Source organism: Chinchilla lanigera, unplaced genomic scaffold (assembly GCF_000276665.1).
Source record: "Chinchilla lanigera isolate Chin_1 unplaced genomic scaffold, ChiLan1.0 scaffold00024, whole genome shotgun sequence".
NCBI lineage: Eukaryota > Metazoa > Chordata > Mammalia > Rodentia > Chinchillidae > Chinchilla > Chinchilla lanigera.
In genome coordinates this window covers 12,152,034-12,218,819 of record NW_004955425.1, presented here as the reverse complement: position 1 = coordinate 12,218,819, position 66,786 = coordinate 12,152,034, and the positions used below count along the sequence as shown (strand labels likewise).

At 40.0% G+C, this 66,786-nt stretch overlaps 2 long non-coding RNA genes across 2 annotated transcripts; both read right to left on the bottom strand.

Annotated features, from left to right (window-relative positions):
• Positions 1-41,226: 41,226 nt before the first annotated feature.
• LOC106148649 lies at positions 41,227-49,658 on the bottom strand. The gene is made up of 3 exons (XR_001234292.1): positions 49,622-49,658; positions 49,184-49,342; positions 41,227-41,555 (listed from the first exon to the last, which is right to left on the bottom strand). It is a non-coding gene; the product is annotated as an uncharacterized LOC106148649 (long non-coding RNA).
• Positions 49,659-49,663: 5 nt separating this feature from the next.
• Positions 49,664-63,367, bottom strand: LOC106148648. Its single transcript, XR_001234291.1, has 3 exons — positions 62,555-63,367; positions 62,125-62,236; positions 49,664-49,700 (listed from the first exon to the last, which is right to left on the bottom strand). It is a non-coding gene; the product is annotated as an uncharacterized LOC106148648 (long non-coding RNA).
• Between the last annotated feature and the right edge of the window lie 3,419 nt (positions 63,368-66,786).

The window sequence follows — 66,786 nt, the reverse complement described above, 5'->3', positions numbered from 1 at the left end:
GGTTACAGGCATGCACCACCACGCCCAGACAGATACTTTTCAAAATCGTAATTGCCATATATTTTTTACAAAATATTCCCCTTTTAAATAAGTTTAACAAACATAGTTATTAATGTCATAATTCACAAGCAATACTCCAACTAGCCCCTATTCTGTTTTGAAAGTTAGCTTTAACTTGCTTGGTATTTAAAGTCCTGAAAGAAGTATCCCAAAACATAGAGATTTCTTCTGTTAAACATGTTGCTATATTGTTTTGTAGAATTAAACATGTGATACTGACTCTTGCACTTTGATTTTTTTTTTTTTTAAGAATTTGGGTCCATGTATAAAGATTATAAAACTGAAAGTTTAAAAACTGCTTTTTAAAAAATCAGCTAAATTCATTTGTCTGCGAAGCTGTTTACCCACTACATGACTTCTGGTCTGGTTCACTCATTTTTCTCTTTTGGCATCCACGGAGCCCTGTATTGTATACCACATAATTACAACCATATCTAGCTAGCCAACACATATTATTTGTGCTAGGGAAAACTAGATGCTTTGGTTTCTGTGTCAAATGTTAACGGTGCTTCTTGTTATATCTAAGAGATTTTATCCGAAGTTTTCATCCTTTGTTTTCTTAGGATTGACATTGTTGCTAATTACTAAGTCTAGGACTATAAAATTTGGGACTTTTATCTACCTTTGAAATTTATTTTTGGTTGTCTTTTGATGGTAAAATAAAAATGTTTACAAGCATGTTCCTACTTTAAGACAACCTGTTACTTAGAAATTAAAATTTGTAAGAAGTAGGCTAAACGTGCAGCTCAGTGTTACAGGACATGCTTAGTATGTGTGAGGTCCTGGGTTCAATCCTTGTCCCTACAAAAAAAAATGTTTGTGGCAAGATATAGACTGGGGAGGAGTGTTTCTGGTTATGCTAACACAAAAGGAATGCCTACATGTGATGAACTACTTAACAGAGAATTGGAAGGAGGAATTGGCAGACTGCAAAAGAGGAAACTGGAAGAAATGCTTAAACCTTCAGAATTGAATCTCTGCTATGAATAATCTAAAATTATAAGTCTATGAAAAAGTTACTGTAATATATTTCATTTACTAAAAGCTAGCCTATAACATGATCCTCAGGAAGTGCAACCTATGGAAGTCACCATTCATCCATAGCATAAATCTGTCCTTCATTTATTATGACACTGAACAAGAAGTGTCTGCCATGCTGGAAGGTACTTTAGAAACAAGTCACTGATGATAAGCATGTAGCTATGGTTTAGCCAGTCTCTAATGAAAACTCAGGAATGCGCTAGCATCATACAAAAGAAATGTATTAAGCCCCTGAAAACTGCTGGTGGCATCGGGGAGCCCCACATTTCATGGTTCTTAGGCAAGGCTAGCAGTGGGGGTGATGAGGCATGCATGGGCCCAGTTGGGCCTCCTGGGAGCCAACAGAGTCTACTGTTTCTGCATGAGTCATCTTTAGCTTTTCCAGAGACATATCAAGTGTCAGGAGAGCATCTTCAAATGTACAGTCTGGTGAGTAGCATGGGATTTTTACCATGCACATTGAATAGCTCATTTTCACAAACTGGCCCATCTCTGAACAGTCTAAGCTATCTCCGATTTGACAGAGAGAATTTCTATTGACTGCAAAGAAAAACTTGATGTTTTACTTAAAATCACTGAAATAAGGAGAAAAATCCATTGAGTGTGAAATGAGATTTAAAGAACTGAGCGATCACTAAAATTGCCCCTGTTTGTTTCCCGAATAAAGAATATTTGTATTAATCTTAAATACAGATTAAAATTAAAATTAAAAAAAATTTATTGATATCCACTAACTCTTCTAAATTTTCATGTTTATTTCCTGATTTAATGCTCACAGCACCTTTTTGAAATAAGTTCTTCTATCATGGCCTTCTTACAAATCAAATCTGAGACACAAAAAAGAAAAGCAATGCAACCAAGACGCGCAGATACCAAGTGTCAAAGCTGAACCAGAACAGGCCCAGCGATGAGTTTGAATGGTTTTTCCAATCCATAGATGCTTTGAAGGCTAGCTACCTTTTTAAACTTGATTCAAATTTTTTCTGGAATATCACCACGTGCTATTTGCCAGTTTTCCAATTGATGAGTTTCTATATTTAGGCCTTGTCTTTTGTGTGCCTCTCACATTAGTTTTAAAAGTTTACTTTTCTAAACAAGTACAAAAGTAGCTATTTTCAGAATTGATTTGACTGGAATTTTTTTCCATAGACTAATTTTTGAGAGGATCATGAGACTCTCAAAACTGAATAAAACTAGTAAAGTTCACAATCATTTGGGTAATACAAGGCTAGAAGAATGCATAACAGAGAATGGTTTTGCTTTTCCTCTTTGTGTACCTCAAAAACATCTGAAAAGACTTAACCTTCTTCAAAAAAATGCTCACCTTTGGGCTGAAACCAAGTGGAAAGGACTTCAGTTCCAAAAGAAGCATTCTTTTTGAAAACTCCTAAGTGAATTAGATGAAGCAGTTGCCTAGAATTTAGTTGCATACAAAGCTACATTTTGTACCCACACGTGCTATTGCATTGACTTTGTGCTATCAGCACTGATAATTACTATTCCATAAAATACGTATTTATTTCCCAGGGATCTATATATCCTGAGACCACCTCAGAATCTTTAATGGACTTCAGATCTTAAAGCAAAGAGCACCATAGCCTCTATTTTCTCTTGGTGCATGATCTAATGGGTAGTAGAAAAAGATACTGGAATAGTTTCCTATCTGCCAACCCAGCCCCATATCTAGTGCGACCTTAATTAATACCTCCCATGGAAAGGAATTGCTGCCTTATTGATAATACATGCCATATTTCCTCTATTTTAAAGCCTCATTAATTTAATAATACCTTGGGCTGGGGGAAAAGAAGAAGAAATACTACCACATTAGATCACTAGTGAACTCATTGATTATGAAGTGTGACTAGATACCAGATCCATTAGGTTGTGAAAAAAATTAAAATGGAAGCTCTCCAAAGAAGATTTAGAAATGGGAGCTACGAAGTGCTGCTTTTTCAGTTATCTACTCTCACCCCCCTTCCTACCACATCTCTAATTGAAATCAGGGCCCTGAAACACTGGCCCAGTTAGCTGTGGAAGCAGGTTCAGGGACATTAAAGTCTGTGTCAGTGTCAAGCTCATGAAAAAAAGCCCAAAGCCCTAGAAAACCAGGGTTATCCTGTGTGCAGAGAGATGCAGGTGAACACAATGTGGCCCCTTGAAAGATAACAGGATATTTCCAGATTTCTACTTGATTGCCTTTTGGACCTTTTATATACTTTGCCAGTTTTAGCCCTAAAGTCAACTCTTTTTCTAAAAACAAAACAGTCCCGTTTTCCATTTTCAAGTAATTATTTGCTGCATTCTTGGTAGCCACAGTGTAATATCCACGAACACACATAATACCTGGTACAATATTACATGCTAAGATCCAAATGACTCATCCCAAGTTTTGTCACCTAGGCTAGACCTGTGTCCTCTGCCAGAAATTCTTCACGACCTACCAAAGTGAAATCTGCTCCAAATCTGGTCCTTTTCTGCCCACCTCTGACTAACAGCTACACTCACTTGGAAGTGAACTTGGCTCTTCCCAGGTTATATCACCACAGTTTGAAGGTACATATTTTCTTACAGAAATAATGTTTTTAATAGTGGTTGAATTTCAAGATTAGGCCACAGAAGCCTGTTTTATCTGAGTCTGGAGCTCACTGTGTTTATTAAGAAAATACGTAATACAGTACCGTAGTAATGGTAGTTATTCAATAAAGCAGTACATTAAATAAGAACTGTTTTTCTGTGTTTTGAATATTTATTTTGAGAAAGAACAGATTTTATTGGGAGTTTTGTGCTCATTCCTAAAAACAGGTCTGGGTCTTTTCAAAGGCTCTTTCAGGAAACCGGCTCTTCTCCAGAGCGCCTGATTGTCTTTGAACAACACCGGAAGACAAAACCAACCCGGACCGATCTGGCCCAAAGTTTAATTAGTGGTTGCCTCTTGAGGATGTGGGTATATGAGATTTTCTCACTCATACATTTTTACCTTGTTCCAACCTCTAAAGCCAACATGTATTACTTTCATGAACAGAACAAAAGCAATAAAAATACAAAAATCTTAACTGCTTCCTTCGCTTGGATACTTTGTCTCACCACAGTCTCCTACACGTACTATTTATGATCAAAGTCATTTCTGAGATTCACAGACAGAAGAGCGCTCGCTGTTGTGCAGAGCCGACACAGAGGGAGCTAAAGAGGGGCCAAGGCGTGCGAGAGCTGTCTAAGGTGGATGCTGAGGGGCAGCTTGGCCAGGGTAGGACCACCAGAAGGAAGGAAGGAGGGGGCGGTGGATAAAGTTTCTGTGCTTTCGAAGGCCTGGAGTGGAATAGAAAAAGTTTAATGCGAGTAGCCCTCAGGAAGACACGGTGGAAGAATCAGTGTGCACAACATGAATGGTCACAGAGTGGGCATTTCAAACTAGGAAAAGGTGCCTCTATCGCCAAGAGGACCAGCCTTAAGTAAATACGGAATAAGAGAGAGAAGTAGATGGGGAAACCTGCCCCCTCCCCACCAATTTACCAAAAGTAAAGTCTTCACTGACCTTCCTGCCATAGGAGAAGGGTCATTTCACTTTACAAAAATGAACAGAGGAGGGCCGGGGGGATAGCTCAGCACAAGGTGCCTGCCAGGCACCCACGAGGTCCTCAGTTCGAGTCCCAGTACAAATAAATAAATAAACGAATAAATAAGCTGAAGAATGCAAATACCTTTGGGAGAATAACAACATAAATTCACACAAACACTACTAATAACATAATATTAAACGTTTTCTAAGAATAAATTTTGTATACTGGTAAGAGAATTGTGATTCAGAGCTTGATAATACAGGAAGAAGTGCTACCATAGGAAAATAATAAAAATGGCTAACATTTGTATATTTGCTGTGGATCTGACACCAGGAAATGAGAAGACTTTGTAAACATTATCACGTTTGATCTCTTCCACATGCTTCTGCGTGATGAACAAGCTGGGCTTTGAGACGCCTGAGGTCACACAGATGAAATGGCGACATGGCGGCCCAAAGAAGAGTGGCTCTAGGGAGATTTTTATGGGCACTTCGCTACATTCCAGTTCCACCCCAGGACAGTCATGATACCATTTAAAGGAGAAAGATAAACTTGAATGGAAAGGAGATTACAGTGGTGCCTCGGTTCACAGACTTAATTTGGTCCAAGGTTCTGGGAAAGACGACCTTTGTCATGTTTGTCACCCAATGCAGAGTTCGCAGCCATCTTCCCCAGAATTGTGGAATGAATTTAGTTCATGAACCGAGGCACCACTGTATCTTAATTTGTAGTACAGGGGCCAAAAAAAAAATAAAGTAGGACAATTTCTGGGCTTTCTGGCAGGAAAAGTGTGGCGCTTTGCTTTATCCAGGCCCGCTTGAAACCAAGTCTATACTTACTATTCCTGTGAGCAAAAAGAAACCAGTCTAGTACTTACTGATTGCTCCAGGCTGTGGCTGGTGCCTCTCTCCTCCCTTCCTGTGGCTTGAGGTTATCAAGGGGAATTTTCCCACAGAGCATCGCCCTCAGCACGCTCGGTTCTTTTGGCTCCAGACAGCTCCCGCTGCATGGGGCTCAGAGCCCCCTGTGATTTGAAAATCATTTCTGGGAAACCTTGAACATGTAGATATGCATGAATACACACACAGACACACTGCTCCCCAAATATTTGTGTTAAGGGCAAGTCACCTTCACACCCTTCTAGGGTACATTTCCTCATCAGTAGAATGAAGATGTTGGATTCAGTGAAGAGTCTGTAAGTTCCTTTCCCGAATGAAGGGGGTGGGGTCACAACTACTGATATACATGGAATAAGATGTCAATCTATACTTTCAGACATTTCCTGTGATGAGAGAGTATTTCCTTTTTTTCTCACATACACACATCATATGAAAGATACAATGGATTTAAATGTTCCATTTCTTCACGTATAACTACTTAAAAAATACCACCAAGTAATCACAAGATACTAGTCACTATATAATGCAACCCAGGGTTACAGAAGTTAAACTGCATAATGATGCACATCTTAGAACCAATGAAATACAGGGAGCGAGTGTGTGTGTGTGTCTGGTTGTGGGAGACTTTTTTACATGAAATACTATTACTAGCATTTGCTACAGCTCGCGAATACTTGCCACGCAGCACAAGATCGTCTGCCTGTCTCCCTTTACGCGTCCCGTCTCATAGCTCTCCTTACTTGCATTCTAGGTCTGCTGAAGCCTCCAGCTCCCTCCTGTCCCTTTACCCTTACCCTGGCCAAGACTTGTTTTCCCATATCTGCTATCCCTTGAAAATAGTCTAGTCCTATATTTTATCTCTTAGATCTTGCTGAGCTATTAGAGTAGACTTTAAATTTTAGCTAGTGGGAAGTAGCTTAGTGTAGAATTTTTTCAGATGTCAGATTTTCCTTTCAATATAGTCTTTCTTACAAAAGAAACCAACAGGCATTGATTGAGAAATAAAAAGACTTGTATATGGAGAAGAATTTTGTTCCTCCACCGTTTGCGCCCCAAGTACGTAGGCCCACGGCCTTCTCACCACAAAGGCTACCAAAAGTCTGCAGAGGGGCTAGGGATTTAGCTCAGTGGCAAAAGCGCCTGCCTGGCAAGCGCAAGGTCCTGAGTTCGGTTCCCGGTACCGGAGAAAAACCAAAAAACCAAAAAACAAAACAAAAAACAAAAGTCTGCAGAGAAAACTCACTTTCTTGTCTCCTGCAGGAACAGAAAGAAAAGTCTCAGAAATTTAGTCTATCTAAACAGCGACTGTGATCACCAGAGCAGACCTGTGGAATTCTCCTACACACACACACACACACTTTGGGAAGGCATTTTATCTTTTTTTAAAAAATAAGATCGCCTTTAATTTCACACCCTTCTAGCACTTTCCTCCATTTAGAAAATATTTACATTGGTATTCAAACACACTGCTGGTGGGAAAAAACATTGTTAAATTTCTCTGATGGCTAATGTGTCAATATCCATCAGAAACCTGAATAGTAAATATGAGCTTCAAATAGGGAAACCTCACTTTGAAGAACTTATTTTAATAAGCAATTGGAAATAGCCATAAAAATTAATATTCAAGAATATTCATTACAGTGTATTTTATACTGCCTATCAATATGAAATTAGTAGGTAATTTTCATGAGCCCAAGTGATGGCAGTCACTATATGTAATTTTGTTTAAGAATATTAATTTGTATAAGGATATTTATAATAAGTTGCTAACCCCCAAAACACAGACACAAAGTGCTCACTATTCTAGAATGTTCACATGGGTATTATCAGCATCATATCACTATAATAAAACACGAAGACAGCTAAACTATAAAGAGAACTGTTTCCCAAATTGATTTGACTACCTAAATTTTTCCTAAGGAACTATCCTCTTTAGACCTGTGGGCAGTTGACTAAGGAATATAACTTGGGGAGATTCTGAATTATTAAAAGAACTGGCATTTCTTTTATTATATTGATTTTTAAGTAGCTTTCTTTTGTCATGAATCCTATTTTTTAGCACAGACAAAGCAGAAATATGATATTGCACAGTACATATGTGGGCATGTATTATTTGTAGCCATTCCCTTACTTTCCCTAGTAAATTGAATACTACTAATAAAAAATATTAGCTGGACATAGTGGCACACACCTGTAACCCCAGCACCAGGGAGGTTGTGGCAGAGGATTCATGAGTTCAAGACCAGCCTGAGCTATATAGAAAATTTAGAATAACCTGAACTATATAGCAAGACCCTATTCCACCTCCCCACCTCCTCAATTTTTTTTAAATGAAGAGAAAAGTTTGTTTAGGTCATGGTTTGGGAGGTTCAAAATCCATGATCAGGCAGGTGCCTGTTGGTTCACCACTGGTAAGGACAGCAAATGGCAGCACACTCCACGGCAGGATCACATGACAGAGTCAAGGATTGTATCTGGAACTGGTAGAGAGAGAAAGAGACGGACCAAGGCCCCGCAATCGCCCTTGAGCACATTCCCCCAAAGACCTCAGGACCTCCCACCTGACCCATCTCCAAAGATCCCGCTATTTCTCAACAGGGCCATGCTGAGACTGTGCCTTCAACACAAGGGCTTTTGTAGGTGGGACACTGACATCCAGACCATAATACACATGACTAAATGTTTGGAGTAGAAGGTATCTGGGCTCAGACCCTACCACCAATGCTCAGTTCCATCTCGTGCTCCTTACACAAATGAGGGCAGATTATTCAGCCTTGAAAGTCTCAGTTTTCAGGTCTGTTGTTTGGAAATAATTTTTATGCTGTAGAATTTTTTAAGTATTGACACAAAATGTGTGCAGAGCCCTAAGCACGTACCCTGACCTCCAAATATACACTTTATACACAATTCTATCAGTGGATGTGTGTGTCACTTGGGATTTTTGGTTACAGGCAACAAAAATACAATGTGGTCAATTTATACAAAGGGAACTTTATTGACAGTGCAAAAAAAAGTTGGAGAATGAGCCTTAGAAATAGACAGAAACCAGCTCAGCTGCAGGAGCTAGAAAGCAAGAGTTACAAGACTGTCTTGTTGTGGAAGCTGTCTGGGGTGACACTGAGGCCCCGATGAATGAAAACTAACGTCTGTATTCATCCAGTATCACTCAGCCCAAAGTCAAATTCCCTGCAGGGCACTTCCCCAAGCTAAACTGAACCTGAGTCCACCATCCATCCACACCAGGCAGCACAAGAATAACCCAAGTTTGGGGGCACAGACAGTTGGATTTCCCATTTCAGCAAAAGTACAGCCAATGATGGGGTAAGGTGAGTCCCAGAAGGAAATCTGTGTTCTGGGGAGAAGGATGGGAAATGCTGCTGGGTAGCCACAAAATGTGAAATGTTCTCGTAGCACACAGCACAAGGTGACTTTAAAATGGGAAGAAAAGTATAAATCAAATACATATTTAAAAAGGAAACAGATTTTCAAAAAGAAAAAGAAATTTCTTCCATTAGGAGGCAATCAGGACAGGAATTATTTTCTTCATTTTGCAAAGAGAAACTGAGACCTGGACAAGGAGAATAATTAGTGCAAAAACACCACACTTGCGCTGGGGACACCAGAGCAGACATTCCCATTACCTGGTCTCCAGCTCCTTGCCAGGTACCTACCCGGCAACTATCAAACATCTCCCAGCCTTTCCTGCTTCCCAACCCTGACCTCAGAGGACACGCAGTACCGTGGTATTTCCCTTTTTTACGGCCTGCTGTTCCTTCTATTGCTCCTACTGCTGGGCCGGAGTTCAGGCCCTGCCTGAGGTTCTGCTGGAAGCATTATGAGTGCTGAGGCCGAGGGCGGCTGGGACACTTGGCAGACAACCTCCTTCACATTTGGGGAAGTGGAAGGTGGAGAACTCCGGGCCAAGAAATCACTAGAGAAAGATGTCTGGCTGGAGGATGACAAACAAACAGGGGCCAACCTGGAGATGATGCTGTAGGAAGACCAAGCAGTAGGAAAACAGAAAAAGCAATTATAAGAAAAAGCTGCAGAATTAGGAATATTGTTATATCAGCCAAAAAGTGGCCCTGTGATTACCAAGGTCTGCACCTGGATGCAGGAGAAAAGGTGTAAAGCCTCATGAAACTCTCACCCCTCTCTTTGGAATCGATCACTGGCCATGATTTACTGTGCTGTTTGACATTCCTATCACTAAGCATTGTTTTCTGCTTGTTCTCTCTTCTTACTGCATCTGGAAGAACCTACGAGAAAGACTAAAACAATTATAAATTCCGGACTATGTGAGTTACCATGCCAACTGAATAGTTCTCGAAAAATCCTATTTAGGAGTCATCTTGCCTAATACATGCATTTTTTCAGTTAGAGAAATTGAGGCACAGGGCCAGAGATACCGCTCAGCAGTGCAGTGCCTGCTTGGCAAGCACAAGGCCCTGAGTTTGATTCTAGGTACCAAAAAAAAAAAAAAAAAAAAAGGAAAGGAAAGGAAATCGAGGCACAGAGTTATAAACATGTCCAAAACTATTTATTTACTTTATATCTTTCCAAATTTGATCATCTAGCTGGGTGTGGTGTTACACACCTGTAATCCTAGCACTTGGGAAGCTGAGGCAGGAAGACAGTCATGAGTTCGAGGCCAGCCTGAACTACATACCAAGACCCTGTCTCAAAAACAAAACAAAACAGAAAAACCAAAAAAAAAAAAAAAAGAAGAAGGAAATTTGATCACCTAGAGCAGAAGTTAGCAAATTTTCTAAAAAGGACCACTTAAGTGCCTCTTTTTAGCCTTCAGACTACCATGGTGTCTGTCACAAGTACTTAGCACGTACCATCTTAAAGCAAAAAGCAGCCCTGCACAATATACAAAGGCATGGGTGTGGCTGTATTCCAGCAAAACTTTCTTCACAAAAGCAGCACAGGCTAAAGGAAGAGCAGGGCTATAGTTCACTATTATTTTTCATATGCCTGATCTAGACTGAGTTGCTTATTAAATCCGACATGAACGTCCCAGAAAAACATAACACCAAAGGATAAGCATCAACTGACTCCCGTCGGAGTGATAATAACAATGGCTACAATTTACCAGGCAGTCTCCATGGTTTTCCCTCATCTAATTGTTCTCCCAGTCCTGTGAGATGGAACAATTGTGGCCGCCCTCTTTTCTTTTCAAGATAAGGAAACAAAAATACCTACAGATCAAATAAACCACCAATAATCATACAGCTAGGAGGGAGCAGTGTCTGGATTTGAATGCAGATCTATCTTACTTTATGATTTAAATGTTTGACTACGCCAGGCAGAAAAATATAATATAGTCCTTCAAGTGCAGAATAGAAAGCCACATGAAGCTTCTTGAGGTCCATGTGGCGGGAGCTCTCAAGACACGCTGTAAGATTTAAAGAATGTTAGCTGGAGCCCACCCCGCTCAGACACGGGCTGGGAAGAAAGAGAAAGAAGCGCCTTCGACATGGAGGAATTTGAGCCTGAAGGAGAGAAGAGGACAGCTCGTGGTGATTATCCTCAATTTTTGAAGCCAAACCAGGGAGGACTTGAGGAAATGACTAACTGAACCCAGGAGAAAGAAAAACAGCCGAGTGATGGCAGGAGAAAATGAGGATAATGTAGCCTTACTGCTAAAGTGAGGGTTAGAAGTCCGCAGAGACCCAGAAAGGAAACACTGAAATGGCTGCGTTACATTCCTGAAACTAACATGCAATATTGTTTTATCAGGCTTACAGCTGCTCTGCCCAAGAATGAAGCAGGAACAGATTTCCTCCTCACAGAGACATCATTTTGTGTTCTTTACGGTCCCAGATTGTCTCCTGTGCAATAGCCCCAGGAGAAAACCACGGCCAGCTCTGTCCCTCTGTTCTTGAATCCCGGAATGGGCTGTTCTTGAGATTCTGAGGTTACTGTGACAAACAGATGTCTTAAACTGCAGCCATTAAAATACCCTAACATCAACACTGAGCCCATGAAAGAACTAGGAGCCACCAGCTTTCCAGCTAAAAAGAAGGCTGACTGGAAAGGCTGGGGGATGTTTTCAAGCATGGGTACAGTTAGCTTTCACCTGACAGGTCAGTAGGCATAGAGACAGAACTCCGAAGTAAGTAGATTTGGGTCCTTGGCCTTTGTTCTACCCCTTGTCATTTTACCACACATTAACCATCCCAAAGTTCCAACCATGTCACCCCTGAGCTCACAAACCTTCAGAGTTCACACATAGAAGTGAAGTATGTAACAGTGAGGTTTAAGAACTCACTTAATGGGCTTAAAATAAGCTGCAAAGGAGAGACAGGATTAGGGAATTTAAAACCGGATCAATAGAAAATATTCAAATCAAACCATAGAGAAAACCAAACTGGAAAGTGTACAGCATGACCAAATGTGGCGCATACTCAAACAGTTTAATTTGTACTTAATAGAGAAGAGCATAGACCCTAAGCAATATGAGAAAACCCACAACTGAGAAATTTCCAACAATGATGGCAGATGTCGGCCCGCCAATAAGAAGGTCAGTAATCTCTAAGCAAGACAGATACTCAGATGAAACGAAAACGCATAACATATAGAGAAATGACAGAAACCAGAGTAAAAAAAGAATGAGAAACTTAAAAGCACCAGGGGTCGGGTGGGTAGGGCACATCTTAAGGAGAACGACAGTACAACTGACAGCTGGCTTCCCAAAGAAGCCCTGACAGCTGTCACAGTGCACGCCTCAGACCTCCCTCCGAGACCCTGCTGTCAGAGCATGTCTCATGGAGAACTTCAATGTTCAGATTCTCTGAAAGCTTCAAGTCACACAGCGGCTGGGCTGCTTCCGGGTAGCGCAGAAACAAAACAGAAGTATCAGAACCAGGCTATTTTGACCGACGCAGGGTTCCTCTAAGACAACTTTGGCTCAAGGAATTGCCGCTGGCCTGGCCAACGATTTCTCAGAACTATCTATCATCTGAGGCTTTTCTGACCCAATCTTTCCTCCCCTGTCTTCTTTTACAGGAGCAGATGGATGCGTGTTGAAATTTCTATGCCAATGGTTCTCAACCTGAAACAATTTGGCCTGAGAAGAAATAAATGCATACAGCTAAAGGTAGAAACAGACAAGTTCTTGATTAAGTTGAGAATTTAGACTTCAACTCTCCTCTCTTAGTTATTGGTGGAACTAACAGAAAATGAGCAAGGATATGTATAAACTGAAAAATACTATCAACTGACTGGATCTCACTGAAATTTATAGAAACTTCCACCAACAAGAACAGAATTCTCATTTTTTTTCAAATGAATGTGGAAAATTCACTAAGATAGACTGAATCCATAAACCCAAACACGTTTAAAAGCATCAAAATCACATATATTCTCTGACTGGAGTGGAATCAAACTAAAACTTCATAGAAACACTTGGCAACACACTTTTATATAACCTAAGAAGTTTCAAAAGAAATGAGAAAATATATTTTGAATTGAACAAAAATGAATGTACAACACCTGAAAATGTGTCGGATGACTTAAGGCAGTGCGTAGAGGGAAATTTACAGCTCTAACATTAGCAGGAAAGACCTTAAGAAAATGAAGAAAAAGAAGAGCAAAGCAATGGAAGCAGGAAGAAAGACGCGATGAGAATAAAAGCAGAAATCAATAAAGATGAAGACAGGGACGATACAGTCAGCACAACCAGATCCTTGTTTTGTAAGAAAATCAATGAAATAAACATTAGCTGTACTAAAACTGACAAAAAAGGAAAAAGACATAAATACTGATATCAGAATTTAAAGTGAAAATACCATCCAATCTCTGTGGACAGTAAAAGGATAAAGGAATATCATAAGCAGTTCTGTAAACAAAAATTTGATGAGATCAAAAGGACTAATTCCTTGAAAACCACAAATTTCAAAATGCATCCATGATGAAACTGATCATCAAGTAGTACAAAAACCATTCTAAAAATTGAATTCAATATGCACACCCATGTTTAGAGCAGCACAGTTTGTAATAGCCAAATCTTGGAAACAGCTCAAATGCCCATCATCTGGTGAATGGATAAGAAAGATGTGGATTTTTATGCAATGGAGTACTACTCTGCCATAAAGAAGAATAGACTTGAAACATTTATAGTTACATGGATGGATCTTGAGACCATACTCTGAAGTGAAATACATCAGACCCATATGTGTAAATATCACATTGTTTCTCTGGTGTGAAAAACCAAAAGTGTAAGTAAGGGCCAAAATGTATAGTAGGTACTGTGAAATAGAAAGAAGATGTTCAAGTGGGGAGGGGAACAAAGGACGTGGTAGGGGAAAAGTAAAAAATATAAGTGAGAAAAGAAGGAAAAATGGAAACAAAGCTTTGTAAATGGGGAGGGGAGGAAAAATTGAAGGGAAGTAGGGGAAATGGAAAAAAAAGAATCAAGTTATATCATGTACAGGTACAAATTCTCCATAATGAATATGATCATTGTGTATATTTAAAATGTACCAATAAAATCTGATCAAAACAATTGAATTCATAGTTAAAAAGCATTTGAAAAATAATTTATCCACCAATTCCATCCGTATGCAGCAAGAATATTGTGGGTTACATAGCACACTGTAGTACCAACAGTGAAACTCATTTATTTTGTTTTATCCAATTTGAGTTGAGCTGTAAGAGTAGCATGATAATTTATGCCATTTCAAATGATATTTTACTTGTTGAGTGGCTACTCAGGGCTCTGAGGGTCTTATTTCAAGAAGTAAAGTTAACTTACATATGTACATTTCAGATATAGGACTGAAGTGACCCAACTAGTAATGACAGAAAAACTAGTAGTAGTAGTATAGTAAAATGGACAGTAATAGCAAGGATAGGTAAGAGATACCATACACTTATCTGTGGAACTCTGCAAAGAATTTTGCATATGAAATGTGAGTTGTACAACTTTGTAGATAAAGAAACCAAAGCAAAGACCTTGAGTATGGATTATTAAAAAAAAAAATCAGTAGGATGAAATCTCAAGTACAACTTTCTGGAGAATATTTTTCTCCCCAGCCCATTCTCTGGTTGTGAACTTCCCTCCTTAGGAGAATAAATAGGGCTAGAAGGATGGTCATTTTCCCATCATTCATAGGAAAGTGCCTGTAACAGCACACACTTGGTCTTCCGGAAAGTACTTCCTAAAAATCAAGTTATAGGTGAATAAAAATCCTGCCAATACCAAGCACAGCTGTGTACTTCTCTAACCCAGACCTGCCTTTTCCATCACCTATAAACCCATCATCTGTACTTGCTGGGGCCCCTTGTGTCCTCTGAAACACACACACACACACACACACACACACACACACACACACACATACACACTCCACAAAGAGTACATGGATGCAGAGGGCTGGGGATTTCCTAGCTCAACAGAAGGAGCATCTCAACATGATGGTGGTCTTTGAGCTGGTGCCTCATATCAAGATCTATTGCACAGCAAGATGACTACGGTTGATGCCATAGGGCATCTTGAAAAATGTAAAGCAAACGTGTTACATACTCTTCCTACAAAAGTAGCTATGTAAGGAAATGCATTTGTTAGTTAGCTAAAATTCACCATTCCACAAGTTGTGTGTTTGTATATATTTTGAAACATCATGTACATGATGAAAACATACAATATTATTTGTCAAATAAAAATCATGTTTCCAAAAAGAATATGTAAGTTAACTTTACTTCTTGAAATAAGACCCTCAGAGCACTGTTGTGCAGTACTTAGCAGTACGCTTATAAATTTTTGCTAAGTTCAAGTAACTATTTTCCATTAACCTCCCGAAAATTGAAAGAAAAAATTGTGCTCCAGTGAACTGAAAAAACAAACAGATGAACACCACTTATTTCTACACTTTCTCCATACTAACAAGGCAGTGGTCCAAGAGCCACGTTCCTGCCCTTATAAACGAGCTGGCAACATGAATGGGATTCTTCAGCTGTGAGAAAATGTCTTCTGAAGGGTATAGGCTGGTTAATATTGGAAATTCTTATGTACTTCGGGAGATAAGACTATTTGCTCTGATAAAAGCTAGTACTTTTTTCCTCCTTTTTATCTGGACTTGTCAAGAGCCAGTCATGTCATTTTGCGTTTTTCTTTTTTCTCTCTGTTGCCCTGGCCTCCTTTGTGATTAATGCCAGTAACGTGCTTTCCCCACACAATGGTGGATATAGTCCAGTACTGATGTTCCTATGTTAAATAAAATCTTGAGACAGGAAAAGTTGCCATTTAGGAATAATAAATAAAAGCCATAATGTGGAACAGCTCTAATGCAAAAGGATCTTAGCCACACTGAAGCGAGGGTTCAGCTTTATGACTTTTGAGTCTCAGTGTAAATAAATTCATGGGTGTTAGGATTCACACTGCAAATGGAAAGAAGGTAGGTGGAAAAAGTAAGGGAGGGAGAAAGAAAGAAGAAGAGGGAGAAAAGAAGGGACAAGAAAGGGGAAAAGGAAGAGAGGGAGGGAGGGAGGCCAGGAGGGGGAGAGAAGGAAGGGAGGGAGGGAAGAAAGGAAGGAGGGAAAGGCAGGGGGAAAATCCAAGTTGGGATTCACAGTACTTGGAAGAGTCAGCCAAGTTTGGAAGGCAGAAAGAAAATACAGCCAAGTCTGGGACTTCCAGGTACCTATTGGTTACTATTTGGAAAGAAGTACAGCCAGATGGAAATTTACTCCAAGCCAAAAGCTCCTGTTCTATGAATTTTATGCCTAGGATATAGGTGGTTTGTGGTAACTACTTAGTAAATAAATGAAATTGTACAAATTTCTTTTTTATGTTAGTAAAAGTGAAGCTCATAAATGTTTAGTGAGTTTCCTAAAGTCATATAGAAAAGCTTAGAGGCCTGAAGTAGACGAGGTGGAAATATACGGAAAGATCGCCGATTGGAAGCTAAGGGAGCTGAGATCTGGTGCTGGGTTTGCTTCACCATTTCCCCTCTCTTGTCTCACGGATTGCACAAGGCAAAGGCCCCTTTATTTTGTTTTATGTGATGCCTTCAATGCCTGGCACAGTTTCTGGTACATACTAGATGCTCAGTCAATATTTAAATACCATTTCCTTGCCTGTAAAATTTAGTCTCGTTGTATAACAACTGAGGAGGTTGGCACCAAGGCCTTCTAAGTGCTCCTTCCACTAATATGTCTCCAACAGAGGGGATATCTGCTCCCGATCCTTATTCCACACCCTTCTTTCCAGCTTCTACTGCTCAAGCTGCAAGGGAAGGCAAGTACAGGTGGGTGAGTTCCAACATCCTTTCTCCAGTGCTCTGCCATCCTCTCTCTGGGCTTTATTTTTATAGGAAAACCCACAAAAATGCAATCTTAATGGAAAACAGTGAATCAATCAATTACTTCATTGTCTATTTTACAAAATGAGTTCCAGAATCACCACAGACCTCCCAATCTCCCAGCCTCAGCAGCCAAAGATTCTTTAAACTTTCACATTAGGTGGTTTTCCAGTCACTCTTTCCCAGAGGGGTGCTCAGGCCTGTACAATCTTCTTTCTCTGTGTCTCCTGGGGATTCTCAGAGCAATAAACATCCTGAAAGCAGGGGAGGGCAGCAGCTACAATAGTCCATGTATTACAGGAAAACGGTTGAAAGAGACCAAGTCTCCCATTCATTTAATACTAGCCAGAAAATAGTAGCAAAGCTAAATCACTAATGAGATAATCACCAGAAGTAGCAGCATACCTTTCCTGCTGGTCAGAGGAAAGAGCAGAGCCAGCCACCCAGAAGACCCAAGTTTCTCCTCTTTTGGAAACTACTTTCCTGAGGAGGGAAAACTCCAGCAGTGACAGACCCTATATGGCCGTGGTGTATAGTATACTGAAGACCTTGGTCATGGAGTAAAGAACTCCAATGAGACCTCAAACGTTGTGTTACTTTGGTAAAAGTCAAAAGATTGATAAGATGTGAAGGAAAACTAGACTATGACTATGTGACTTTGGAAAAGTCAGCATCTTCTTCTAGCTTCAGGCTCCAAAACATACCTTTGCTTTTAACTAATTCTTTAAAAAAATACTTCTTGTCATTTAAATATGATTTGTGAGCCTGAAGTTTTGCGGGAGTTTAACTGCCCAAGCCACAGGCTAAATAAGAGGGTGCAAACTTAATCTAACTATGTTGTTGACAGGTTGAGCCTTTGAGAAGTGGCTGCATTAAATTGAATCACTGGGGTGGAGCCTTCAGGGATCCCTGGTGGCTTTATAAAGAGGGAGAGCGAAACCGCAGACAAGACACACACTTGCCTTCTGCAGCAATGCTACCTATGGGCCCTCACCAGAGCCTGTGCCATACTGATTGTATTTCTAGCCTCCAAAACTGTGATCTAGACAAAGCACTTCTCTTTATAAATCTGCTGCCTCGGGTTTTCCATTTGAGTAATAACAAATTTGGTCATACACTGCTTTTATTATCCCCCAAATTTAGAAATATTTAAAAATACAGATATATTTTTAAATTATATCAGTATTCATAATCCTATCACCCAGTGACACTCACTGTTAACATATCTCTGCGTCTCTTTTCTGAAACTACTTGGGCTTTGCATCACAAGCTGTGCATTTCCCAATAAAAATTGTATCTTCATCATCATTTGCAGCTTTGTGCTGAAAATTTTGCCCATGAACAAGGATGCCAGAGGACTCTCCTGCGGCCACTCACTCCTTGTGGTCAGGACCAGAATTTTTAGTCACTGGAAGACAAATTTGCATGATTAGAAAAATAATAAACTGGGTACCTCTATTTGGTGCTTTTTATTTTGAAAATATTCCTGTCAACTTTTAAGACTTTTTCCTATTTCTCTGGGGTTTCCAAAATTGTTAGGCTTAAATTCATAGAAGGAGAGGAATAAATTTCACTATTTTAAAGCAACATTTCTCGAAATGTGTTCCATAGAATGGGAGGTGCTGGGAGAACCACTCAGAAGAAGAGTTTTGTGGTCAAAGGAGTTTGAGGAGAGCTATGCATTCTACCTTAGAGACTCATAAAGCACTTTTAATGTCATAAAGGCTATGAGATGTCTCTGAAAAGAGTGCTTTTTAATTTTCCTGTGCTCATTTGCATTCAAGGTGCTCACTTAGGAATGCCGCATCCGTCTGCCCATCCATCAAGAAAAGCAGCCTTTATATCTTAGTGCACAAGCATGCAGTCTGAGTCTGTTTCTACAGACACATCACTAAAGCTCTCTGCACTTCTGGTTTCCCTTCTGTAAGATTAAGATACAAATTTTACCTACATCACGCAGCTACTCTAAAGACTAAATGAAAACCGCGTATAAAGCATGTGGATCAGCGACCAGCACACACATCAATCACTCAGATAAATGGGAGCTCTCGTTCTTTATCAGTGGGAGGGGCCAGGACAAGGGTGCATGAGGACAAATGCATCCTATGGAGGACAGATGGGACCATGGGGCTGTGATCCTCCTTTGCGGAGGTAAAAAGGTATTGTCTTTAATCTCCCTGCAGGTGAAAAAGTCCATGTTTTTCTTTTTATTACCTGTCCTTTTCTAATAACATCCTGTGCCTGGACACAGGACATCCCTTTTTGTCACTCGTGCAATCTATATTTGAGGAACTTTCTCACTACATCTAAAACTATCTAACAGATGGGAAAGGTGGCACAATTTGCAATCCCAGGTGCTCGGGAGGCTGACTCAGGAGAATCACAAGTGCAAACCCAGTCTAGGCAACATGGCTGAACTGGTGGGAAAGAAGAGGAAATAACAAGAGAGCATAAATCTAAAGAAGAAGGCAAGCACAGAAGCCGTGCTTCACTGAAGATCATGTACATGGCCCTAGTAGCTGACAGCTTGGGTTTTACGGCCTGTGCTCCAATGGTAAAAGACAGATCCTAAGACCAATGCAATGTGGGAGGTTTGACAGACCACTGAGAAACTCAGAAGCTCCCAAAAGATAATGAAGCCAGTGGGTGGAAGTATGGGGGCCACGAAGGAGCAGGTGCTGAAGACACGTGGTTACCTTAGCCTTAGCTCCCCATGAAATAGAATTTTAAAAAAGGTTTTCCCCTGGTTCTTCTTAACTCATCATGAGGCCAATCCTACAAATTTGGGGGCTGGAACTCACCCCACCCCTGCAACCTAAAAAATACTAGTTGAAAAACTAGGCTAAGGTAACTTCAAGCTGATGGGACCATAAGTCACCTGAAAAGAATAAAAGCTAATTATCTCAGGGGATATAATGTAACAATAGACCACAAGATGTCCCAAAGTGATATAAGTATATACTTTAAAAAGTCACCAAGAACACTTGAAAATAAGCTATTATAAATTGTAGAGTCAGCTCCAGACACCAAATGCTGAAATTACCAGGTACGAAATACAACTGCTTTGTTTTGAAAACAAAAAGTAGTTGAAGTATCAACATTAATGAGACAAAGTGGGGAAAAAAATCCAAACAAAATGTCTGAAGTCAAACAATTTTTAATTAAAATGTGAACCTCCAAGGTAGATTTAAATACTAATTTAGATATAGCTACAGGGAAAATTAGTGACCTGGAAAATAGACATGAAAAAATTACATAGAATGAACCACCAAAGATACACTGATCAACATGCAATTACACATCTTTCTCAGTGACTGATAAATGAAGTATATAAAAAATTGGTGAGGATATGAAAGATTGGATCCACTAGTTTAGATCTTTGTAACTGCTTCCTGGAACAGATGGCATTATGTGCCAATTACTCAGTACTTGGTGTGAATTACTTAACCTGGCCCTTCTCTGACACCTAGCTTAAAATGACCCTGAGTGAAGACAATTTTAACCCCATTCAAGATCCACTTCTCTTAAGAGGCATTCCCATAAGGTTGTCCACCAAATACTATTTACACTTCTTTGCCTTCTATAATTTAGTATTTAATACTTCACATAGGTCTTGTTACTTTTATTTTTGTTTGACTTTTAATGTAATACATGCTCATTATTAAACATTTGGAAAGTACAGATAATACCTTACCAAAAAAAAATTGGAAAAATTAATGTATCTATTAATCTCACTACTCATAGGTAAACACTGTTACCTTTCATTCTTTTCAGGTTTTATTTTTTATTCATTTTTTGTGTGTGCTGGAGATGGAGCCCAGGGTCTTGCACATGGTAGGCACATGTTATACTGCTGAGTTACATCTCCAGCCTTTTCCTTTTGGTTTTTAAATGTAACTATATTCATTTACTAATTTAGCACTTCTCATTTGCCTCATGGTGTTCTAGTACTTGGGTAAAAGTAGTCAAAATTTAAAGTTCCTGTCCCCATGGCATTACATTTTTCTGCATTTCTACATATGTAAATATTCATACTTTGAATTTTAAAATGAATAAGGGAGAATAAGCCAAATGATATCATCAGCTAGCAATTCTTCATGTTATTTGTGTTCCTGCTTCCTAAGTGAGGAATTAGGTGGCATTCACACAGCCTTCTTCCTTTCACCTGGCAGAGCAATTGCTCTTAGAAGACACTTAATGTTCTGTGGATCATTAAGTTGAATCATTCTGTGGATCAAAAGTTGAAAAGGTCAAAAGGACCTTTTCAGGGAAGAGGCAAGCGGCAACTCAGACCACGAACCCCTCTTGTCTTTGGGCAGACCCTCCTTTAATGATAAGTCTGATATCTAGGAGTGGAAAATCCTGATTTGTAGTTTGTTGGTTTTGTAGTATAAATATTGCCATGTGGCCAATTTCAAGCTGCTAATATTATACCATTTATATGGACTTTAGAAAGGGTACTTAAAATTGACTCCATGAGCTGGTACAGACCGGTTCCAGTACACCACTGCCTGGCCCTGTGGAACCCTTGCCTCCTTCTGCCTCCCAAAATTCAGGTGATGAGCGCCTTAGAAAACAAAGCCTGGAGGAAAATAAGAACACACAGAGAGAAGTCTTGGATGCCTGAGACCAACCTCAGTAACTCTTCCCTTTGGTGTGTTCTCTAGGTAATTAGGGAATTGCCTCGTACAAATTGAAGGCTTACTATGTACCACACTCTTATTGCACGGGATACAAAAGCACAACATGATTCCTTTCTTTCCCAAGCTCCCCATGTAGTGAGGGAGGGGACCAAAAAGGCTGCTTAGTGATTATTTTAACAAAAACAACAAAAAAATGTGATTATTTTAACAAAAACAACAACAACTTTTTTTTTCAAAGTGCTTGCCTAGTGTGAGTAGGGTCCTGGTTTCAAATCCCAATCAATCAATGTAATTTTTTAAATGAGCAGAGAAAATTAACTCTCTCAGAGATAATTTATTGTGGGAATTCAGACCCGGTATCATAAGGACTCTTGTGTCATGCATAGATAAGATCAAAAATCTTATTCTACTAACTACTAGTGCTGTGATCTTCTGTAATTAATATCTCCATCCTGAACTCACAGATTGTTATAGAATTAAATAAGACAATAGATGGAAAGTCATTGCATGGTATCTGGCACCTACTAAGTACTCCACAAATTCTAGAGTTAAAAACAGTACTGCTAATAATCCTATTTGTAATACTATACAGACAAAGACAACAGTACTAAAAAGCCTGGGTCTATGTGTTAGTTGGGGCTTTCTTTTTTTTTTTTTTTTTTTTTTTTGATACTGGGAATCAAACTCAGGACCTTACGCTTGCCAGGCAGGCACTGTGCCACTGAGCTATATTCCCTGCCCATCAGGGCTTTCTTGAGAACAGAACAATTAGGCTGTGTGTCTGTGTGTGTGTCTGCATGTGTCTGGGTCTGTGTGATTTATTTATTTGAAGGAATTGGCTCAGGCAGTTTTAGAGGCTGGCAAGTCCAAAATCTGCGGAAGAGCCATCAAGCTAGAGATCTAGGTAGAGTCAACATAGTAATTCAAGTCTAACAGTCACTTTTGGCAGAATTTCCCTCTTGCCGGGGGAAAGGGTAGTGTCAAGTCTTTTCTTCCATTCAGGCTTTCAAAAACTGGATGAGATCCACCCACACTACGTGGTAAGCAATCTACCCTACCCGAAGTCCACCCATTTAAATAGTAAACTTACTAAAAGCACCCCCACAGAAACATAATACTGTTGAACACAGATCTGGGCAGCATGACTTGGCCAAGGTGGCATGTAAAATGAACCGTTGTCACACAGTGGTTATCTCAGGGACCACTTGTAATTTGTTTTTATTAGATTAATGGAAGATGTATTCATTAGCTTTCTACTACTACAACAAATCACTCAAACAAACCAATTTAAAAAGAGGAAATGATATTTGGACTCAGAGTTTTAGAGCTTTCAGGCCATGCCTGATTAGTACCAGTGTGTAGGGCCCCCAGTGGCACAGGACATTGTGGTGGTAGCTATGACAAAGAAAGCCTGACCATCTCATAACCAGGAATAAAAAACAGACAGAAAGAGACTAGAGTTCCACAGTCCCCTCAAGGGCACACTCTGTGACCTAAAACCTCCCCCTGTGCAGCCACTTTTTAAAATTTCCACCGCCAGCCAGGTGTGAGCAGTGCATAGCTATAATCCCAGTACTCTGGGAGGCTGAGACAAGAGATCTCCAGTTTGACCCCAGCCTGGGCCACTCAGCAAATTAAGAAGACTGTGTCTAGAAACAAAAAATGAAAAGTGCTACAGATGTCACTCGGTGCAAAGGCTCTAGATTTCATCCCCAGTACCACCACCAAAAAAACGTTTCCTCCACCTTCCAATAGCACCAAGCTGGGGACCAAGTTTTTCACACGGGGCCTTTGGGAGATATTTTAAATCCAAACTGTGGAGGCTGGGGGCGTAGCTCCATGGAACAGCGCTTGCCTGGCAAGCACAAGGCCCTAAGTTTGATTCCTGGTACCAAAAGAATAAATGAATAAATAAAATCTAAACTATAATAAAAGACCAGAAAATTATATTGCCATTGAAAGTCAGGCTATGGAGTTTACATGTGACTTTTAAAAGGTGAAGAACCTTTAAAGGGTTGGTGACATGATCTGAGTTGAATTTAAGGTTGATCAAGTTTAAATTATTGCCAGTTGCACAGATGAGTTTGGTAGTTTCTGGTAACGTTTGGATAAACAAAAGCAGTAGTGTATGTGGCCACAGGACCCAGGCAGCCAGGAATTTGCCTTCAGGAATCTCCCTTGGCCTCATCCCCAGCGTTGCTTTTCCTCCAAAGCAGGCAGCATGTGTCTTCCTGAAGCTACCCAAGTCCTCTTTGCCCTTTTCACTTTCCTGCTTTTTGGCTTGTAGAATCACTCTATAAATAAACAATCTTTTAAAAGATCCTAAACCAATGAAGATAGAAGTTATCTAGGAATCAAGGGGGTCATACTAAGACTCATGAGCTAAGCCTGATTTCATATCACAGTCTACAGCGGTTTTGTCCAAGTTTAGGGGTAACGAGGTCACTAACAATAGCTTTGTGCATTTCTGAGTAACTTATGTAAGAGGCACTGTTTTTTTCAAATTTGTTGACACATGAAGCAAATAAGCTGTTGGAGATGTCTGTTGCAAAACTGGAAAGAAAATGGATCTCAAATAGTTTACAGCACTGGGAATCAGGGTTTGGGAGGTGGCCCAAAAATCCCTGCTTCCTGTTGAAGGCACATTCGACTCAGTGGGATACGTTTGTCTGGTTGTGATATGTAAATTGTCTCCGTTGTGTATTTATGCTTCAAATTTTCACTGATTCCTGTTATTTCAGACCACATAACGCCCACACAAGTATGGTTACTTGGAATTCTTTACTGGAATACATCAGGAGTAATTGGCCTGGTATGCCATCTTTTGTTGATAATTGGAAACTTTTGGATACAACACAAGAAGTTAATAAATTCCCCTGAATTTAGCCATATGTTTGAAAAATTACAGCAACAATATTTTCCTGCCATTCCTAGCTGGAATTTCCTCGGACTTTGTGTCTGCCACACAGGTCTATCCCTAACAGTCTCCATAATATAATTTCATAGACTGAAACAAAATCCTTGCCTGATAAACTATTCATAGACATGATATGGACCTCATATCACACAAGATCTATTCAAAGGGCCTTTTTTGATTAAACTAGTCAGGCTGCCCAGCAAAGATAAAGAGCTCTGTTACAAAGCAAATTAAACACCACCGTGCAATTTATCATGTGTACTGATTTAAACGAGAGGACTCAATGGGATGTTAAATATTTTCCACATCTGATGATAAAAGTGAGAGAAGAAACACAGATGGAGATGATTGTGCCTTGGAAGAATTTGGGGAACCAAGGACACTTTATTAATATATCACGTTTTCTGCCCCTTACTACTAGTAGTAAAAGCACCAGAAATATCTATTTGTTCAGAGATTAGTCAACCATGATGAGAAGACAAATCTGATTCACACAGTATAACAGCAAAAATCTATACTGTAAAAATAAACACAAAGAAACACTTTTTAAAAAATGCCTCTAATACTGGGTATACATCAAAGACAAATTTATGTAAAGAACACAATCTACAAATAATTCCTGTAACATGAGGCAACAACATGATCAATAGCAAATGAGGTTGATGAAAGACAGGATGTGAATTGTTCAGCTGGGCTTTTAGAGGGCATCCAATTTTGTAGAAGGAAAGGGCTGATTAGTCTGAAGAATATGGGACTGAGAGGCAAGAGATAAAGCTTCCGGTCTTGCTCTGCCACTAACAAACTGTGTGATACCAGGTGAATCAGTCATCTTTCCTGAACCTTAGTTTCCTTCTCTGTGAAATGAAGAGGTCATAGTAAATTATCTTCAATTTCTCTATCTCTATCCTTTCTTCACATTTCTTATATTAGAAAAAAATATTTTAAAGAAAATTATGTACATCATTGATGAGATTTTACATTAAAAACTATCTGCAAATAAATGGGTTCACTTATTCATCCACTGAACCAGTTTTTCATTCATTTAACAAAAATTAATTTCAAACTCCAATGCCTCTTGAGAACCAGACACCACACTATCCCTCAAAGGCTTTCAATATAAGAGTGAACTGAACAAAACTGTCTCTCTTTAAGAGGTTTATAGTCTGGTAATGAACATAGACACATGCATAGATAACTTTAGTAAAAGGGAGACGTAAATGATACATGCAAGTACAGCAAATTTCCGTGGGAAAGAGGCTATATCCACTACCTGGGTGGAGGAAGGATTTGTAGAGGAGGAGGCACCTGAGCTGAAGTCTATGCAGAAAAGAAAATGCCCACAACAGAGAAGAATGAAAGTAGAAAAGATTCCAAGCTGCTAAGTCTTGCTAGAATGTAACGCGCAGACCAGAGGATGACAGTGTAAGAGGTAATCAAGGATGCAATCGTGAAGATTCTGGGGTGCCTTTTAAGAAGCCTCCATTTATCCCAAACACAAGTACTTTGCAAGGAAACCCGAGGCTTATTTAAAAAATAAAAAAATATAAATGATCTATATTGCATATATATGAATGATATGATTTTGGGTCCTCAACTGAATCTACTGATTCAGAATCTCTAGGGATGAGAGCTAAGATTCTGTGGTTAATAACAAATATTCTGGTATTTCAGATGTGATCTAAAAGTGGGCATCACTAGTATTAGATGTCTTTGCATCCATTATTTTTACTGAATCTCTACCACAATCATGTGAGTAACAGGAGTTGGAGTTTAAAGAAAGATTTCTCACCCTAGGAGAACTGATAACAAGGTAGATATGTGTCTAATAAACATTGGGATGGATGGATGGATGGATGGATGGATGGATGGATGGATGGATGGATAGATGGATGGGTGGATGGATGGATGGATGAATGGATAGATGGATGGATGGGTGGACAGATGGATGGATGGATGGATAGATAGATGGATGAATGGATGGATGGTTACTCTAACAAAGTATAACTGGAATGTGTGTGCCAGAAACATCAGAAACATGCTTTGAAAGGGGGATTTATTCTTAACTGTAAGGCAGAACTTCCAAACTATCAACTGAGATATAAAATCAGATGTTGCAAATCCTAGTAATTGAAAAAAATTCCCCCAAACCTATTTCTATTTTGTAAAAGGAAAAATCTGGAATTAGTCAAGGACTCTGTAGGGCTTCACATGCTACTCTTGCAAGCACAGATTAGTGTTTTGGTTTCATGCATCTAGTAGATGATGCCAACCTCTGAGGTATGAGACAAAGGACAGTTTGTGATTTATGGTAAAAAGAGCCAGAGCATCCATATTTTTGTACCAGTGCCTCAATCGTCAATTCTCACAGGAAAAGACAAATAGGGTTGCATCACAAAAGAGACACCCTGAGTTCAGGGATCCCAAATCTTCTGCAACAGTTAATAAATATGCTTGAGTTTTGTTCTGATGGGAGACACATTTTCTTTCCTACAAGACTGTTTTACAAGCATTTCTCAGGAAAAATCTCACTTCTGAGATGAAGAAGTACAAACAGCCAATAAATACATGAAAGCATGTTCAACGTTGCAGGCCACTCAAAAAGTGTACATTAAAACAACACAGATTCCACCTCACTCCAGAAAGAATAAAAAAACTAACCAATAACAAATGCTGGCAGGCTAGGAGGTGGAGTGAACACTTCTTCATTGTTGGTGGTACAACTGCTATGGAAATCAGTATGGAGATTCCATGTACCCCACCTATGCCCCATCTAAGTCACTTCCAAAAAGAGTTAAAGGCATCATACCACAGTGATGTATGTACACACAGTGATGTATGCATGCACAGTGATGTATGCATGCACAATTCATAAAAGGTAAATTTTGAAAATGCCTGTATGTCCATCAACAGGTGAATGGATAAAGAAAATGTGTTATTCCTATACAATGGAGTACTATTCTGCTGTAAAGAGGGACAAATTGAGTCATTTGTAGGAAAATGGATGCACCTTGAGACCATAATGTTAAGTAAATCAGACACACAAAAGTGTATACCACATCATTTCTCTTATATGAGAAAATATATAAATAAAGTGCAGTATAAAAGACAGATAATAGGAAAAAAGAGAGAGAAAAAAAAAAAGAAAAAAGAGAGAGAAAAAAGTTATTATAAAACAACATGGCCAATGCATCTAAAAGTGTACCTCGATTTAGTATAACTGTCTTATGTGTTTTAAATGTTTTTGGCCTGTTAGTCTGATTACTAATCTTTATGTATTATAGTTAACTTTATATGGACTTATATGAATCAGATGTTGGCAAGAAAATAACATGGAGGGGGAGTGGAAAAAAGAATTGAGATGTGATATGTACATGTAACAATCTGCACAATGAATGTAACCATGTACTGCAAACATGTACTAATAAAAAACATTTTAAGATTCATCCATGTTATAAAAATACTAAATAAATATATAAACAAATAAAATGTGCGTTGGGGAGAATCTACCTTTGCAGGAGGTGGGGGTGCTCAGAATCTTTGCAAGGTGTGATTACAAATAGAGTGAATGCCGCTGCTGAGCCCTATCCAACAGAAAGACAGGCTCCTCCAAACTTCACCCCCCTCATTCATCAGAAGTTGTGCCGTGCAATTTCCGGCTCTTCCCCAAAGTGAAAAGGACAGTGCAAGTTCAATGTCCTGATCAATTCAGGATACTGAAGCAGTTCTGACAGAGCAACTGAAGACATTCACAAAGAAAGGACCTTCTAGAACTGCTGCAGGAAGTAGTGAGAAAAATGGGATGAGTGTATTCAACATGAGGCAAAATACTGTGAGGGGGGTTAATGGCAATGTGTATTTCACTACAATAAAATTTTTATATAAACACCATATTTTTCAGCCATAGTTTATAATTAAATGGAGGAAAGTATATAAATTATTTCACAGCATTGAGTATATAGAAATAACTTGGCAAATGTGACTACTATTATTATTGTTACAGTGATTGTCAGTTTTATTTTTGTTGTTTTATCACTGCAGTTAACCATTATTCCAATGAAAGCTGAAATGTAGTTTGCCTACTATTCTGCCTTGACCGGGAAGTGGACTAGCCCAGAAACTTGGATTAGGGTAGATTTTGTGAGCATGGCTACAAATCTCACAGCCAGGGCACAGGAGGGTGAAAAGGGTATAAGCACTTTGTCTCCTTAGGGACACTGCCTGTGGAGATTGCTCAGAGGCTAGCGTCTCGGTCTTCCCCAACCTGTGATAACAGGATGGAAAAGCAGGTGAATGTTGTCACCAAGTGCGTTGGTGACTGACATTTCAAACCCTTCTATTTTCTTTCCCTCCCCTTCCCAAAGAGAACTTGAAATAGTATGACATTTTAGAACGGTCCCTGTGCTGGTGGAATTCATGACCTAGCTTCACATTTCTTAGTTCTCTGAGAGGCACCATTTATATGGGAAGAACTCAGGCAGGGTTTTCACTAATTAGATGCCTTCTGGTTGATCACATTACTTATCTGAGACACACTCTTCCCTTTTGTAAAATAAGAATGGCAACATCTCTGTAGTAGAGTTTGCTGTGCATCCTAAGTGGGGTATCGTGTAGCATAGAGCTTACCACAGCATAACAGTGACCCAACAAGTGTGACAGCTGCACACATGCTGAAGGGTCTGGTCTTCCTCTGAGCTCACAGCAGTCAGTGGAACACTCGTATGCCGGGGGTCCTGCACACACCGAGGGGGATAAGAACAAGAGAAGCAGCACTAAATCATGAAGATACAAGGCACCTGAGGGTGGGTCTCAGAGTGAGGAAGAAAATCGGGAGTGCAGAGGACTGGTTCGACCTGGGGAGGGTATGAGCCACCCTCCAGCCCACTGATGGCCCAGGGGAGGACAAACACAAGATGACAGACCTGATGTTTCCAAGGTAACCAAAACTGGAATGCTTATGCAAACTCTATTTTTAAATATTAGCTAACACACACACACACACTCTCTCTCTCTCTCTCTCTGTCTCTCTGTCTCCCTGTTACTCTCTCTCTCTCTCTTTCTCAGAGCTCAAACAAATCTCTCTCTCTCTCTCTCTGTCTCTCTGTCTCCCTGTTACTCTCTCTCTCTCTCTTTCTCAGAGCTCAAACAAAAATTCTAAGCACTGAGCATAGCCCACTGTGGGGGTGATTCTGTTCAGTTGGAGCCACTTGATATCATTTAAGCCCCAAGTTTATATTGTTCCTTAGCTCTTTTTGTGTGATTGTCAGTGCTCAAATTCTATCCGCAATTATAGCATTTAATCTACTTGAATAAGGTATTTGGGAGCAAGATGGTGTCTTGCTCAGGGAAGAGCTGCGGTTGGCAAGTTCCCCTTTGGGTTATAGCCTTTTAGATCTTCAAATGACTTGCTTCCCTTCAGAAGAACTTGTTGACTTCTTTCTGCTGTGAAATAGGAATACAACAGCTGGCGGCCTCTGGGAGGTTGAAAATAAACAGGTTCAGAAGCTCTGAGGACAGCAAATGAGTGTTGTAGGTGGAGACACAGCCCAAAATAAATACAGCTGTTGAGGTGGAAAATTCTATTTACTTTGGCTCTTTTGAGGACTACACTAGGGTCCGGGAGTTGCTAAGCCTGAGCCTCACCATATACTGATGATGAGGATCAAGGATTAGTCCACAGTGCTGGGCACATTCATGTTAGTTCTTCAGTACATACTTGACTAACAGATCAATGAGTTATCTCAAGTGATGAAGGGGCCAGGGAGGTAGCTCAGCAGCACAGCACCTGCCTGGGAAGCGCAAGGTCCTGAGTTCAATTCCCAGTACCAAAAAAAAAAAGAGTGACTCAAGTGATGGAGGATTTTTGACAAGAAGGAAGAGATGAGTTGAAGGTCTTTGTGCTGGATGGTTCATATCCACATCTTTTCTGGCTTGGGTTATAACTCACATTGGACGTATAACTCACAACTAGCTCTCCTTTGCCATGTGGAGACAATGGAAAAGACACCAGCTTGGGAGGCTGAGAAACTGGGCTCTACCCTTACCTTGCTAACTAGCTATACGACCTTGGTAGATCATGGCGATATTCTAGGCACCTATTTCCTTAACTATAAAGTGAGGGATTAGGTGAAACTATCCCTGGGATGGTAGCTAGGAGTGGAAAAGGTGTGACATGAGGACCAGAAGCCTCTGTTCACACCCTACACATCTTTCCAGGGTGACCTTGCATGGCAGGGACCTACTCTGAAAATCTCTGTCTCTATCCTGCCAAACAGGACTGCTTGGTCTCCTTGTCCATGTTGCCACTGTGAATGAGAAAGTGGAATTGGTGTGAAAGTGCCTAGTAAGTGGATAATGAACATAGACATTGGTATCAGACAGACCAGACTTTGAATTCTGACTCTACTGCTTCTATGTCCTTGTGGACAGGTGATTTAACATCCCAAAGCATCATTTTCCTAATGAAAATAGTAACAGCTATTTCACAGGGGCACTGTTGTTTCTAAAACTGAAATAAAAATACCTACTTCACAGTGTTACTGTGATGACTACATGAACTGACACGCGGTGTGCAAAATGCCAGAACAGACACTGACACAAAGTGCTCTAAGTAGTACTTAGTACTGCTTGTAAAGGACAAATAATACTGATGGGATCTTCCCATCGCACACTTTCATCATTCTCAGGGGCTGATCCCAAGTAAGACTTCAGCACTTTGATCTGAGCAAAAAGTTTCTTTTCTTTAAAAAGAACAAATCATTCTGTGTATGCACACACACGCGTGCATGCACACACACACACACACGCACATACATATAGATACAGATAAAGAAAAACAATAATCCACTTTAAGTGGAGAATAAACCTAGTTATTTTCTGGGACCCACGACAAAATAAAGTCCAGACATCCAAACATCTGGCCCAAGCTTAGCCTCCTACCACAGTGAGATAAAAAGTAATGGGAAAGTTTCCTTCAGCCAGAAAAGATTGCTTTCCTTTCTTCAGAAGGAAGCCCATGGAAACACTTGGGTCCACAGTGGTCCAGGAAGCAAAACCAAAAGTCTCACACAGATACTGTTGCAGACTGTTCTCAGGGCAGCATTCCAGACTTCTGTAAAACCCAGATCACAGGAGTGAACTCTGCCTAAATGACTCTCCAGACTTTGCCAATATCACAGGATACACTGCAAATAAACTGGATCCAGATGGCAAGAAATAGACTGAAGGTCTCCTCACAAGTGAATTATTCATTTAGTCATTCAAAACACAGCTACGATTGGTCTGACACACAGTAGGCACTGTACTAGATTCTGCAGCTACAGTCAAACAAGGCAAAATGCCACACATCTCTGTAATGGTCTGAAACACAAAGAGTCTCAAACATCACTTTAAGGGCTTTGCAATGTCAAAGCCATAATGATTAAATGTACAGAAAATTGTTTAAAATTTCTACAATTTATACAGATTTCCTATGATTATGAATCTATCCCCCCTCAAACAGGAAAGATTAATTATACACATAAATATGTTCATGGAGTGTTAGAGCTATAAAAATAGAAATGCCAAAAAAATTGAAACATTGTTTAAAAGGAGTGGAGTATTATGTATATGAACTACTATGCAAACACTTAAAATGATATAATTACAAAGATCAGCAAGATGAAAATTACTTATTCATGTGAGATGATAGAAATAATACAAAATTATGATGTCTCAAAAAGTATCAAGCCAGGTGTGGTGGTGGCACACCTGTCATCCCTGCACTTGGGAGGCTGAGGCAGGAGGATCACTGAGTTTGAGGCCAGCCTGAACTACATAGGGAGACTCCCATCTCAAAAAAAAAAAAAAAAATCAGACTAAAGTTTGATTATTGCTATGAAAAATAAGCATTTGCTCTGAATAAGGCCTGGCATATAAGACATTTGTAAAAATTACAATAAGGAAACATTTAAATAAAGCTAAAAAATAGAATGACATACTGTGCACTCAGTATTGTAAAGACAGCAGTTCTCCACAAGTTAATCTAGAGTTTCAGTGCATTCCAATCATACTCTCAATGGGTTTTTTTTTGGTTGTTTGGTTTTGTTTTTTGACACAAGGCCTCACCATGTAGTTCATGCTGAGTTTGAGTTCACTATGTAGCGTAGGCTGGCCTGGAATTTGCAGAGATCCTCCTGCCTCAGCCTCCCAAGGGCTAGGATTACAGGCATGCATGTGGCACCATGCCCAGCCTCCGTAGGTTTTCAAAATGGCACGGACAAGCTAATTCTAAAAAAATAATGCAACAAGCCAAGAATAGTCAAGATGCAATTACAGTTAGAAGGCTGATTCTCTTGGATATTAAAACATAGTGAAGGCAGTAGTACTTAAGAGAATGAGATATGAACACGAGGATGGGTAATTAAATGAATAGAAAAGAATTTGTGTACTCCAGAATCTAATAGCTCGCATATGGACTTAAGACAGAGTTAGCACAGTAGTTCAGAGCAGTTAGAAATGGATGGGCTTTTCAATAATAATGACAGAAAATTTGAGCACTGTTTTGGAAAAAAATAGCATTGGTGTCTTTGTCATGGAACAAAATCAACTTCATGGTACTAAATGGGAAAGACAATAAATATTTCTACCAAATCATTAGTGATTGTTTCACAATTTCAGCATAGACAAATAGTCTTAAGATACAAAATGATGAACCATAACACAAAAAATTAATACCTTTGAAATTAAAATTAAGGACTTCCATAGATGCACATGGACCACCGAAAGAAACAAGAAAAGAGCAGGAGTCATGAGTGCCTCGGGCATCACATCGTGATCTTTTCCTATGATTCTCCAGGAGGAGAGCCAGGGCCTGGGAGGGAAGTGACAAATCCAAGTCTGGAACAGGCGAGGTACAAGTTGAACCTAACACATTTTGCCTCGCCTGAAAGCTAGAAAGTCACAAAGGGCTACTAGTGTCACACTAAATAAACACAAGAGCAAGTTAGAAGGACTCAGATTGACCCAAAGTGGGACAATTTATTCATCTAAAACAATGCCTCTCTCCTAAATTGAAATACATCAAATTTATGTAATGAACATAGCATAACTATATATCAAAATAAAGATAATTTTAATGAGGAAACTTTGAAAGCTTTCCTTTGATACAAGGAATAGAATAAAGATGCCATTATCCTATCCATCATTGCCTTCTTAGACAAAACAGTAAAATAAAACAAAGACATATGACACATAATGATTTTAGAAGTTACTACAGCATGAAATAATCAAGTGTTTACATTGCTTTCTCTGTATGCTGTATTTCAGGGTAACAAAAGAGTGATCAAGGAAATTCCTTCTCTATAAATTAATGTTAGTAAATGCAAAAAGAATGATAATTTTTTAAAATTACCACTTTTTTATAATGAGATAATTCATCTAGGCAATATTAGTGGTCCAAAAAATGTTAAATGAAAAATTAATGGAACTTTTTAATGGAAAGATCATGTTAACAATACCTCAACTCACCAAGTGATCTTGTTTTAATTCTTGTTTTCATGTAAGTGGGATAACTAGGCCCTGTGTGCCTCCCAGCATGACTGAGGGGAGTTAGATAGCATTACATCTATATACCATCAACAAAGAGCCATACAATGAAATCATTAACATTTATGACAGTAACAAAAATGTGAAATACTTATGGCGACTGAGACCTGGGCAAATATTTCTTACATACCACATCAAAAAGACAATTCATAAAATAACAAATTGGTAACTTAAGTACCATCAAAATTATATATTTTTGCTCTTAAAAATAATTTTTAAGTGAAGGAATGAAAATGAAAAGGCAAGCCACTGACTGTCAGAAAATCTTTGCAAAGCATATATCTCATAAAGAAATTATACCCAGGGCTGGGGATATAGTTCAGCAGCACAAGTGCCTGCCTGGCAAGTGCAAGGTCCTGAGTTCAATTCTCAGTACCAAAAAAAGAAAAAAAGAAAAAAAAAAGAAATTATATCTAGAATAGTTGAAAACTCTCAAAATTCAACAATAAAAAACCAAATAACTCAATTAAAAATTAGGCAAAAGATATAATCAGATACTTTATCAAACCAGATATACAGATGGCACATGTTTAGCAGCTCAACATCATTCCTCACTAGGGAAATATAGTATTAAGATCACAATGAAGTACTACAACATACCTACTAGAGTGGCTAAAATTTAAAAAAGACTGAATGTACCAGTCATTGGAAAGGATGTGGAATAACTAGAACTTTCATTCACTGCTGGACAGAAGGTAAAATGATACAAACAGTGGAAAATATTTGGGCTGTTTCTTAAAATTTAACCATATGTTTATCATTTATCCAGCAGCTTGATTTCCAGATATTTGCTAAAGAGAAAAATGAAATTTATGTCCATACAAAATGTCTCTGTTTCTTTCCTACCAGTAAGACACAAGGTCAACACTTATAACTTAAAGGAGGAGAGGTTTATTTTGGTTCACATTTGCAGTCTATGGTCAGCTGGCTCCAGAGCAGAAGCAGCATGGCAGAGGGGCATAGTGAAGGGCAGCTGCTTACATCATGGTGCGCAGGAAGCACAGAGAGAAGGGAGGAGCTGCGGAAGGAAATGCAGTATATTCTCCAGGTCATGCCCCAGTGACTAGCTGTTTCTGGTCAGGCCGCACTTTCTGCCAGCACATCTATCAGCAATGAGCCATTGGTGGACCAATCTCTGATAAATGTAGAGCCCCCATTTTCCAAGCACATTCCAAACATATGAGACTTTGGGAAACAATCCAGATCTAAACCATAATGCAAAGTCTTGCACATGAATTTCTGCAGTAGTTTTATTTTTAGTAGCCAAACTGTTTTTAAAAAACTCAAATACCCATTAACAGGTGAACAGATAAAAATCATGGCATATCCCTAAAATGGAATACTACTCAGCAATAAAAAGTAACTGATTAGTGATATGACAACATGGATGATCTTAAACTACTTAAGAATGAAAGAAGTTGAGTGAAAGAGCACATGCTATATGACTTCATTTACATAAACTCAAGGAATCTAAGCTAATCTACACAGAAAGCAACTGATTAGGAAAGGACAGAGGGAGAGGGAAGGAAGAGGAATGACAAAGGATCATAAAGAAGTGGGTGCTAGGATGCTAAAAACGATTCTGAAGGCTCATTCTAAGAAAGGACCACAGCCAATTCACAACATGTAAACAGATAGAGGACAGTAAGCAGGGACATGTTCTACATAACTCCCTCTATTATCTGCTCCATTCAGTTATCAAGTCCACCTTTTAACTCAGTGGGAAGTCACCAGAGAACATAAGAGTAAATTTGGATAATAGGATTGAGACAGATGAAAAGTGCCTACTCTCTCCCTTTCCCATGCTGGCCAAAGTGGGGTGTTGTTTGGCCAAAGGCTGCCATGCCCCTTCCTTTATCTTCCCTCCTCTCCCTCTCTCCCTTGCTCTCCTCCTCTCAGGATTGACTGGAACAATTTGCCTTTCACCTTAATGCCCTGCTGCTACCCCTACTGTTGCTCACTGCTGCTCTCTGGGGTGCTCTGACAGGAGGTGCACTGGCCATCAGCACAGCGCTGTCTCCCAGTTGTCCACTGTGGACACTGAAGAAGCAGGGGTGGATTACCCTAATCTGATGGAGGCCAGGCAGAGATCTGGGCCGCTAGTAGCATCCCCAACCTCCCCCAACTCCAATAGCTGTGATGAATACAAGTAGCCCTTCTAAGGACTCTCCAGTTTCAGCCCCACCATTGTTCTCAGAGATGCAGTGGCTGTAGTCAAACAGCTTGTATGGTCCCACCTTTTCCTTGAATTGCTGCTGAAACCACTGGGCTATTGGAGAGAGCCTCAACCACGTGAACCAATCATAGACCCACAGCTGCTAAACAAGTAGCACTGCCCTCACATTTCTTGGGTTAAACGCAGAGACTCCCTTTGGTGTACTGACCCTCAGGTACTGCTGCACAGGTCCTGTTAAAATAAAGACTTGGTCTGGTGGCCCTGTAAATCTGCTTGTGATTTATTTCCTGGGGAGTTTGGGTTTGTAGGGTCCTGTAAATGTATTCAGGAGTTTTATACTGAGTACTGTGGAGAAGATTGATTACTTTAAAAGGAAGAGCAATGAATGGTAGTGGCTGTTAGCCCTGAAGAGTTATAGCCCTTAAGCCAATGAGGATCAGCAACACAGAGTATCAACCAGCAGAGCTGACCAACAGCATCTGGCACAACTGGCGCTGAACAGCAATAGGTGACAGAGGCAGAGACCAGCAGTTGATAGTATCAATCGACAGCACCCAACATTAACTAGAGCTAACCTGTGGCATCAGGGCTGTTTGCAGAGTTGTGCTGTGCCAATTCAGGATTTCTATCTGAACTGAGTGAAAGAACCCCAACTGATTGGCAATGGGATTGAAGGTGGGTGTGGTGGTAGCCGAAAAATAACCATGCCAAAAGATGTCCACATCCTAATCCCCAGAGCTAGTGATGATGTTATGCTATACAGCAAGAGTGAACTAAGGTTGCTAATCAGTGTACCTTCAAATAGGGCAGGTACCCTGGGTTATGCAGGAGGCCTAAGGTTATCACAAAGGTGATCAATGAAAATGGAAGGAGAGTGAGAATCCCAGTAAGATGTGATGGTAAAAGTAAAGCCAGAGGGCCATGGTGGGAGAAAGACCCAGATAGCTATTGCTGGTTGCTAGATGGAAGGGGGCCAAAAGCCAAGGAATGTGGCAGCCTCAAGAAACTCAAAAATACAAAAAAAAAAAAGGATCTTCCCTAGACTTTCCAGACAGGAACACAGCCCTGCTAATATCCTAATGAGATCATTTCAGTATTCTGATCTTCAAAATAATAAAATAATACATTTGTGCTGTTTTAAGTCTCAAGTTCATGGTAATTTATTATTGATGCATTAAGAAACATACCAAGGGGAAAGCAGTGGGAGGGGATCAGAATAAGTAACAATCTTGGTCCAAAAGGGGTAGACCATGGTAGGACCCCAAAGAAGTGAACTCTGGGTCCCTAAAGGACAACAGAAAGGGCTGAGTGCTTGAAGATAGATATGATAGACCCAGGAAGCAGGAAGGAAGAACACAGTCTATGACAGTCTTTTTATATGCCACTGTATTCCTATATACAAACCCTAGATTCTGTCCCCCAGGATAAGCAGGAGAGGGTGCATTGTAGTCAGGATTTCCAAGGGAATAGATTTAATATGAGACACATAATTTATAGGATTATCTTATAATATTTACCCAAAAAGTCAAAAGCAGAGGAGTGCAAGCAATTTTTCCATGTGCTAGAGACCCAAAGAATCCAGCTGGGGGCCTGGATCCCAAGGCAATGTCTTCACAAGACGAGCTGAAGATCTAGAGCCCATGGCAATGTCCTCCACGAGTCCAGCTGGAGGCCTAGAGCCCATGACAATGTCTCATGCAAGTCTATATCAAGGGTCTGCACTGGGAAGACCCAAAGGCCAGTGGTGGAAGCTAGAACGTCTGTGCCAGCAGGATGAAGGATCTGTGCAAGCAGGCTGAGGGACCTGCACTGGAGCCAGGAAGTGATGTTCAAGGTAAGGACCAGAGCTCCCCACAAAAGTACCACAGCCATTCTCAATGATAGCAAGGACCCGAGCTCCTCCAATGATGAGAACAGCGGAGTTCATGTCAGGAAAGCCAGTGTGACAAGGTCCTCCAGGAGATTCAACTGTGCACCATCTTCCTCTCCAGTTCTCCTTTTATGCTGTTGGAAACAATCCTCAGGTGGGCCTTCCACACCAAAACCACGTTGATTCAATTCAGCTGGATGTTACAAGTTGACCATTAGTTAATCTACCACAGAGAGGTTTTTCTTCCAGAGTTCAACAGAGAGATTCCTCAGGGACAAGTAAAAACTTGCTGAAGTAGCCAAAAAAATCAGTCACTTTATTGTTCCCATCAAGTATTCTCATTTTGCACACATGGGCCTGGCCAGCATCTTACCTGAATTAACTTGAGCAACACCCTTCCCAACTCTTGTGTGAGCTGTGAATCTGGGATATTTTTGAGGTTTGACTTCAACCTATTCCTGAAATCCTTGGACAATTACTATCCCCACTCAAATGTAAGTTTAATTTGTATAAAACCTGTTAGAGTCCTTTAACTCTCAGTTATATGATTGATTACCTTAAACCACACTAGCAGTAGGATAAGGCATCAAAAACCGGAAAAATCTGCTTACACAGTCTTTGGATCTGAAAACCAAATGGAAACATTAATTTCTTAAAGCTGAAAGCAGTTACTGAATAAAACTCCTGAGAAACCTTGAACAACCTATTGAACCCAAACAACATCCTGTCCCACAAATGCTTTCAATTCATGTTGTGAAATAAAACAGACATCGTGTTTTTACCCTCAGAACATAAATAGTATTGAGCTTCCAGTGCTATGAAATAGATATACAATTTCAGAAAGGAGGATGAATAAGTCTCCAGTTCTGCTGAAAACTGATTATAGTTTCATGTTTGTTTTTTTTCCCCTCCGGTTGAATCTATTGCCAGATAATTATTTCAAAATGAATGTCTTTTCCAATCCCCCGGAAAAGAATGTTTGGTATGTTTTGATTGGTCAGTGTGCCTTCATGCATTTCATGGGCTCTTTGCTTAATCTGGTGTTTAATGTATTCTTTTCAGGTAAAGGAGAGATTCCATGAGCAGAAGTGAGGCGGTGGCAGCTCAGTTGCTTAGCTAATGTCCACTTGTCTTACTACACCAAGGGTAGGAAGAAAGATGACCTGTCTTTTTTTTGTTTGTTATATTTCTCCACAAAGCTTTCTCTGACTCACAAGCCTTGATAGTTCTATATATTTCTCTGTTGTAACTCCCAATGCACTAACTCAGTCTTCAGTGAAGAACCTATTTGACATCTGTCTTCTCTGTCTCTGTGTAAACAACAAGAGGGTGAAAACCACTAGGGGTGGTAATCTCAGCTCCTCAGGAGGCTGAAACAGGAGAATTCCAAGTTCAACATCAGTTTGGGCAAATTAGTGATACCATGTCTCAAAAACTAATAATAAAAAACCAATAATAAAAAAGGCCTGGGGATATATCTCAGCACTAGAGTGCTTACCTGTCATGCATAAGGCTCTGGGTTCAATCTCTAGGCCAACACACAAAATTAAAAACAGGGAAGGGTAATATTAGTCTTACTCCCCGACTGTTTTACTTTCTCAATCTTGGGATAAAATACCAGACACCCATAACTTAAAGGATGAGAGGTTTATTTTGGTTCACAGTCTGTAGAGGTTTCAGTCCATAGTCAGCTGATTCCAAGGCAGGATGGCATGGCAGAGGGGAAACAGTCCTTAGCATGGCAGGTGGGAAGCAGAGAGGGATCAAGGGAGGAGAAGGGATATGTACACCTGTCTTGGTTACTTTTCTCTCATTGTTGAGAGAAAATGCCTGATGCCCAGAATTAAAGGGAAAAAAGGTTTATTTAGCTCACAGTTTGTGGAGGTTTCAGTCCAGACTCAGCTGGCTCCAAGGCAGAGTGGCACATGGCAGAGAGCAATAGTTCATGGTGGCAGAAGACAGCAAAACAGCAAGAGCAAAAACATGAGCAGTGGCAAGCAGCCTCTTTCCCTCCTTCACATTGTATGCAAACTACTCACTCCAAGGCGCATGTAGCACTCACACCCATAGTTCCAACACTGGAGCATGAATCAATCATAAATTCTAGAAGCCCACCCCATGACTGCATGAGGCTTTGGGAGGACATCCAGAACCAAACCATAACAACAGTCTTCTTGGCTACACTCACAGTGACACACCCCTTCCCACTAGGCTTACCCTCCCAACATTAAACCCAGCTATAAACTCTTTAGTAGACTAATCCACAGATGAGTATCACACACCCATGGTCCACTCACCTAGGATTGCATGAGTCTCTGGGAGACATTTTAGCTATAAGCCATATTTCCAAATGTCTATTTCTATATAAGTATATTCTGAATGAATGAATGAGTACATGAGTGAATGAATGAATGAACAGGTATTTGCTTCCTTTCCTAGGGCTGGGAATTTTAATCCCAAGACAACTGGGTGCTTTCAAAATAGCTCCTACTAGACAAATACAAAATGATGGAAAATTTCTAGATCTATTCTTCTCTAGGGAAACTTCTTTATTTGTTCTACCACACTATGAAAACCCTCTTATTGGAAATTCTTCACCATGTCTACATTCAATGTGATTTTTTTCTCTTTAAATTTTATGTTGTGCTCTTTCTTGTTAAATCATACTATTTCTATGTTTTTATTTAGACTCCTCTCTGCCTGCTCTGATTTTTGTATGCTGCAGGTAAAGAACCAGCTGCAGAATCCAGCATTAAGTACTACACTGGTGAAGATACCAGCCTCTGGATAGGGAGAGGCCAGATGTGGTGTGACTAGAGAAATAAGATCTTAATTAAGAAACTCTCAGACATTTAGCATGAAATAGCAGGAAAACTGCCAAGCTTGTTTGGGATTCAATGTCCTCTCTGATAGATTTCTTTCCACATCAAGTAACTCCTGTACTGTCAATACAGTTCCAATAAGCTATTTGTTTCTGAAAAAATGGGGCTTTCCAGGCATGGTGTTTCATGCCTGTAATCCCAGCACTCTGAGGCAGGAGGCTCACTTTGAGTTTGAGGCCAGCCTAGGCTACACCGTGAGTTCAAGGCAAGCCTGAATGAAACTCTTTCTTAAAAACAATCAAATGAAAAAAAATGGAGCTTCCAAGGAGAAGTATCAAACGTGTGAAATCCTCAAAGGAGGGAGGAGGTGGGTCTAAGCAAAATATAATCTTTGCTCAAAACTATTCCTCAGACCCAGCAAGGCACCCACAGTGGCAGCAGTGGTATCAGGGCACACGCAGCCTGACTGTCCCAGGCCGAGACCCCCAGTGATCCAGCAAGGCACTCACAGCAGAGGCATTGGCAGCAGGATGCATTCCACTGGACCACCCCAGGCAAGGGTCCTCCAGGACCCAGGCAAGGACATACACCAGCTATTGGTAACTCAGATGAACCAGCGCTGTGCTTTGGCACACAGACAGGTGGAATAGAAGTGGGCAGGCGGGGCCGCCACTCTTTCCTTTAAAAAAAAAAAGGAAAATATATATATAGAGAGAGAGAGACTGGGGAGAACCCCAGCAACAGAACACCAAACCCAGCCCCCACATCCAGAGGCCTAGATCAGCCCTATACCCACTGAAAATCCCACTGCAAAATTGCCTGGAGTACACAGCACATTTCTGAGATCAGACTTGGACCTACTAAAGAACTGTGAACACCAAAGGAATTCTACTCCATTTATTTTTCTAAGTTTGATTGGTTTCCCTTTTTCTGTTTGGTTGAGGTCTTTTTTTAAATTTAGTTTAATTTGGTCTTGTTTTATTTTTTAGGGTTATTTCCATTTTCTGTTTTTAGTCACCTTTTTCTCTTCTTTCTTTAATGACTTAAATTTATTCCTTTCCTTTATGTTTCATCTACTTGTCTTCTAGTTCTCTTTTGCCAACTATCTTGCTTGATTTTATGATATTTCCATGTGAATAAACATTGTCTCCTCTCTGCCTGATTGACTTCAATATTTTTCTGCTTCCTCTACCAGTCTTTCTCTCTTTTGTCCTTGTTTCCAAAAGCTTGGGTGATCACCCTATGCCCTCCAGCCTTACTCCTACTATATAAGAAAGACCTCACTCATCTTCTATCTTGCCCCCAATCCCTCTTAATCCCTCCCCACAACAGGGTACAATCACTCCACTAAAGAGAAAATCATTGAACACAGGTTTCCTGGTATATGCTGGATTCTGTTATACAACTGTAGAATTTTCTCCTATGGTTAAAAGTATCAGACTAATAGTTACCACAGTTTGTCAGTAGCAGGCTGTTCTCCAGACTATTGTAATTGTTAACTGTACTACTTTAGTCAAGATACCTTACCTGCTATAATCACTTTTTTTTTCCTGTATGACAACACTGTGATTGTATGGGATCATTAAATCACAATAATCCAGTACCAAGGGCCCGAGTGCTGAATCAAATAGGTAACAACTTCTCATCCTCAACATATTGGGAGGGTAGGTTCTTTGGATAGACACATAGACCAAGAACTACCTACAGCTGGAAGATACACCTGTGGAACAGCCATGTCCTACGGAAGCCTTGATAGTAGGGATAAAGCTACCTAAAATAAGAAACCTATAAGCATCAACACAGAAAACAAAACAATACATAAAACAGAAAATGAGAAGACACAGATGCAAAATGCAACCCCACACTCTCAGCCCACACAGGACAAGCCCAGAGCACAATGAGATAGGGGAAATCAGAAGCCAACCACTGGAATTTTCTGAAATGATAGCAATAGAAGTTAAAAAACAAATGGAAGAGGCTACAGAAAAAATAATCTTTAAGGTGTAAAAAGAAATGATAATCAAAATGAATGACATTAAAGCAGACACAGATTAAAGAAAAAAATACAGGAGTTCCAGAAAACAATGGAAACCTTGAAAGCTCAACATAGGAAAGAAATAGAATCCATGAAGCAATAGAAACAGAAGTCTAGGAGATTAAAAACTCCATTGAAAGTGTACACAACAGATTAAATGAAGGTGAAGATAGAATATCAGATCTAGAAGACTGGATTGTGGCTAGCAACCATGAAAAGAAAGATATCTTAAAAATAGCAGGAAAACATGAAAAATCAACTCAACAGTTACAAAATGAAGTAAACAAGAACAACATAACATTGATTGGAGTCAGTGAGAAAACATAAAACACAAACTCTTCACAGAAATAATGGAAGAAAATTTCCCAAACATCGATAAAGAATTTTACATGCAAATAAATGAATCATATAGGATTCCAAATAGCCATGACCAAAATAAATCTATACCAAAGCATATAATAATCAAGATTCCAGAAATTCAGCACAAGAACAGAATATTAAAAGTGGCTAGAAAAAGGAAACAAATCACCTGTAAAGGAAAACCCATCAGAATCATAGCAGACTTCCCAACACAAACCCTCAAATCAAGAAGAGCTTGGAGTGAGGTATTTTAAGCCCTAAAAGAAAATAATCTTCAATCCAGACTGATGGACCCTGCAGAACTATCTTTCAACATCTATGGAGAAATAAGATACTTCCATGACAAAGAACAACTGAAGAAACTTATGGCCACCAAACCAGATCTAAGGAATGTTCTGAAGGACATATTAAAAAGCCATAACAAAGACTACAAACACAGGAACACCAATAGAAAGAAGCCACCAGGTAGGGCAAACAGCTAAACAGAGGAGAAAGACAGGGAACCAACAGCAGGAAAATAAAATGAAAAAGATAAGCCAATAATATCACTTATAACCAGCAATGTAAATGGTCTCAACTCACCAATCAAAAAAAAAAAAACAGACTGGCAAAATGGATCAAGACACAAGATCCATCAATATGCTGCATTCAAGTAACACATTTAACCCAAAAAGAAATTCATAGACTAAAATTCAAAGGATTGTAAACAATTGTACATGCCACAGGAACCGGAAAATAGCAGGGTAGCTATTCGCAGACAATGCAAACTTTAAGCCAAAACTGATAAAGAGACAAAGAAGGTTACTATATAATTTTTAAGAAAGAAGAAATAACAATCATAAATGACATGATGCTCTGTATAGAAGACCCCCAAAACTCCATCAAAAATCTTGTAGATTTAATAACCAAATTCAGTAGTGTAGCGGGATATAGAGTCAACACTCAAAAATCAACAGCATTCCTGTACACAAGCAACAAACTCACAAACAGAAAAATTAGGGAAAGCATACCCTTCACAGTAGCATCCAAAAAATGAAATACTTAGGAAGCAATCTAACAAAGGATGCAAAAGAACTGTACAATGAAAAGTACCCTAAAATGGGAGATCAAAGAGGATATCAGAAAATGTAAAGATATACCTTGCTCATGGACAGGAAGAACCAACGTAGTGAAAATCACCATATTTCCCAAACTTCTATACAGATTTAATATAATTGCAATCAAAATACCATTAGCATGCCTCATATATGTAGAGAAAACATTTCTAGAATTCATTTGGAAGCTGGAAGACCTAGAAGAACAAAAGCAATTCTGAGCAACAAAGGTAAGTCAGAGGGCATCACAATCCCAGACTTGAAATTATACAACAAAGCTGCTATGATAAAATCAGCATGGTATTGGAAAAAAAGCAACAGACCTGAGGGTCAGTGGAACAGAATAGAGGATGCAGACATAATCCCAAACACACTCAGCCACCTTTTCTTTTACAAAGGAGCCAAACATGTTCACTGAAAGAAAGATAGCCTCTTTAATAAACAGTGTTGGAAAAACTGGCTCTCCACATTCTGAACACTAAAACTAGACCCAGGTCTATCACCATGCACTAAAGTAAAAATGGATCAAAGATTTAAATATTAGAACAGAAACACTTAATTTACTGGAGGAGAAAATAGGCATAAATTTTAAAGATTAAGTGTATGCAGAAACTTCATGAACAAAACCCATACTGCAAGGGAAATATTACAAAGAATCAACACCTGGGATCTCACCTTATTAAAAAGCTCTTATACAACAAAAGAAATCACCAAGAGTGAAAAGACAATCCACAGAGTGCGAATAAATTATAGCCAGTTGTCCCACAGACAAAGAACTCCTGTCTACAACATATAAAGAATTGAAAAACTCAAATCCCTAAATTCAAAAACCAATTCAAAAGTGGGCATCTGCAGTGAATATACACTTCTCAGATGAAGAAATATAAATGGCAAATAAATATATGAAAAAATGTTCTGCATCTTTGGTTATTTGAGAGATACAAAATAAAACAACACTGAGATTCCATCTCACCCCAGAGAGAATAGCTATCATCAAGAAATCAACCAATAACAAATGCTGGCAGGGCTGTGGAGAAAAAGGAACATTTCTCTACTGTTCATGGGAGTGTAGACTGGTGCAATCACTGTAGAAATCAGTGTGGAGATTCTTTTAAAAACTAGGATTGGAGGTCCCATTCGAGCCAGCTATTCCCCATCTGGGTATCTTCCCAGAAGAATTAAAAACATACCACAGTGATATCTGTGCACTCATGTTTTTAGCAGCACAATTTGTAATAGCTAAATCTTGGAAACAACCCAAATGCCCATCAACTCAGGAATGGATAAAAAAGATGTGCTATTTTTATACAATGGAGTATTACTCAGCTATAAAGAATGATCAACTAGAGGCTTTTATAGGTAAATGGATGCAACTAGAGACCATACTCATAAGTGAAATAAATCAAGCTCACATGTGTAAACATCATATTGCCTCCCTAGTATAAGAACCTGAAAGAGTAAATAAAATCTGAGAGGTGCAATAGATATTGTGAAAGGGAAAGAAACTGCTCAAATAGGAAAGAACAACCAGGATGAGGGAAAAGAGAAAAAAAAGAAGGAAGAGAAAAAATATGTATATGTATATACACAAGATAGCTAAGAGAATTGCACTACTAATTGCTATTGGTTTATTGAAAGGAACAGTTAATGTGTAATTGTTTGATCAGTCTCACATGCCTATATCTGGTTATCTGAGTAATTACTTTGAAGATAACAATATGTAATATAACAAAGGTTGTTAATTTCCTATCACCTTGTTTTGAAATTGTGTCATTTTTATTGTTTTTATGTTGTTTTATTAATGTCTTTGTATTTGTTATTTTGTTCTTGATATTTTCTCTTTAAAATTAAAAAAAGAAAATATATATACGTATATACAAGGATAGCTGAGAAAAGTGTACTGTTGATGTCTGTCTATTGGTTTATTGAAAGGAACAGTTAATTCTTAATTTTTTTTTTCTCTTGACCAAATTTGTATTCTTATATCTGGTAACTGTAACAACTAATTTGAAGACAACACTATGCAATATAACAACCATAGGTGAATTCCTACCATCTTGCTTAATGAAACTGTTTATCATTTCTAATTTTTTTATTACTTGTTATTATCTTTAATTGTTTGAACAATCTTGCATTCTTATATCTGGTAATCTGAGCAACTTTGTTGAAGATAACAATATGTAATATGGAAACTGTTTTTAACTCCTATGATCTTGTTTTGAAATCCTGTATTGCTTTTATTGTGTTCATATTGTTTTGGTTTTGTCCTCATTGTCGTTATTTCATTATTGGTTTTTTTCTCTTTAAACTAAGAAAAAGTTATACAGCTAGTTTTTCTTAGTTCATTGAAAAGAAAGGTTTGTGCTAATATTGTTTGGACAATATTTCTTGCCTACATCTTGTAACTTGAATAACTACTGTGAAGATAACAATACAAAATATATTAATTATTATTACTGCCCTACTAGCCTGTTTTGAAACTCTGTTCTATTTTTTGTCTATCTTTAAAATTTATAAAAACTCTTCCTCATCATGTGCTATATTTCAGCTCTTTCACCTGTCCCTTTCTGTACTCTTCTGGGTTTGTTTTTTAAAGCAGCGTCTTGCTATTTAGTTCAAGTGCCTCAAACGTGCGATCCTGCCAACTGCACCTCCTCAGTGCTGGGATTACAGGTGTGCATCACCATGCCTAGCCTAAGAAAAAAATTTAAAGGGGCAAAAAGCAGGAGGAAAAACAAGAATCCTCAGTATAATACAGGGCTGAAGAAGAAATTTGGCAACTGAGAATCTTTGCACAGAACAGAAAAGTAGGGAAAGAAAAGGAAGATGAAAAAATAATTCTTTTTGGAAAGAAATAAGTCTTCATCTAAATATTGTTCTCTCTGCGCATCCCTGATAGATAAATGAACTACTTTCTGAGCAGTCTGAGCTCCCAAAGCTGTGCTTCTCTGACTCTTGTACATCACACGGAGCTTATCAAACATTTAAGTGCACTGCTTCTCCCTGACCCTCTTCTTTTATCCATATACGCAGAAAAAACTAGATTGCAGGTAAGTAGAATCTAAATTTTCTTAGCTAATTTAACTATTGTCTTCCAAAAGGACTCTTAGGAGATAAAAAATAAATGAAAACAATTATACAAAAAATAAAATAATTTTGTTTTGTTTTGTTTTGTTTTGTTTTTGGTTTTTCTCCGGTACCGGGAACCGAACTCAAGACCTTGCGCTTGCCAGGCAGGCGCTTTGCCGCTGAGCTAAATCCCCAGCCCCATAAAATAATTTTTAAAGGGCTGAGGAGTGCTTGCCTAGCAGGCACAAGACTCTGGATTCAATCCCCAGCACTGAAAAAAAGTTCTATTAGAACACACATACATAATATATATATTACAATCTTCAGTACTGTCAACTTCTACAACTCGAGTCAACAAACAAACAAGAACACTCAAATGGAGTTCAGAATGAAGATCTCGCTTTGTGCGTACTAAGAAAAATAACCTAAAGACTGACTTTGTCATGACAACCCCTTCTATCCTAGGGCTTTTCAGGTCAGGGCAGTTTATATGCACCTGTTTGGCCACCTTAATCATCAGAGATCAGTTATTTGTGGATACATGTGTAAAAGGAAACCTCTCCTTGACACACCAATCATTTTCACTCTGTTGTTTTTCTTTAAAAGGCCTAACTTTATGAGCAGTGGCTTAAAGAAGCACACTGAAGTTTTTCCACACCCTGAGGAGACCTTAAAACAATAAGAGGCAAAACAAGTACCCTTTTTTCTTTCCCACTGGAAACTTTGCCCCCAAAATGTTCCACTCCTACCCTTTGGGAGAAGGAGGCCTTTGGGACTCCTTCTCAGGTATGTTTATATTTCTGTTCTAGGATAAAGAGGCGGGCCCTCACACCCACACTGTTTTTATTTTATTTTTTAACTTCCTTCAGTTTCTATCTAGAGGGAAGTCCTGAATTCCAACTTCCATCAATTGGCTTTCATCCCAGGCCACACAATTAGCAAAGCCATAAGACTCAAGACCTCCCCAAAACAGAGATGCCTGGGAATGTAAAACAGGTACCACTGATTACTTTGGCAGTAGAGACCTTTTGTTTTCATTTGTCACTGTTACTTAAATAATTCTTTGGACATGACTCTCAAGTCTCTCCCTTAGTCTTTTTTTCACTGACAGAGTTACCCCATTCTTTCCTCCTTTTCTCCAGCTTGGCTTCTGCCATCTCCATGGTGTTGTTCATGTCCCCACCCCCTAGGGCTTGCTGCTGTGTGAGCTGCACTCGGGGAGTGGAGCAGAAGAGGCTGAGTCATCAGTCATCATCTCTCGTCTCCCTGAGTTTGATCAAAATGTCATAGGCTGCTTTCCGTACAGTGTCGCTGTGCAACCACAGCAGAAGGGAGGTGGGGGACTTCTCCCGCTCAACTCTGAGCACTTTGAGAAGGGTCACATTTTCATCATGTTGGTGAGATGTTCACAGAACTCTTAAGGCAGTTTCTATTCTCTTTTGTCCTTCAGGTCATGACTTAAAAGTGACCCTTCCTGGGCAAACCACCTTGAGAAGGTACTGAAGCTCAATGTAGGCATACTCTGTGACCCAGCTTTTCTGTTTCTCAATACATATGACTATCATAGTCTCGTAGTAATACTGCTATAAACAAACCTACTGAACTGTCAGTCCTGTAAAAATACAGCACATATAATATGTACAGTACATAATACTTGATAATGATCATAAAGGTGCTACTGGTTTATGTATTTATGATACTTTTGTCATTATTTTAGTATACTCTATCAACATATTTTTCAAAAATTACCTTTAAGAAGAGTGCTATGCTCCCCGAGGAGCAGCCTCAAGCATTTCAGATCCACGAAGTCCCTTGTTTCCATCAAGAGGCTGTACAGAAATCCGCTCATCGGTTCACCAAATGACAGACACTAGAACGTTTACAGCACTACAGCACTACAGCAGCAGTCTTTAGGATAAGAAAACACCAAAGCTACCTGAGTATCCATGGATAAATACATGATGGTATATTCACATGACAGAACACTTTATAGCAATGAGAGTGGGAAAACTATAGCTACACATGATATGGATGAATGCCCTAGACATTATATTGAGCAAAAGAAAGCAGATACAGAAAAAAATACAGTTGGGTTTCATTTATAAAGTTAAAAATGAGGCAAAATTAATCGATGTTAGATGGCAAGATAGAAGTGACTATTGGGGGTCCAAGCATGGTGGCACACACCTGTAATATCAGCACTTGAGATGCTGAGGCAGGAGGATCTCCATGAGTTACAAGCCAGCCTGGGTTACATAGTGAGACCCTGTTTAAAAAAAAAAAAAAAAAAAAAAAGAAGTGACCATTGGGGTTCATGACCAGAAGGAGCAGGAAGGGGTCTTTTCCACTCTTGGCTACATGCTACCGACTTCCAGAAATGAAACTAGCTGTAGTAAGCAGCAATGCATTACCAGTCTTTGGCTTGTTCTGCCACAGTGGCTAGAGTAGAACTCAATATGACAAATCAGATTTAGCATCAGCTGCTTATAGTGTTATTAAAAATGATTCTGGGGTCCATCAAGGCTTAGTAGGAAAATAAACATCATAAAAACTTAGTGATATCCATCATGAGACCTTGGAAGGGGACTAATGGCCTGGGTATCATGGATGTTGTCATCCTTGGGTTTGTTGCTCTGTCACTGCATGCTGTAGATTGAATCCCATCAGACTGAGTGTGACTTAACAGACAGCTTCTGAGGCTTTTTCAGCCAGGGAGTCCATCAGTAGAATGAGTCCCATTGATTAACAGTCTTGTGGAACTAAACAGTAGACTTCTTTAGTTTCTCTTTCTTCACAAACATTCGGGAGATAAAAACCCCAAGATAAATGTGTAAACTGACACTGTGGGGACAACTTTCTTTACAGTGATGACAACATGTAGAATAAATGGAAGATGAGAATTATTGCAACTGACATTTCCTGAAAATTTACCATGTGCCATGTAGTATGTTAAGTAGCTAAGACATATTACTTTGTCCTAACAAATGGATAAGAGAGGAATTCATGTCCACAGATAAGAACACTAAGTCACAGGGGGCTTAGAAACATGTCCTAAATCACACTGCCCATCAGTAATTGACCTGGGATTGAATTCTCATCTTTTGCCACAGCTCAGAGATGCTCTAGGAACTCAGTACAACATGCGTTCCCTCAGCTCTCGCACAGGGCAAGGTGGACTGGTAAGCAGCAGGGAAAGAGCCTTTCCAAGATTTGCTGTCCAGACTCTGGAATACAGCAATTTGAGGAAGAGATAAAGAAATGTGTGAGGCATCTGCTTTCCTGTTTCTTCTTTGTTGGCTCCAATCCCACAGGGAACCAAGACCCACAGCTCACCACACCCACCCACTCCCTCACACGCACACTCACATACACTCTGACTGAGGCCCAGAGAATTCATGGCTCCTAAAAGGTCACCTGACAGGACCTAGGGAGGTCCCCAAAGTGGAAGCAGAGGAACTGTCTTGACTCACACTGCCAATGGGATGGGCTGCAAGTTCTCTGCCTTTCATCTCAGGATGTGTTAGGAAGAGAAATAAAGGCATTTGCAAGGTAAAACGTAGAAGTACACACTCAAAGAAATATGGTGCTAGCCCTCCAGAGACAGGCATGTTAGGGTCTGGAACTGGGGTATTTATATGCTTTTGGCAGTGAAATCTGTGTAATTTGTGATTCTATAGAAAGTTTGGGCTTGGTTTTTAAGAGAAGAGTGATTGGCCACCCACAAGTAGAAAGAAAATGGCTCATTTTACAGGAGAAAGGCAGGGTATGATCTATTGTTTTTGACTGTTTGTTTCTTTCCTTAAAATGTTTCCCCTAGCACCAGGAACAGTGGTGCATGCGTATAATCAATCCCAGCACTAGGCAGGTTGAGGTAGGAGGATCACTGTGAGTTTGAGGACAGCCCGGGCTATATAGTGAATTCGACAGCCTAAACTACATAGAAAGACCTGGGCTCGAAAAAAAAGTATTCCCTAAGATGTTTGCCTGAAAATCTTGTTTGAAACCTTTGAATCTATTTCTCTTAAGGTCAGGTTTCTGTTCTTTACCTTATCAACTAAACTAACTTATAGACTTGTATCTTTACAGGATTTTGGGTGTGGTGGTTCTGAAAGAAAAGAAGCATAAATAAGCCTAAAGAGCACAGGTATGGATAACCCTGGATAAATTTTCCTTTTGTTTTGTTTTTTGAGAGATGGTCAGGCTGGTCTCCATTTTGGCTAATTAGAGTTCTATATACCTCACTCAATTATGTCAAATTCTTTTTGCTAGCTTAGGAAGTTTTCTGCCTTTACTTCTGTGAACAGATTTTTTTTTGTTGTCATTTGCATTATCTCCTGCTTTTTCACTGACTGCAATCAATCTTATGCTATTCTTTTTTGCATCATCTAGCAGCTACTAGATTGATTTCTGATGGTCCCTTGCTATTTTTAAGAAATCCTTCTTTTCATGATCACTAACAGCACACCTGTCATCTATATCTGAGATTCTGTCCTCACATTGGCTCATTCTACTGTGTATACTTTCAGTGGAACTTTCAATCTCCTGGATATCTATTTAAATCTGTTTCATGTGTACTATTTCTTTCCTTTGTTGGGCATTCATGGTTTCCATCATTTTCTTAAGCTCCTCTATTTTTTATCTGTATCTGCTCTAGAGTCATTAAGCATGTCTTTCATTATGGTCATGATCTCTGTAGTTATCTGAGAAATCATTTCTGATCTGATTTTTTCTAGAGCTTTGTTCATCATGTTACTTCTACTGTTAACATTTCAGAGAGTCCAGGTCGGTGGCTTTTGAATTGTTTCACTTCATTGCCCCCTGGATTTTCCTTTGGTGAGTTGGAATTCTTCTAGGGTTGTATCTTTTTTTTTGTCTTCTCATTTTCTATTTTTTTGGTTTAATTCCTAGGTTGATGCTTATAAATTGCTTATGGTGAGTAGCTTTATTGCTAGTATTTAGAACTCTTAGGAAATGACTACTTCTCAGAGATATCTTCTAGGTGTAGCTGGCTTTTAGGTATTGCAAAACCCTACCACTTCTATTTATTGGAGATGAGAAGTTGCTGTCTACTTGGCCTAGCCCCTGGTTCTTTGGCACTGGCCTATAGTATTGTTTATGATGCTTTGGCAATCTCAGTCTTGTTATAGCAGGTAGAACAGTGGATTAGAGCAATTATGTCACCTGGGCTAAAGTAGTACAATAAGTGATAACAATGGCATCAAACACAGCCTAGAAAATGACAAACTCTGTATGAACTAGATTTGTGGTTATATAACAAAATCTAAAAACAAACCACGAAAATGTATATAGTAAACAAGCCCTCAATATGGTGATTTTACCCTCAGGGAGATGATTTTAAAAGGATTAGAAGGAAAGGTACAGAAATAGAAGAAGGAGGAGAAGGAGGAGGAGGAGGAGGAGGAGGAGAGATTAGAAGCAAGGATAGAGGACAAAGGAAGATTATGCAAACTTTGGGAAACTGGTAAAGAAGATAGGAGGAAAAGAGAGAAGGAAGAAATAAAAACAAGAACAACAGAATAACAACAACAACAAAAGCTAGAAAACTTGTCCACCCTCATATACAAACAAGAACAAACAATCAAGAAAAAAACAAAACAAAAATAAGAAGAAAGAGAAAGGAAGAAAAGATTTTTAAGAATTCTACCTCAGGTCATGTTTCTGATGTTACTATAGATAGTGTGGACAGAGTCCAGATCCTAGATGATTAATCCCAGCAAGCCAGCTTTAGCTTTATAGCAGGGAAGTGGATAATTCCAGTAAGCCTGCATCTATAGTTCCAGTGAGGGTCAGGCTGTGAGGCTGGAACCTGATTTTTTCAGCCTGTAACACTCCATGTGCCTCCTGCTGGCTTGAATTTCGCAGCCCCACTCTGAGACTGGGAACCACTAGATGGAGCACACAGCTGCTCTGAGTTCTGAGCTCAGCGGGCCCCTTTCCTAGATGGCTCCCAGTCAATTGCTCTCTTCTGGGGGATGTCTGAATCTGAATAACTTACTAGCCACAGCAGTCCACTCCGTCCATTGCATCCACTGCTCCATTCCACTGCATTTCTCTGTGGAGGCCTCTGAGGTTGCCAGTAGTTACGGTGGGTCTGCAGATTCAGGCTGCTCCTCCCATTACTGAGTCTGGCCTGAGGGAGAAAGTGCTGCCTGCCACTTCCTTCTTCACTGAAGTCTCTCTCTTTACTCTCCTCATGGGCTTCAGTTCTCCCTTCAGATCCTTCCTAGGTCCTGGGAACTCACTGCCTTTCTTTATCTCTTCTTCAAATTGCTATATTCCAGCATCTGGACACCAAATCTTGGAAAGGCTCTTTCCCTGCTGCTCATCACTCCACTGTCTTCCCAGAAGTCTCCAGGTTGGCTTTAATTCATGAAAATCCTCCTGCCTCAGGATGTCAAGTGCTGAGAGTATAAGTGTGTGCCACTGTGCCCGGCAACACTGGGTAACTTTGGATCTTTGGCTGCAGTCTTCTTAAAAGTACAATATCTAAATTATGATTTTGTTTCTTGTCTCCTTTTTACCTTCCAATGTCTCCAATCCTACTTCAGTACTTTCCTGCGTACACAGGGCTTTGTGCTTACACAGTTGCTCTCAAGCATTTCTTTGAGTTCTTTCCAATACCCCTAACCCACTGTCAATCAGAGAAGCTATGCTTTTCATAGGGGACTTCTGCTAGTGAAGCAGATTAGAGAATGGCAAACTGGCTGGAAATGGACATCACCTGCCAAGTACAGAGTTCCAGGACACAGGTGCAGAACACTTCCCAAAGCTCTGCACCTGGAATCAATCAGAGAGTGCTATCTTCAGTTCTGATAAGAACTTGTGCAGATTTTTCACTGGTATGTTTTAGATTTACATAGTGATAACATTCATCACAGGAAATTTGTACCTGTACATGGTATTTCTTCCTTCTTCTTTTTTTTCCCATTTCCCTAGAAGGAGCTGGATCTGACATTAGCTTGAGGAGTGGGAGCTATAAAAGACAGCTGTCATAAAGGTTTAACACTGTCAGTGGCCCTCCCTGTGCTTTGCAGAGTGTATTTCTTTTCTTAACTTTAATTGGCCAGCATTTGCTCTGAGGAGCATGTTAATTTTCTTTTCCTAACCTTAATAAATGTAAAATTTGCTATCTTTTGTCCTTGTTTTGTTCAGTTCTTTATTCAGAACAAGAAGAACCTAGAAAAAATATCTACAAGGAGTTCCCAGCACCCAAGAACCCAGTAACATTAGGTTGGACCATAAGAAACTGCTGACATTCAACTATTTTGCCTGTAAAACAGCAATCTTATATAATTCAACCCAACATACAAACTTTCCTTTAAGCAGAGAGTACTATAGCTAAATAGCTTGAAAACTATTGTAGGGGCTGGGGATTTAGCTCAGCGGCAAAAGCGCCTGCCTGGCAAGCGCAAGGTCGTGAGTTCGGTTCCCGGTACTGGAGAAAAACAAAAACAAAACAAAACAAAAAAACTATTGTAGAAGGCTTGTAATGAGACTGAGAGTTTGTTTGGCCCATTATAATTGAACTCTCCCTTCTCAGAATATAAATGGATAGAAGCCTTCACTGGGCCAATTTCTCAACATATATTTGAAAAAGACTTTTCCACTGTGAATGCCAGTAAACTTTCTTCTAAAAATTTGTTATAATGAAGCAGCCAAAGAACTAAAAAGTATTTAGTCATAAGTATGTCCATGTCTTTGTATTAATAGTGGAAAAAATGGTACACACATACAAGTATTATTTAGTTATGTATTATTACACACTAGTTGCAAGTATGTTCACATCTTTCTATTAATAGTGGGGGGAAAAAGCAGCTGTGATCACACACACACCTGTAATCCTAGCATTAGGGTAGCTGAAGCAGGAGGATTGCCATGAATTTGAGGCCAGCCTAGGCCACATAATGAATTCAAGATCAGACTGGACTACAAAGTGGACCCTGTCTCAAAAAGCAAACAAACATAAAAAGTATACACATACAGTTAAATGTCCAACATCAAGGGGTTAGTTAATTAACTTATGGTATTTCTATGTAACGCAATACCATACAGTCATGAAAAATTATATACTACCAACAAAAAAAATTCAGTGAAACAACAAAATGCAAATTTAATATGGAACCAAATGATGAATTTCTTTCCTACTCATAAATGTAAACAAGTTAGAGAAGATCCCATTTAAAATAACTAGAAAAGGTCATAAAACATGTAGGGGAAAAAGTGCAACAAGTGTAAGAAATCCATATGAAGGAAGCTTTAAAATACTTATGAAAGACACAAAGTTAAACCTGAATAATTGGAAGTCACACTACATATTTGGATAAGGAAGCTCATGATCATAAAGATATAAGTTCTCCAAAGTTAGTCTATTCATTCATTCTAATTCTAGTGAAAATACCAATAAGATATTTCATAATGAAGACATGATTTTCTAAAGTCACATAGAAAACAGGACAGGCAAAAAGAGCCAGGAACCCAGAAAGAGGAGCACCCTGGTGGCAAGGGAAACATATCCCTGTCAGATATAAAAACATATGCACCTGCACAACAAATTAACATGCCGTTAGTGCATATTCAGACAACAGAAGAATAGGACTTTAAATAGCACAGTATCTTAAAATCCTAAAATAGGTCCAAACATGCATATAAATTAAACGTATAGTCAAGACAACATCTCAAATCACGGGATCTAAAGGGTGGGAATAGAGAGAATGCACATTTTTATACTAAAATAGGATAAACGGATAACCACTTTTTAAAAAGTAAAATTAGATCTATACCTCATGTCCTCTGCCAACATAAATTTAATTTATTTAACTACATGCTAAGAAAGGAATCACACCAGAACTAGAACAAATAGAGATAAATTCATTTATGATCTAGGAATAAGGTAAAACCTTTCAAAATAATAACCCCCAATTCAAAAACAATAAAGGTTGAGGAATTTTGTTACATTAAAAAAACTGCAAAGTACTTTTATATGGCAACAAACACCTGAGAAAGTCAAGATACAAATGCCCAATTGTAAAAAAAATGTTACCAACTTGTAATACAGATTGCTCCTCTATAAAGAGTTCTTAAAACGTAGGAGGAGGAAAAACTAATGGATAAATAGGCAAAAGACAAGAATAAGCAGTTTATAGAAAAATAAATCAAATCAAATAGTCCTTGAACATATGAATAGATGGTTAACATCTTTCATAACATTAAAAGAGAAAAATAAAATCATACTACAATTATTATTTCTCACTTTGGCAAAAATCCACCTTCGACAAAAATGTATTAGTGGAGATATGGAGAAACATACATTTCAGAATCCAAAATGGCACAGTCCCTCTAGAGGGGAGTCTAGCAAGAGCTAAACAATTACATGCACTCTTTGCCCCAGCAGTCCCACTCCTAGGAATGCATCTTGGTGCTCCACCTCCATCAATAGGAACTAGCATGTGTCTAGGGGTTCTCATTGTGCTCTTACACGCAGAAGCAAAATACTGGAAACAACCCAAGTGTTCATCAATAAGGGACCTGGTGAATAAACTATGGTACAGCCATGCAATGGAATGTAAAGCAGTTTTTAAAAGAATATGGAGTAAGCTCCATAATATATTCGGTGGAGAAAAGTGAATATATAGAGAGAAAGGGAGAGAGAGAGCGAAAAAAAGAAACAGACAGATAGACAGACAGACAATAATAGAAAGAGCTGAGTCCACCAAAAGTATGTATACATACCTCAGGAAAAGAAAAATTTGTATAAATGTTTTAATACTAAATTGTTGAGATATCATGAGATTAACACAAGTTACCTTTGGCCTCTGCAATTACAAGAGGTGCTCAAAGCGGTGGCCATGAGCTACCAGACATTTATTAGTACAGAAAACTGTTGTTTGGGCAGCCTTGGTCATTGAGATCGCTGCACGTGCATTTTCAATTTCTTCTCTAAGGGCCAGCAGCACAGTGGTTTTCTGCAATATATAGCATCCTCTAGGGGCCCCCATATGAGGGTAACTGTATCTGTTGAAAAAACATCATACTATTTTTCTTTTCCTGAAGTGTGCATACATTTTTGGGTGGACTCTGTGTGTGTGTGTGTGTGTGTGTACTATAAGGACTAATAAAAGTGGACACTAGAAGTGAAAGACAAAGGGAGACAAAACGAGCAAAGAGGGTAGGAGTGGAAATGAGACTTCTGTGACTATAAATTTTCATTTGATAATTGTGTAAATATCTTAATTAAACAACAGATTACATTCAAAAAGAGCAGGAAAATTCAAATTTGAAAACAAATTGAACCAAATGAATCTAACTAATACCTCCTTTTCATGAAGGGACTGTTAAAACTTGGCCCTTTGTTCTTTTTATTGCGTTGCCTGCCTTTTTCTCAGTTGTAGGAAAATAGGAGGACTTCATGTGGATGGCTATGTGTGCTTTGTGGAGCATGGGCCATTGCAAATATTTTCTCCCAGGCTCCAGCTTGCTTTTTCACATTCCATGTTTGTTGTTTCTGTTTGTCTGATAAACGTAAGCTCTTAATTTCAGTAAAGTCCAATTTATGTTAAGTATTTTTCTCTTTGCTAAGTAGGTACCCTATTATCTAAGAAATCTTTGCCTACTCCAAGCTACCAAAACAAGGATCTTCTATATTTTTTTCCTAAAGCTTTATTGTCTTGCCATTCCACAATTAGGTCAACAATCTATCTGGATTTAATTTTTTTAGTAAAGTGTAAAGAAGGCCCAGGATTGTTTTCCATATGGATATCCAGTTGATCATCATCACTTATTAATAGGTTCATCTGTTCCTGCAACCGTCATCTTTGTCAAAAGTCAGGTGAGTATACAGGTGAAGGTTTGTTTCTGACTGTCTGATCCAATCACACTCTTAAACTGTATTTTCACAGGATCTGCCAGACTAATATGAATGAGCCCTTTCTGTTATGCATTACTGGAAGGAAGCTGGGTGGGACTTTGATCAGATTTGGAAGGTAGGCTATATATCCACAGTCATGGAATTCTACATAAGCAGATAGATGCTGCTCTATTTAAAATGGGGCTATGTCCTGATGAAGCTATCTTAAATTGAAAATATCGTAAGTCAGAAAAGCATTTCATACACTTAACCTACCATATACTGTAGCTTAGTAATAGAAGACACTGCATAGTATCAGTTGTTTGCCTTGTTGATTTTGTGTCTGACTGGGAGCGGCAACGTACTGCTGCTGCCCATCATCTTTAAGGGAATATCAGGGGCCCAGGAAAGGACCAAAATTCATTTTTGCTAAGTACATATTCCTTTCTTACCATCACAAAACAGAAAAATCAAGAGCTGAACCATCCTGTACTTCAGAGACCAGCTGCGTAGCATCTGATCAGGGGCCCAATGCTTAGTAGAGAAAGTGGTGTGAGAGTGAGCCCTGACCAGAAGACCCCATGGCCATGTCACACACTGTCCTGTCCAGCAGCTGCTAGTCTGTGGAGTAAGGAACAGACCTGCTGAGGGCAATGTTCTGCAGAGACAGGTGCCATCCAACAGGCCGCGGTACACATACGGCAGAGTTAATTAGGTCCAGAAGGAATTAATGGATCCAGAAACTCAGGTGTAGAGGCAGGGGTGGTCTTGCCTAACCTCATTTGTGATGATCCATTGAGACTGTGCTTTCTGTGGATTCCTTACAACCAGGGCCAGCAGGCAAGAAAAGGGATCACTGCCTTAACAGGGGTATTTGACCCTGGCCAGTAGAGGGCGGGACTGCTGGTACACTGCTGGGCCAAGGAGGAAATTTACAGAACTCAGGTGGTCCCTGGGGCACTTCCTGTTACTCCCTTGTCCAGTCGTGACTGAGAAAGGAGAAGCGCCACCCTAACCTAGAAGAACACGGCTACCAGGGCCTCAGACACCTCAAGAATGAGTTTGAGTGAAACTAAGAGGGAAGCCCTGAGGCCAGAGAGGCGGCACCTGAGGAAGCAGGAAATTCAAAGTGGACTTTGGGCTGGTGGGGAGGAAGATAATGAATGCCAGTGGGGAGCCCTGAACATTGCAGACAGCTTGCTGTTAATGCTTCCTGGTATCTGATTTAACCACAAACCACATCCTTCTAAGGCAGCCCCCAGACAATGACTGAGCCCAGCAGAGACACCAGGGCCTCCTCTTCCTGTGGAGCCCTCCAGTCAGCAGTCCTTGCTCCAGAGCCGCTGGTTGGGCTGGCTTGGATTTTGTCAGATTTGTTGTGTGGACTGAAACTCTTCCTGCCCAGTCTGATCCTTTTTCCTCCTGTCTTTCATGACATTCCTCCCCACTGAACCTCTTGCTCCCCTAACTTTATCTGCAGATCTGCTTCCTCTGGGACTCAGCTGTCCCAGATGATTTTAAGTATAAACTCTAAGTTTAGCATCACGAAGGCAAACACTCCAAATACAAATGTTCCTTAGAAAACCACTTACAAGGGGTGATGAAATACGCAGGGACTACTTAAATAGCTTGTAACAGTAGAAGACACATTGCTATGTATCCTCCTCCAAATGCTCCCCCTTGCTTTGAACACATATCCCATGGTTCTTGCCGCTTTCTGAAGTGGTTTTGGAGCCCTCCTTTGTGAGTATCTTAGCAAGCAGTGATCAGTGGTGGATGGCTGGGCATGGTGGCAAAAGCCTATAATCCTGGTACTCAGGAGGCTGAGGCAGGAGGCTCACTATGAGTTCGAGGCCAGCCTGGGTTACATAGTGAGTCCAGGCCAGCCTGAACTATATAGAAAGACCTTGTCTCAAAAAATGAAATAAAACTATGGTAGATGCTGCTGTCGGGTGCCATCCAAGGGAACATTGGACTTATAAAACATTATGGCACCATCTTCACCCACCTATTCACCAGATCTGGTACCAAGCAACTTCTGACTCCTCCCCAAAATCAAAATGACCACAAAAGGTAACTGTTTTGAACTGATTCAGGACACCAAAGCAGCACAAATAACAACACTCATGAAATAAGATTTCCAAAACTTCTTCAAAAAGTGGAAAGAACATGGGATGAGTATATTTAAAACAAGGGGGAATCTAGGCATGGTAGGGCTCACCTGTAATTCCTGCACTCGGGAGGCTGAGGCAGGAGGATCATCACAAGTTCAAGGCTAGCTTGAACTGCATAGTGAGACCCTGTTTCAGAAAAAATCAAAATAACTACCATAATATTCATAAAATTTTAAAATAAGGCAAGGGGGAGTACTTTGAAGGAGATTAATGGCAATGTGTCTTTTACTCTAATAATTTTTTAATTTAACTATTTGTTTCATGTTTCAGTCACACCTCCTATTTATTACCTCAGTAGCTCTCTGTTGTACGTTCTGGGGCAAGGGGCAGTGGGGCTTTATCTCTTTAATGACTGCTAATAATTCTTTTGAAAAATGTAGGAAAAGTGAATCACCAATAAACTTGTAGGTAAAATCTACAGTTACCCCCAACACCTGCTTATTTTACTATTTCTCACAAAGCTATTTGAGGTGTATTGTATTTTTATTATCTCTTTCTACAGATGAACAAGTGGAGGTTGCCACAGTTGATGTAGTTACGTCAAAGAGTCAGCATCTGTACCCTGGAAAGCCTTAGCTATTAACCATTATACAATACTATTATCCACAGGTTATTTGTGCTTACAACCAAATAATCCTAACAGATATAATAGTCAGTTCCGGGAGCAAGTTACTGGCTATAGACCACCAGGGAACTGTGTACCTATAGAACGCCTAATGTGGCCCCACCTGAAATGATCATCTATGCTTCTGGAAAAGTAGCCTCATACTCCCTTCTTAAAAATATTGCTCTGATTTTTTGTTTTGTTGTTGTTTGAGACAGGGTCTTGCTATGCAGTTCAGGCTGGCCTTAAACTCACTACACGTGTAGCCTAGGCTGTCCCCAAATGTGTAGCAATCCTTCTGCTTCAGCCTCCAGAGCGCTGGGATTACAGGTGGGAGCCACTATCCTTGACTGATTTTTAATCATTATAAATTAGCTAATTCCTGCAATCTTTTCCAAACATGAAAATTCTCTTAAAATGTCTGGTTTTGCATATGTCCCCAGGGAAAAAATGAGACCTCGTTCCTGCTCCCTGGGCTTCTGACAACAGAGGTCAACCACGAGAGGATTATTAGCTACCTCCTGAAAGACAGCTCTTAGGGTAGCAAACGGTACGGCTTCTACAGACAAGGAATACAGAACTTCTTTTCCTTGTGTAATGAAAGAGGGATTGGAATACTTAGATATCTCTGATTTCTTTTCTAATTCTTATAACAATCTCAGTCCTGCAGCTACAAGAGTTAGGGGTTTTTATAGCATAGCAAATTGAAGAATTTCTGTTGTGACTTTCTGAAAACAAAATTCTGAGGTAATTTTTCAGTTATCAGTTGAATTTATAGGCTTCCCAAGCACCTTTTGTAAAAATCCAGTTATCGGGAGGAAGAAGTCCGCTTGCCAAATACTCTGTGCTGGTCTAACCAGATGTCACTCAGAGAGCGACTGGTGTACTGGAGATTCCTGTGAAAGTTTCTGGGACTCCAAATACCTCAAAAGCAGCTGTTGAAAGGCATGAGTAAGTAGAATATACCTTGTTTTAGAGCTATCCTGTGAAATCAAATAAATTCAATATCTCTTATGCTAGTATGAGAGCAGTGTCAGCAAACACATACCAGCAGTGCCTCAGACACAAGGAAGGTTGTGGAGGGGCTGAGGAAATCAGAGGGCGTCCGTGGATCTGTAGTTCCTCCCACCACCACCAGCAGAACCACCGGCAGGGTGTCTCTGTAGGACCAGAAAAGCCATGTGACACTAATGTTCGTGTGGCTAGTTTCTGATTTTCCTAAACCGCCTCACTGTTGTCAGCTAGGTAAGTGCTTGTTGAAAAAAGGTTATGACCTTGATTTCTAACAAATACTATGGAAAATGACCGATCACACACTCACTATCCTAGCAGCGTGGCGGGATCACAGAAGTGCACTTTAGAAGTAGCCACACTGCTGCTCCTGAAGCTTCGCAGCGATCTTCCCTTCAGCCCACCCAGGCGAGACAAAGGTCAGAGGCACAGAACATGGTGCTGTGCTGGGCAGCAGCTTTACTTACCTTCAGCCAGGGTATCAATCAGGGTCGGTTTTCCCAGACTGAAGCCAGCTTGTTTCAAACAGGAAGACTTTAAGGCCTGAGGAGGATTAGGTGCACGTGAAACAGTGAAGAAGCTGGGAGAAGCACATTTGAGTGTGGACCGATAGGAATTGCTTCCCAACAGTGTCAAGAACTGGCCTCCAACAGAGCAGCTACCTCTACTGTAACCAAGGAGACGGATGAGAGGAAACTGCGACTGGGACAAAAGATCCAGAACTCAGCCAAACAGTAATTTGGGGCTCGGGATACCCGGACTGCAACCGTTGCTCTCAGAGTCACACTGGCCCTGCTAGAGCTGCATCAGCAAAAACCGCACGCCCAGAACTCTGCCTTCACCCCTGGAGCGAGTAACTGACGCCACAGTGCCACCACAGGAGGCCGGGCCCTCCACCCAGACCTGCCCGCAGCAGCAGCAGGAGCAGCAGCAGCAGGAGCAGCAGCAGCAGGAGCAGCAGCAGCAGGGACACTGTGCAGAGCGCTGCCTTCCCAGAGTCCCAGGAGCCCATCTGGTTGGCCGAACTTAAATCACATCTGGAGCCTAAACTACAAGGGAATTTCTGGATAGAGTTTTTGGTAGCAAAGGAAGGCATCCTAGAAGGAAGGGGAAGGGGCTGAGCGTTGATGCGTCCTATAGTACTTAGCCCCGTCCCTGCGGCCTCGAGGATAAAAGAGACCGTGGGCTGTGGGAAACCATGGGTGAAGGGATCCCTGAGCTTCAAAACAGAAGCAGAGCCAGAGAAGAGGAGAGGAGAGAAGGGGAGGGGTGATGAGGAGGGAGAGGGGGAAGGAGAAGGAGGGGAGAGGAGAAGAGAGAAGGGTAGGGTAGGGCAGAGCAGGGGAAGGGAGGGGAGGGCAGAGCAGAGGGCAAAGGAGGGGAAGGGAGAGGGCAGGGCAAGGGAGGAGAGGGGAGGAGAGGGAGAGGAGGGGAGGGGAGGAGAGGGGAAGAGAAGGGAGGAGAGAAGAGGAGAGGAGAGGAGAAGAGAGGAGAGGAGAAGAGAGGAGAGGTGAGGAGAGGAGAGGAGACAGGAGGAGCTTAGCCCGATGGACCCATCAGGCTAGTCGGTTGAGGAGACAGCTGTGGTCTCCTTTCAGAATCCCTATCAAATGCTGCCCTCCGATGTTTGTAGAATAAACTGCTTTTGAAAAAATATTTGAAGCATGGCTTATTGGAGAATTTACCGCGCTGTAGTTTTCTAGGGTAAATAGTTTATGGATGCCTGACCCCCACAGAAACAAGGAAAACTCCACTGGACTGAACACCAAAAGAGATTCAAAATAATGTGGTCAAATGACGTCCGGAGCAAGTTTTGCCCAGGTGTTACTGACTCACACTTACAGGTGTAGGTTATTTTTCCTCCATGATCAGTGAGGAAAGTTTGAAGTTTTTCTTGTGGTTTGTGAAATTAGAAAGCAAATTGCCAATTAAATTATGGTTTTTACATAAGACTTCCAATAAAGTACTTTATTTATTGCCAGTGCTGTTAATTCTTCAGAGTCTGAGGCTGATCTGAGAGATACAACTCTTTTTTTTTTGGTTTTTTGAAACAGGATCCCACTGTGTAGCTCAGGCTTGACTTGACTTTTCTTTATAGCATACCTTCATAGACACCCCCTACCATAGCACTACCATGAATGGCAATTAGTGAGGAATACATCACTAATTCTCAGAACTCCATGTGCTAAGAGGAAGTAAATGTGCATCAACCAAAGTTTCTGAGTAAAGTATTTCCCAGTGTAACCAAGAAATGAAAGTTATTATGTTCAAATTTTTTAAGTCTACAGCTATCAAATGAGATCTGAAACACCTGCCAAAATTATGGACTAAAGAGTAAGATCCAAGGATCAAGACTATCCCATGCATATGCCCAACATGCTCCTGCCTCTGCATCCTTCCACTTCAGCCTACTTGGAACACTCTACTCCCCAATAACACACCCACTGGAGTATCATTCGCTCTTATCTTCCTTCCAGGGTCTATGTTCACAGGGGGTAAACCACAGTCAAGGCTTTTTTTGTCTTTTTCTCTCCTCCTGGTCATTTTGCGGTAAACTGTGTGTTGTAGTCAGGGTTTACAAGGTAAATAATTCAATACAGGACACATAATTTTATAGATTATTTTATAATATTCACTCAAAGAGTCAAATGCAAAAGAGTGCAGGAGATCAGCCCACACACTAGAGATCCAAAGAATCCAGCTGAAGACCTGGATCCCATGGCAATGTCTTATGCAAGTCTATATCAAGGATCTGCACTGGGAAGGCCCAAATGCCAGTGGTGGAAGATAGAAGTCTGCACCAGCAGGATGAAGGATCTGTCCCAGCAGGCTGTGGGATCTGCACTGGAGCCAGAAAGCCATGCTCAAAGTAAGGACCAGAGCTCCCCCAAAAAGAATCACAGCCATCCTCAGCAACAGTGAGGTCCTGAGCTCCTCCAATGATGAGAAAATCCAGGTTCCTATCAAGAAAGCCAGCATGATGAGCTTCTCCAGGAGAATCAACAGCACACCATCTTCCCCTCCTAGTTCTCTTTGTATGCTCTTGGCAATAATCCTGTTGGGCCCTCCACACCCAGCACCATGCTGATTCAGTTCAGCTGGGTGTTTCAGGGTGACCGTTAGTTAGTCCACCACACTGTGGAACTGTGGTTTAAAATCTGGATGGATGAAGATGAAGGAGACTAGGGCCATTTTGGACAACTATATCTGAGTTGTCTGTACTGGGTCAAAAGTACATTTATGAATCATATGGTAGTTTTCCATTTTGCTAATGTCACTTCAGTGTATGTCTTCTTTTATTGTTTTTTTTAAGTAGGATTTAACTATTCTTGGATCTGCCCAGCTAATTTCTGACAGGCCTGAATCTTCCTGATTTCTACTTGTAATAGGACTCAGGCTGGAGAAGTCAAGTAGATGAATGAGTAAAAGCCATCTGAGAACTGTCTCCATTCTGAGACCACCATCTCTGAGAACCTGTAAATATTTGGAAATACTTTGACAAACAATATCAAACTATCCAAATTTGAGGCTACAGCAGTAACTAAAATATCACAAGCTGGAGACACTCAGCAGAAAGCACTTCTTATATTCTGCTTATACAGCTAAATCTGCTTGCAGGTGTTAGATCTATTCCCATTCCCACCTCTCTCTTTTCAGGTCTCTAGTATTAAGAGAAGCATTTGCAAACAAGACAAGGCAGAGGCTAGAAAGCCCCCACCCCCTGCATGGCCTGGGGATTGTTCGGTGTCCTCTACCCACAGAACTGTTTGCTTTCTCCCTGGGGAAGAGATGGACTCATCTTCAAGAGGCAGGGATGAAAGGCTGCATAAAAAAACAAGCTTGAGGCTGTGTATGGGGTCAAGGCTGTGTGTAATCAGTCAGTAGGGGGCCCTGGTCTGCTGATCTGCTTCAAGGCTTTGGAATTTGACTTAAGAGATATCATCCTGCTGGGTTCACAGAAGAAATTCTTAGAGGCTAGAGGGGAGCTCTAGCCACAAAACTGAGGTCAGAGGCGGAGAAACACTGAGAAAGAGACTTTGTTGTGCTGTTGTTATGAGAATGAGAACAATAATAAGCCACAAGTATCCTCCCATCATTGTCAAATCTCCCAAGTTGTGTAGTTTAATCATAAGACAGTAAAATAATGTGGCTCTGAGAGTTAAATAAATGTAGGATAAACAATTACAACATTCATGAATAGGAGTTAAACAAATTATCTTTACAAGAGCATAATATGCAATTATTTTAAAATGAGGCAGTATACATATCACTGGTGGGTCTTAAATTGATACCATCTCTGTTGGGACAACTTTGCATTACAGATCAAAATGACAGATTCTCCTTCTTCTCCTTCTCCTTCTCCTTGTCCTTGTCCTTGTCCTTGTCCTTCTCCTCCTCCTTCTCCTCTGCCTTCTCTTACTTCTGCTTTCTCCTTCTTTTTCTTTGAGACAAGGTCTCACTATGTACTGTAGTTCAGGCTGGTCTTGAACTTATTACATAGCCTAGGCTGGTGTCAAACTCTTAGCAATCCTCCTGCCTCAGCTTCTCAAATTGTGGGGTTATAGCCATGCACCACCACACCCTGTTCAGACGCATATTCTTCTAATCTTGCATTCTGTTTTAAAGAATTTGTCTTATAGATATAGCCATAGAGGTACAAGACTATTTGTTGGCTGGGGATTTAGCTCAGCAGCACAGC